Genomic DNA, 72,089 nt, shown 5'->3' with positions numbered 1-72,089 from the left:
ATTGTTAACTGAAAATTCAAAACTTTTTAAAGAATTAAATAAATAACATATTTATTTTAAATTCATTTGCAAATTAAAAAAAAATTTTCATTTTTTCGGTTTTTTTTTTACATGATAACTTTTGAAGAATTACACTTTCTTTTCTTTTTTTTGTAATTTGTTTCCCCTTTTATCTAATTTAATTGCTCAACAAAATAAAAAAAATGCTTTAAAAATTTAAATTGTTAAAAAAAATTTACCTTTTTGAAAAAACCAGGACTGCATTTACAGTTTTCCTTAAATAATCCCCCCGGGGTATTGGGTATAACAGTTAAAAACAAGGAGGTTTTCTTATTAATTTTGTTTTCTATTTTATTTACTTTTTCATTTATATTTTTAAATATTCCCTTAATAATTATTCCATTTAAAAAAAAACACAGTTTTAAAAATTTTTAATTTACATGTTCTATTTTTTAAAGAAATTTAAAAATAGTTTTTCTTTTTGTTTTAAATTTTTAAAATTTTTTGTATTTTTACAAAAATCAAAAAAGGTTTTGTCTTGAAAAATTTTTAATGAAAAAAAAACATATATCCGAAAAACATACTTGTTTTGTCTTGATAAACAGTGTATTTACATTTGGTATATACTTAAATTACTTTTTTGGTGGGGAAGCCCCAAAGGGGTCGAAAACATTTATTTCATAAAAACCCCAAATTTTTCCCAGGCCCAAAAGAGGTCCAAATTTAAATTCCACATTCAACCTTTTCTTTTAATTTTAGTAAATTTTTCACAAATACCCCCCAAAGTTTTTAAATTTTTAATTGTTTTACCCTTTGTTCTATTTCAAAGTTAAAATAGGTTTTTTTTATAAATTTTATTTTTTTTTTTTTTTACTATGGGAATTCGTCTGAAAATTTCCATTTGGAATCAATCTGTACCTTTTCCCCTTAAAAAAGATGTTATAAAAGGTATTCCTAACTAGCACCCAACATCCCAAAAAAAGCCCCGTCTTTTTTTGTTTTTGTTTTTTTAATCCTCCGATCCTACTAGTTGTTTTTTCTTTGATTAGGTGTAAGATAGGTGAATCTTTTTTTTCCTTATCATTAGCTCTGAAATCTACCATTTCCAAGTATTTTACAAACCAGTACTGGCTAGCCCAGAAAAAGCCCCAATGCCTAGGGGGGGCAATTTTTTTTGGAGCTATTTTTGCTGCCATTGGAAGAATTGTTTTTCCAACAAACCAGCCAAAGCTCCAAAAATCCACCATTTTGACCTTGACTGGACATTTGGCTTTTTGAAAGAAATTTTTAAACCCCTTTTATTTGCAACAGCTTTTTTTAATTTTATTTTAATTTGTGTTTTTGTTTAAAATAAAGGGAAGTTTCCATGTAATTTTTCATGTTTAATCAAAAAAAGTGGAAAAATTGTTGTTGAGGGTCGGGGTAAATTTTTCTTTTTTTCCCTCTGTAAGGAACTTTATACAATATAATTTGAGCATTAATATAATTTTTATTTATTTATTTAAATTTATTTTTTTTTTATTTAAAAATAACAAGTTCATTTAAACAAGACAAGTTCATTTCCAATAGTATTTATTTCAAACTGTTTCTTCATACAATACAATTGCAAAACACGATATTAGCGGGGGAATATTTAATTTAGCTGAAAAAGTAATATGCTTTTGATCTCTGTTTTCTTTTCCCTTTTTTTATCCAAGTTTAAAAAGAAAAAAATCCAAATACTTTTTTAAAAAAATTTTATCTATTTAAGAACTTCCAAGTCTTATTATTTTGTTTATAATAATAATTAATTAAACATAATACTTTATATACTTTTTATTTGTTTTTGGATAAAAAACAAACCCTTTCCAACTTTAAGACGACAGGAGTCAAATGCAATTTTCATTTGCTGCATTAACTTTAAAATGTATCTAATAAATGGGTTATGTTCTTGGAATTCTTTTACAGGTCGTTGAAATAAACAAATACATGTTTTGGGGTTTTTTTAACCCCCGTTATTCTAAAGGTTAAAATAGTTTTTTTGTTCATTGATTGGTCCCTTTCCCCAAGGGTTTACCATCTTGCTTTTGTAAATCTTTCAGTATAATTAGATCAAACCCCAAATTTATTAAAAATTAAACGTGGGGAACCCCCTAGAAAATTTTTTTACAATTTTTCCCACCAGGCAGCAGCATTCTCAAAAAAAAATTCATCACTCGGCGCTGCAATGTTATTTGAATTTGACTTGGGGGAAATATTGTTTCAAACCTGAAAAAATGAAAATTTTTAATGGAATTTTAGCATTTACCTCTTTACCACCTTCGATTAATAACTTTGTACAAACCCCCCAAATTTTTCCCGCTTTTAACCTTCCTGCTCTCAGCACTATCGTTAAGTTAAATAAATAAACTCATTTTCCCGTTATTTTTCATAATCTTCGATGTTCAAATAAATCCTTTAATTTTCTACCTTATAAAATTTTTACAATCTAAACCCAAATTTTTTTTCCCTTTTTTTTAACCCCCTAATGATCAATTAATGAAACTGCATTATTTAATAGAGCAATTATTACATCCTCGTCAATAATCATTACCATTAGCAACTTTTTACTTTAAAACTTACTCAAAATAAACCCTTAAAAAAAAAAACAAAATATAGCTTCTATATTTAATTTAAAGTGATACCTTTTTTTGTTTCTTAACATTTTTTCCCAGGGCAGATATTAAGCGTATCAATGAAAGATTAAATTTAATCTTTACCAATATTGTTTTGTTCAAACATGTTAAATTTTAATTTTAATTTTTTTTTTTAGTTTTTATTCTATTTTTTATTTTTTTATTTAGGTTTTTTATTTTAGTTTTATTTTAGTTTTTTTATTAAAGTTTTTAAAACTTTGTTTTTATAAAAAAACTGTTAACACGTTTACGGTCCCCGACCTGACATACTATTTTTTCTCATATGAAAAACCTCCCCTCCTTATTAATTTTTTTTATTTTATGTTATTCTTTTTTTTGTAATTTCCCTTTCAATTAAATTTCCAACTGCCCGGGGCGGGTTTTTTTTAAATTTTTCAACAAATTTTTTTTAGCAGCAAATTTCCAACTTCGTCCAACCTTTTTGTTCCATTTTAAGTGCTGCTTTTCCTGCTTTTCCAAAGCTTTTTTTCCAGCAGTGCCCCTTGAAAAGCAACTCCGCCCTTTAAAACAATTCGAAAGGGTTTTAAAAAAACCTGTTTTCCCTTTTGATTTCTTTTTGTGGGATCAACTAAAAAAATCCTTTATTTTTGTCAAAAATTTTTTTGTACTTTAAAAAACAAAATTTATAATTTATAAAATTTAAAATTTAAAACTTTAGTTTTAATTTAAATTTTTTTAAAATTAGTGTAAAACTTGTTTCAACCTCTTTTAAAAATTAAAAATTTTACCAAATAAACTTAAAATATATTTAATTAATTTATAATATATTATTAATTTTAGAATACCACCCTTTTTGGTTTTTTTGAATGGTAAACCTTGTTTTAAAAATGCAGTACTTAAAAAATGATAATATCACGAAAAAACCATCAACAAGTGAATTTCAAAAAACACAATGATGTAAATTTTATCAACAGAGTTAGTTTATTTGGTTTGTGTTCCCCCTTTCGGGTATTTCTCAATGCTTTTTCTCAAAACCAACAATGTAGAAAATTTGACATTTTAAATCCCAACAAAAATTAAACTTAAATTTTAAATCAAAATCTTTAAAAAACTTAAATCAAATTCCAAACTTTTTGGAGCAATTTTTGATTTATTAAAAATTTAAAAAACTTACTTTTTAAAGTTTCCCAATTAAATATAAATCTGTGTAACTTAAAAACCTTTTTTAAAATTTAAAATCTTTCCTTCTTTACCATTTTATAAAATTTTTTTATTGCTATTCATCACTAATAATGCCAAGGAGGTAAGGTTAATACTATCCAAACCAAAAAACTAAGTTTTTTTTTATTTAAAATAAAAAAAACGCTAAAAACTGATTGTAAAATCCTCGGGGTTTTTTTTTATTTCTTTAAAAATGTTTTTAGAACTTAAAACTATTTTTGTTTCCCTTTATAATTCAAGAAAAATAATTTTTATAAAAAAAAATTTTATGTTTTCTGGTAAAAGTGAATTCTTTTTAATAGTTCTCATTATTCTAAAACCTCATTTTTTAGTTCTTTATTTTTATTTCCAGCATAATTTAAAACCCCAAATTAACCCAAGTCATTAACCAATTTTTTTGGGTTCATGGACAAACGTCATAACCTTGTCCCCAAAAAACTTTCTAAATTTCATAGATCTTTTATTGATAGGTAAACCTGATTTTTTTTTGTTTTCTTTTTATTTTTATTGAATGAATGAAAGTTTTTTATTATTTTATATCTTTTTTTTTAACAAATCAATTAAATCATCACACTTTGGTTAAAAGACTTTTTTTCCGTTATTTTATCCTTGCAAATTTTTTGTTTTTACCATTAGTTTTATTTAAGTTAAAAATTAAATTACCATAATGTCCATTTGGTGAAACTTTATAGGGTAGATTCTTATTCCTTTTCCCATAACTTTTTTCCCGTTTTAGAATATCAATGATTGCGCCCCTATATTTGTTATAATTTTTTCGACTTGCTTTAATTTTCTTCTGTTGCTTTAAATCAAGATCTTGGGATTTTTATTCTGGGAATTTACCAGATTCATTACCCAATTTTTTATTTCACCGATCATGTTCTATGAACCCCTACTTCTTTTTTATCATTTTTTCATCAGGATTTTAGATTTGTTGTGAAAAAAGTTAAACCCTTTGTGGGGTGTTTAATTTTTTTTTTTTAAAGACTAAATCAATTCTTTTTTAAAATTTAAATATAAATTCTTTTGGGTCTGCTTCCAAATTCTTCTTCTGATTTTCAGTTGTTCATCATGTCTCAAAAATATCACTTCATCTCCAAACCCCTTTATCTTTTGGCGGTATTTAAACGCATTGGTTTTTGGAATGGTTGGTAAGGGGTAAGGGTTTTAATGGTTTTGGTAGTCCCGGAGGTGGTTGTTCTTCCCTTATTCACCATTTTTTTTTTGCATTTTTTCAACAAACTTTTTGGAAGAACCAATTGCTCCCTTTAAACCAGGTAAGCTTTTAACTGACTTGAAAATTGTTCTTTTTTACTTTCATTTTCAGTAATTGGTTTATAAATTTCAGTATACAAAACCCGATTTTAGCTTTTTTTTTTTTTTTTCCTCATTTTTTCTTTCTAAAATTCCATCTTTTTCCCGACTAAAATTTTTTTTTTATTCTTATTTCATTAAATTTTGTTGCTTTATATAAAAATTAAATAAAAAAAAATAATTAAAAAAATGTAAGAAAATGTAAATATTTTAAATAAAGTAATATAAAGTTTTAAAACTTTGTTTTTAATTATATAAAAGGAAAATTCCAAATTATGATACAAAAAAGAAAATCCAATAACTTAAAAAAATTTTATCCTTTTTTGCCGATTCATTTTTAGAAGTTTAAAATTGGGTCTTTTGGCGGAAAAAAAAAATACTTAATGCATATACTTCGAAAAACCCTATATATTATATAAATTAACTTTTATTAAAAAACCTAGAACAATCTAAAAATCAAAATTTAAATTTTCCACTTAAAACAAATTGCAAAAAAAAATTAAAGTAATCCAAAAAATCTTGAATGTTCAGCTGACCCCAAACCAAAAAAAGAAACCTTGTGAGAAACTTGAACAGAAAAAAAAAAAATGTAATATTTGAGATTTTGTATGTGAAGAAAAAAAGTTCAAAATGAAATAACAAAAACTTTTCAAGGACGTCACAAAAATGTTGTGTTATTTATTAAGCGCTTCTAAAAAAACCAAAAGAATTCGAATTAACTTTTTCCCCCTTATATTTTTTTGAAAGTCCGGTAAACGAGAAAATAATATGATTTTATGAAAAAAATATAATCGGAACTTTTTCTAATGCAACCAAAACAAAAAATGTTTTCTTTTATTGACAACCAAGGGGTTTTTTAAAAAAAAACTTATGGTAATATATAGAGGGTGTTTTTTTTTGTCAAAACAAAAATGAAACTGAAATGGGAAGTAAATTTTAAATTTGATAGATTTAATGATTGCTACAAAAAACAATATAAAAAACTTAAAAGGCAAGGAATCTAACTTCACAGAAATAAGGAACGATAACACAAATTTAAAAAGCATTAGATATGGGGGGAATAAAAAAATCAACTTTTGGAAATCCCGAAAATCCCCCGAGTATTTCAAGAGGTTTGTGTATAAAAAATTCAAAGTGTAAAAAACTATAATCTTGAAGATGCAAAAAATATAAAAAAGACTTAAACAAAGTAAAGAAAAATTGAAGAATTTCAAAAGATTTTAAAAAAAAATCATTTTAAAGTTGAATTACAAGGGAAAATTGAAGAAGAAATAAAGCTAGGTTGATTCATTAAAAAACTTGAAAAAAACAGATTTGACAGAGTAACTAAAAAAAATATTTAAAAACTAATTTTGAAAAGTTTTACACTCAAGTTCAAGATTAAAAAAGTTGATTAAAAAATGAAGAACTAAAAGACAAAATTATTGAACGAGAAAAAGTTACAAAATATGTATCATAAAAACAGAACAGAAATAAATAAACAAAAAATGAAATGAAAAAAAAGCATAAAGATTTATTAGAAAATTTCAAATAAAATTGCGAATTAAATCTGAATTTGGGAAAAGCACTTCACAAAGAGGGGAGATCAGACACAGCATAGAGGATTTTAAAGAAAAAATTTAAACAAAATAATGACTTTTAAAAAAAAAATTCGAAATTGGATTGTATTGTTTACAAACCCTCAAATTTAAAGTAGCAGACTTAAGTAAAATTTACAAAAAATTACAAGAAAATAGACGCAGCTTAATGCAAGTTGAAGAACAAAAAAAGAACTGGACTTTGTAGTTGAAAAAAACATTTAAAAAAGGAGAGTTAATTTCTAAAAGAAAACAATTAACCAGTTTAAAAATCAGATAGAAATTTGAAGAAACAACTTGTAGACCTGATTAAATTTGATGCAAGTCACAATAATAAAGAAAAGAGTAATAAACTTAAAGGTTTAACAAAAAGAATTAATGAATTTAAAAAAAAATTTATGATAAAAATTAAAAAAATAAAAAATGATTAGACTCTGTAGTTAAAATATCGGAAAAAAGGAACTCCTTTCCCCAAACCCAATAAATTCGCTAATACAAAAACAATACCGCTAAGTCGAAGAAATTTTCACAATGATAAAAAAATTCAAATTTGGGAAAAAATAAGAAGTAAAAAAGCTTTCTTTAAAAAAAAACCAATTGCTAGCAAAGAAACTGTTTCCATTTATCTGCTTTAAGTTGCACAACAAAAAATTGATGATTTAGCGAAAAATTCTTAAACTTAAAAAAAAGCAGGGAAAAAAGAAAAAAGGGGAGAGGAATGAGACATGAAGTGTTTCTCTTTGAATACTATTTTAATCTACTTTTGATTACAAAAAAAGAAAAATATTTTGACCGCCCGGGCCCCGGATACATTCAAAATGAAAATATGGCCGGGTTTAATTTTTTAAGAATTTGAAGTAAACCCAATTATCGTAGATATAAAGATTTTATACTCCCTAGACCAAAAATAAAAATAGAGACTAGATATCTTTTGAGTGGGTGTTATAGTCAGAAAAACCGGGAATTATATAATAGAAATTAAAATTTTTTTAAAGGGTGCGGCTCCCCCGGGGAAAACCCTTTAAAAAACCGACTAAAAGCCCCAAAATCACATTTTTTATTTTTGGCGGAATCCAAAGGCCCCAGGATGAGTTTTTTTTTGATATATTTGAAAAAGAAAATAACAGCGAGGGAGTGAGGACTTTGACACTGATAAGTTTTACTTGTATAAAAAAAAAATTAAAAAATTATCTAAAACAAGGAAAAAATTTTGATAATTTTACCCTTTTGACGATCGGAAAACTACGAATTAAAATTTAGCTTTTGATGGGTTTGCACATCAGATTCACATACGGATGAACCTGTATCCCCTGGTATAAACGCTTTTGGTTAAAAGGTTTAATTAAAAGCTTAATTAAAAGCTTAATTAAAAGTTTAATTACTATGTGTACCCTAATAATGTACTTACTAATTGAAGATAAGATCAAAGACCAGAGGCTTTGTCTCCGGGGGTTGTAGACCCACCTTTACATTTTTTAATAAATATAATATAATATAATCTGCCAAAGTTTTGCCAAAGTTCTGCCAAGTGGCAGGAATGTGGCAGTGTCTGCCCAAGTTGGCAGAAAAATGGCAGGTTTTGATTGGTTGAATTTGTGGTTTCCCGCTTTAAATCATTTTTAAAAAATGCACTTGATTTAACCTTTGACACAACAGGTACATAAAGGACAAGTATGTGTCTTACAAGTAGGACAAGCTCTCAATACACAATAGAATTGTATTACTATAGCGTAGTATTTGTTCTCCAGTTAAACTGAAACCTGATCTTTATCTTGAAAATGCACTGTCAATCAGGAAGTAAATACCTTACGGTGTACTGTATTGATATTTAAGTCAATTTTATTTCAGCTTGTATTTTTGATAAAGCCTGTGGGTTTTTAATTGTCCGGCATTGGTCAGTTCGGACCAAAGACTAAATCTTTTTTTTTGGTTAAACCAAAGGTTTTCATTCGGTTTAACTAAAGATTTAAAAGATTTTCAGGGTATCAAGGGTACTAAGTTAGTATTTTAAGTTTAGGGCAAGGTTAAAGTCCACTTATAGAATAGGGACAAGGGGTCAGGGGGGGGTTAAAATGCCAAAAACCCCATGTATCTAACTACTAATAATTTTAGGAATATTTTCCTTACCCCACCCAGTGCATTATACTTATTAAAATCAGTAAAGAATATTGATGTAGATCTATATTTCGAACACATTTTCCTATGAAAAGAAGAGACATGTTATAATGCCAGCCTCATTTTGTTTTATGACAGACTGACGAACGCAGTGCATGAACATTTTTCTAAACACTATCTATAATATGTACTGACACGCAATCACACCCCGCGATATATAATAATGCATAAATGCAACGTGTGTAATAATGCATCCTGGACAGGTTATACGTGTTGAATTTTTAACTGATATAAACTATATACATATCATTTACCGAATTCTTAGCAGAAAATTGGAATGCATAGTCAGACAAACCCTGCGGAAAACCCTTACACTTATTATAAATGACTCTTTTAGGAGATATACATACACTATCTTAAATATATCTAGTGAGCGGTTATGTCTACTGTTGTAACAATAAAGCATCTGAATCTCGCGGCAATGAATATTGCAACTTGATTATTTTATTTAAATAATTAATTGACACATGTCATATTTTTTTCAATTCGTTTTCTAGTGTTCTGGATATATATAATCTGATTTTTGTCAGTAATAAGCTCCACAGTTATACAGTATTCGATATTGAGACCTCATCAAAACTCAAATGAATGGGGAATGCTTTCCATTTACTGGCTCTGCGAAGCAACGTAAGTTAGAGCAATACCCTTGTCATTCAAAGACTGACTCAAAAACCGGGTAACAAGATTCCATAAGCCACATAATTGATTTATTTGGACGCCACAGCGTCTTTTAAAGTTCAATTATGTGTTTTATTATGTAATCACATTCAATATATACAATTGTAAAATGCACCTACAGTACGAAACACTGATGTATGGGTTATAAAGCCAGTCATTACTATATGTTCACAGAAACCAGAGTAAACACCGTTGATGTTTCATAAGTGTAGATATAGAATATAAACAGACAATTTTAGTTAGTTCATCCCACTATGGGAGTAAACTTGAATATGTGTTTAATTTAATGTATCAAACGTAGCCTCAATACCTTATTAACATTTGTTAGATGATAAATACATTTATTTAGTATTGTACCACGATTTACGCTTATTATTCCTCTGTGTGATATTATCGCTTTTAGAAAATGACCGTGGTGTGCAATTCATTCCGGAATTTTTTATGCTTATACGACGGGTGTTCCAAAAGTAATGTCATTTGCATCCGTTCTGCTATACTGCAAATGTTCTGATCATTTTAACTTGCTCTGCCCTTCAAATACTCTCCGTCAGCCTGAATACACCTTTTGAGCCGGTCAATCCTCTTTTGGAAGCATTGTTCATACTCTTCTATGAGAACACCCATCAGATACTGATAAACAGCAGATCCAAGGACATTTCTCGATTTGTATCTCTTTCCAGACAGATGACACTTAAGTTTGGGAAACAGAAAATAGTCGCAGGGGGCCAGGTCTGGCGAAAACGGAGGGTGTGGAAGGACGGTAACCTTCTCTGACTCCAAAACTCGGTCACAGTGCGTGCCTTGTGAGCGGGTGCATTATCATGCAAAAGTCGGAGGTACTTAAGTCCTGTTTTGGGGCGGCGACTTTTGTAGTAGTTCTTCAATTTTCTTAGAACAACTTTTTTATAGAATTTTCCTGTGACCGTAATGCCTTTTGGTACCGGAATTTGAATGATTGGACCCTTATGAGTGAAAAAATACATACAAAACCCTTTTCGCCGTTCGTATTCGGTTGGCAATACTTGGGCGTCTCGCATTTTTGGTGACCCAAATTCGGTTGGAATACTTCCGCTTTGGTTCAAAATAATAAACCCAGGTTTCATCACCAGTAACTATATTATCAAAAACCTTTTTGCTGTATTTTGGGTACATGTTCAGAAGTTTTTTTTGCCATTGTTACACGGGTCCTCATTTGTTCATCTGTTAACCAAATGGGGTATCCATCTTGCATTTATTTTTCTAAGTTTTAGGTGTTTCTTCAAAATTTCATGAACTCGTGCTAACGACAAGTTTTTCAGTCGGGCCAATTGCCTTACGGTGAATCGGGCATCTTTTTTTTAGCAAATTGAGGATTTTTTCGATGTGACCTTTCGACGTAGTTGTTGCAGGACGATCTGTGCGAGCAGCATCTTTGAGTTGCTGCTGTCCGGTCCTAAATTTAGCTACCGACCTACAAATAGTCCTGTGAGACATTTGACCCTCCCCATAAATGTCGCACACCTCGCGGTGAATATCTACAAGCTTCATGCCGAGTGGCGACCTACCTTTTATGTAGGCCCTAATTTCAAGCACATTTTCAGCTCTTTTCCCAGTCATTTTGTGTAAAGTGTAATGATTACGCTATAAAGCAATGTACACTGTACCAAGGTCAGTGAACGTGTGAGCGAGATATTTACCTATGTTACGATTCAGTGATCATTCTATCGACACGAGGTGGTTTTGTGTACACATGACACGATTTCCGCGAAATAAAACACAAATGACTTATTTTTGGAACACCCCTCGTATGTTAAGGCAGTTGTATATTTATATGTAAACTATGTCAGCGCGACAAAAATATCCATATATTGTATTACAAACAAATATCGATTGGCAGCAATTGTCGGGACGTCAACATTGATGTGTCAATTAGTTTATTCTAAAGACCACAGTTAAAATACGCTTATTTCAAACATTTAATGCGCCAACATATAAATACAAGCAACAGTATCTTGTTAATAAAACACTTTTTAAGCAAAGTTTATGTAAGTATTCAAGTCTCGTTTTTACTTCTTTTGTATGTGTAGAAATGTACATGTGCTAACACTTTACTATATCATTTGGGTTTTTTTACGTCTGGCTATTTGAAATGTTGCTTATATTAACAAAATGATGTTTGTTTATTTCAGCGAATGTCTAGCCCAGTGAAGAACAGTACTACAAATTGTATAATTTCAAACATGGGCATCATAAGTGCAAAGGTAAGTCTCGATTTCATGTGTTTGCAGTAAAATTAGTCATAATACGTTCTTATTTTTTCTTGTAAAATTCAAAGTCATTTTATCACATGTTTATTCACTAGCAGTATAGGCAAAGTGCTTGTAAATGTTATCTAGTCTTATCACAATGATTTAGTCTGTTTAAAATTAAGTAACACATTTCCTGAATTTCTCTTCTGTGGAAATAATGATTAGCTTATTTTATGTTTCAGGATACCAGTAATTCAAATGATTCTCAGGTAACATCACCTTCTATATGGTTAGAAAAATTAAAGAAATAATAATGTATATAATAAAATTTACATATTTATTTCTGTACATTACTTACAAAGATGAAAAAATGTATATGAAAAAAAATTGAATTCATAAACTAAGCCTGTATTACTTGTATCAAAGTGAATGTTCTTGGACGGTCTAACTAAAAAATTGCAGTTTCCAGCATAGTAGCAACAATGAATGGAGTCAATTGCTTTATCCTGTAAGATAAAGAAAGATGTAACCGGCGTTAAATTTTTCAAGTTGCTCGCAGTTCTAGACTCTTTAATTGACCATTCTAACATGACTATTTGATTCCCAGTTAAACAAAGAAGGGGCTCTGTATATTATTCGATAAACAACGGACGCGCGGACCGGTAAGATAGCTTTATGACGTCAATTATGACGTCAAATTGTCGCATGAAGTCCGATACATTACTCCTCGGGTAAATGAAGTCCAACATAATATTTATTAAAATATGTCAATGAGAATGTCAGAATGAAAAGGCCTTCTTGGGATTTATCGTCTAATTTACCACGGTTCATCGTTCAGATGTTTCAGTATTTCAAAAATCCAACAAGTACACTTTAGATTTATGCAAAATATAGATAGAGGGGGAGGGAAGGGTAGGAGGTAGAAATGGGGGTGGGGGAAGGGGTTGAAGGGGAATGTAGAACAAGGATGAATATAACAAGGGCATACTACGTTCCTTAATCACAGTTACACATCAACGTAAACCACAATAGTGCAGATATTCATGTACCAAAGACAAACACACACACCCACACACAACTATCTAACAAAGATAAATAGACAAGGAAGATACAATAACAATTTTAGGGCACCGCCCAAGACACACAGACGCACAAGCACACGACCGCACACATATAAGCAGGAATAAACAACAATCGGGCACCGCCTTAGGATTCCGGCAGCCAAAATTAAGGTGGGCCCGAAAACTTACTCATAGTAAAAGGGAAACTTAAACACTTCTTCAACTTGGTCCTTTTTATTAGGAATTGTATGCGAATGGATGTCAACCTAATTTACCACGGTTCATCGTTCAGATGCTTCAGTATTTCAAAAATCCAACAAGTACACTTTAGATTTATGCAAAATATAGATAGAGGGGGAGGGATGGGTAAGAGGTAGAAATGGGGGTGGGGGAAGGGGTTGAAGGGGAAAGTAGAACAAGGATGAATATATCAAGGGAATACTACGTTCCTTAATCACAGTTACACTTCAACGTAAACCACGATAGTGCAGATATTCATGTACCAAAGACAAACACACACACTCACACACAATTATCTAACAAAGATAAATAGACAAGGAAGATATAACAACAATGTAGGGCACCGCCCAAGACACACAGACGCACAAGCACACGACCGCACACATATAAGCAGGAATAAACAACAATCGAACACCGCCTTAGGATTCCGGCAGCCAAAATTAAGGTGGGCACGAAAACTTACTCATAGTAAAGGGGAAACTTAAACACTTCTTCAACTTGGTCCTTTGTATTAGGAATTGTATGCGAATGGATGGTCAACCTAAAATAGCAATTAATACAACTGTATTACTGTATTTAAACGTCACAAACTCATTAACAAAATATAATACCTCATACTCGCATACGAGGTGTTTCACAGTGATCGCAACTCAATATATGTGATGTAATAAAACTGTCTGATTTCATATATACTATGCCATAACAAATGTTTTTAGCTGTTTTTTTTTTCTTTTTTAGACTGACTACATTAGTCAAAACGGAAATCTTGATAGAGCACAATCTATGAGGTTAGAAACAATTTAAGAAATTATAATGTATAGCTACAATGTATATTCATTTGACATCTTTATAAGAATATACATATATATATAATGAAGGTAAGATTTAACAAAGAGTAAAATTTGTTTAAGCGTTCATTTCGATGATTTGACAGTTTACAAGAAAACTAAGAATTTTATAAAAAGTATCTTTCTTGTTCACTTTTGAAAATTGGATGAAAATAAATCTTTAAACGACTTTATTTTCATTTAATTTAATTGTTACGTTGGAAGAAATATGTCTTCAAATATGTTTAGTGAGATTAGTTTTTCTATACTACATCGCAATAGTTTCAATATTTTTGCTTAAGGTACATGTCATTTTACAATTTTAGTGCCATTCACGTTCCTCGGGAAAAGAGAAATTCAAAAACATCATTGACTACTATCGGAATGGTATATATACGATTTACTAAATGCTATTTAGATAGTATTGAGTAAGCCTTAAATGAGTAACCATAACAAGGTTAATTTACTTTTTTAATAAATTCAAAGGAAGTTGTCTTTTATGATCGAAAATCATGCTGCAAAATATATTTGCTGTTCATGTTTGTATTTATTGCCATGTACTATTTGTTTTCATTTATCTGCATAATCGTATTTTATATTACGACAACACTTTGAATATGATTTGCCTTATCATCGCTTTTATTTCCGTCTATTTGCACAAGATATATATCTATGCTATTATTGCTAATTAAATAATTTAAGATATTGTAGAGTTTCAATGTTTAACAATTAAAAAACCTTATGTTTTGTCTATTATTAAACACTTTTATGTCCACAAAATAACGAAAATACATAATTGAAACTAGAATTTGCGTAAGCCTATCAAAGGAAACGTTTTGTAACAAAGCGGTTTTCTACATTGTATAACTCATTTTCCGCGATTTTTTAAAATATTTTTCTGTTTAGGCTAATACAAGGACTGTCAGAAATGACGCAACAGAACTAACAGCAGAACTTGCCTCTAACAAAAAGACAAATCCAAATAAAAACCAAGAAAAAAAAGAAAAGAAAATGTGTCAGAAACAAGAAGAGCAGTCAAAACAGATGATAGAATTATCTGCAAAGTTAGACTCGCAGCGAAAACTGTAAGTAATGGTATTTGCAAGCGATGTAGTTGCTGATACTTATAAATAATAAAATCTGGGATAAGATCATTTGAAAGCATAGAGCGCAACCTAGCAACATGATAGCGCACACGGCCTAATTGAGTCAAAGCAATAAAGGTTAAATTTAAATGGGACACTCATGGATCGTTATAACTCAATCAAAAAGAACCTACTAGTTGTATTATACAAGTATAAATTATACATAACAATATACTGAAGGTCAAAAGGAACATTTCTCCTGATTGTAACAATTAGAGTGGGAATGGAAATGTTTTTGTTTCGTCTTGGGTCTTGTCCGCTCAAAGATCGTTGTATTACCTGATGCAATCTATATGTATGGAGGAACAATGACGAGTCGCCCATAAATCTGGTCTTTGCATTTCGGTCCTCTCATGTTTCAGTCTTCATTATTGGATGATCACCTGTGCTTTGTGCGACATATCCTTCATGTTTTACTGGTTTTCTTGAAACACAATGACATCATGATATATTTATCGTACATAGTTATTACAGTCCTATTATTATATACGAAATGTACAGTAACGTGAATACACAGGTTTATATGGTGACCTCCTTGACATTAGCCATTCCTAGTGAGATTCAATCATAATTTTCAGGGCTAGATAAACGAGGATTTCTCTACTATAGACAATATAACCTGTATACAGTTGAGCATAGTTGTGTTTAAGCTGTTTATAATGATACTGATGCCTTATAGTTGATGTTTAATGAAAGGGAGAATACTATAAGATTTGCTTCCCTTACTCACAAGGATGTATTTATCTTAACGTTACCAATACTATTTTTGTATAACGTTTGATAATTGTGTTTCTATTTTGATCAATGTATGGAAAATGTTTACTTTTGGCGCAGCAGCATTATTCCTGTAAAACGTAAAGCATAGTTGTATCTTTATGTTGGAACTTAGTTTTATGCTTAGACTGTTACGTTTACAACTTTACAGAAGCAAAGTGTATAATGAACGTCTTGTTAAAATTAGCAAATAGGATACAATATTCCTGCCACTGAAATGTTACTACAGTACTACACTTAACTTAGAAATAATCTTCTTTCCCTGTTTATTCAGCATGACAACTCTTCGCACATTGTTCATAGTACGCACTGCAGATACGTGGTCACCTGGTGGGATTGTCCCGCAAACTGTATACCTAAGGTCGGAGGATGGAGACTTTACATTACCTGATTATCCTCCTATTCATCGCCTGAACCATCTACCTACCAGAAACTCACAGAATGTGATCTTTCCATAATGATTTTGAATATTCACAGCTTACGTCCTAAGCTAGACCTGTTACAAATAGAAGACTAGTCATGCGATTTTCGTGTGTTTACTGATCCATGGCTCTCTCCTGAAATTCCTAGCGAGGACATCAGAATCTTGAATTTTAATCTCCCTTATCGATGCGACAGACGTGGCATTCCAATGACATAACACCTCTCCGCCCTCGCACAGCTCTATACTCTAGTCCATTTCTTCCAAGAACTATCAAGGATTGGAACTCAATGTCTGAGGACGTCCGCACACGCACGACAAAAGATACATTCAAAGCCGCCCTTAAACGTACCTTACGGCCAACACCTAATAGTACAACTCTGGCACAAACGTCTTGGTCAAAGTTTTCAGGCTCGTCTGCGACTAAGATGTAGTTCTTTATATCATGATTTGTATAGAAGGTCAATTGTTGAGTCACAATTGTGCTCCTGTGGATCGGTCGTAACTGTTAGCCACTACTTACTAACGACAATTATGCCAGCAGATCCTCTCCGATATTTCATGCCCGAGGACTATTGATAATCTCTTGTTTGGTAACGAGTACCTATCACCCTCTTCGTCAAAGTACAAAGATTTGCTGTGTTCATAATTTTCTTTTTTATTGATTCGTGCACTCTTTTTGATTATTTTAACCACTTGCCTATTTCTCGTTTTGGACATGCTATCTAGTACCTTCGGAATAGACACGGTTAAGTTTCTTTTAAGGTGGAAGTTTCTTTTAAGGTGGAATTTACATGTCATACTGAAACCACATGGTCCATCATTTGCTTTTCTGTGCAATTCAATGCCATGCTTGACCAGAAAAAGTATATAAGTGTAAATGTAGAACAACTTCAATATTATAATGTTAGCATGTGCTCGATACGAAAACGATACCGATGAATATAAAAGTCGATAGGAACTATAGCGTTTTAACAGCTTTTTGTTTTTGTTTTTTGTTGTTTTTTTCAAAAGGGAATCGTAAGAACTAGACAGTAATGCGATGTGATAAAAGTGTACAGTTGTAATATCGAACCATGATCAGCCATGCCAAAATTTAGAAAAAGTAGGCAAAGTTATGAAACTGTTCATCGAAATATTCATGACTCACATGTTACACAGGGATTTCCCTATGAAAACAAATACATTTGGTCATAAAATTAGAAAGATTTAAATCTAAAAATTTACTTATTCTTTTGAGTAGTGGAAATGCAATATATTGTGACCTAGTAACACTTACTTATAAGGTAATGAGGTACTAAGCATCATGTATTTCCATTTTCAAAACTGAAATAAATTGAGAGGAAATACGGATAGTGTGTAATTAGCTTACTATTGTTTGCAGGTATATTAGGAAGTTCCATTTAAGTTATCATACATTTTCCAAACGTTAAGATAAAATTACATAACACCGTTGTATTAAAGGTGGTTAATTAGATTTTGGTCAACAAATAGATCAAAACTTGACTAAATGATCATTTACACTTATTTGTGTTCACCGAGTTCTTAATACACGTCAGATTTTCACTGGGAGTATAATGTATTTTTGAAATTTGAATTTCTTATCCTAGTTGCCCAACAAAAATTATTTTAGCATAAGTATTAATTAAATAAACATATCTTGCCTAAGGAATGATATAATTAGAAGCACTATTGTATTAAAAGATTTGCACTGATAAGAACATATTTTGCCAAAACTAATAAGAAATGTAAGTTTATAAAATTATTATTACCTCCCTTTATCCATCTCGGTTGCGAAACCAAGATAGATTGAAAACATATAAATTCCGAAGCTACACGCTGTTATAAAACATGCCTTTCGTTTCAAATAGGTGAAATATCCTAATATTTATCAAATGCCAGTGTAAAACTAGAAATTATATTGAAAAAATCAAAAGAAATAAACCACTTTTTGAATACTTTTATATTTCAGGGAGGGTTATTACAAAATTTCTTAACATGCGATGAAATATACATTTCCAATAGGGGTCTAACTCTATGAAATGGACCTGTTCGTTCCATAAATAAATCTCAAACAGAATACATGAAAACTGAAAAATGTCGTAAAATGTTGTTCAAATGTGATTGACCACCTTTAAACATTATACACACTTGTTATTCTTATAATATATACCTTCATAAAAACATTAAAGTTATACCTTTCATCGTAGGAGATACACAAAATAAATATTGTTTAACAGATCAGTTGATACTGACACTTCTAACGTAGGTGTTTTAAGTTATGAGCGTTAAGCTGTAAATAGGCTGGTCATTTTATTTTTTGGGGTTGAAGTAATTCGAACATGAACTTTTTAGTGTGGGATAGGTAGTATGTAAGGAAATGAAACACAGAACAAGAGTGCCAGGATGTCACAATATACGCCCGTCACAGCAACTTTCTTTACATTAGCACCTGTATTTGCATAAGGAATTTTAATTTTGTGGTTGTTTAGTAATTACTGTAATTCTTTTGTTTTTCCTAGGCCACAAAAAAAACTCCTTACCAGGTAGAGATACCTTAAAATACACCTAAAATTTGAAAGTAACATCTATGTTGTACCACAGAAAAGTGGTCTTGGTTTTTCCCTACGGTCAGTTATAAAAAAGTTACAATATAAGTTATTTATAGTAACAACTAAGGGAAGTTAATCTTAAAAAAAGCGCTGTCAATATTGGTGACAAATGCCCCCGAAGTAGGCCCAAGAATGCCACAGTTGTATTCGGAAAAAATCACATATCATTTTGTGACCTTGACCTAAGAGGCCTCGGTCATAATGGTGACTCATCTTCTCAATATGGTTAACATTTGTGTCAAATCATTTTCAAATCCCTTGATAAATAGCAGAGTTATGGACCAGACAAGAAACACCTTTGACTTCTAAGTGTGACCTTGACCTTGGAGCTAGGGGTCTGGGTCTTGCACATGACACCTCATCTTATTATTGGGAACATTTATGCGAAATAATTCCAAAAACCCTTAATCAATGGCAGAGTTATGGACCGGACAAGAAACAGGCCATGTTAACCTTTGACCTCTTAGTGTGACATTGACCTTGTAGCCAGGGGTCTGGGTCTTGCTCATGACACGTCGTCTCATTATGGTGAACATTTATGCCAAGTGATTTCAAAATCCCTTAATGAATGGCAGAGTTATGGACCGGACACGAAACATACCCTATTATCCTTTGACTTGTAAGTGTGACCTTGACCTTGGAGCTAGGGGTCTGTGTCTTGCGCCTGACACGTCTTATTATGGTAAACATTTATGCTAAGTTCTTTCAAAATCCCTTTATGGATGGCAGAGTTATGGACCGGACACGAAACAGACCATGTTAGCCTTTGACCTCTGAGTGTGACCTTGACCTTGGAGCTAGGAGTCTGTGTCTTGCGCATGACACTTTGTCTCATTATGGTGAACATTTATGCCAAGTTATTTTAAAATCCCTTTATGGATGGAAGAGTTACAGCCCGGACAAGAATTTACCGGACGCACGCACGCACGCACGCCCGCACGCACGCCCGCACTCACACACGCACGGAGTGCGATTTTAATATGCCCACCTTCGGGGGCATAAAAAAAATCAAAAACAAAATTCTAAGTCCACACAAAAATCCTGACTTGATAGAGATAGGTCAAAATACACCTCAAAATTGGATGTAATATGCATGTTGTACTACAGAAAAGTGGTCTCGATGTTTTCCTACGACTAGTGACGAAAAAGTTACAATATAAGCTATTTATAGTTACAACAAAGGAAAGTAATTCTCAAAAAGGGACTTGTGCATGACACTCCGTCTCATGTTGGTATACAATTGTGCCAAGTTACATCAAAATCCCTTCATGCATGAAGAAGAAATGCTCCGGACAAAGTCATTCTTGTATCTGACATTTGGCCTCTAAGTGTGACCTTGACCTTAGACCTAGGGACCTGGTTCTTGCGCATGACACTCCTTCTCGTGGTGGTGAACATTTGTGCCAAGTTATATCAAAATCCCTCCATGCATGAAGAAGAAATGCTCCGGACAAAGTTTTCATTCTTGTATCCTTCGACCTCTAAGTGTGACCTTGACCTTAGACCTAGGGAACTGGTTTTTGCACATGACACTCCGTCTCATGATGATTAACAATTGTGCCAAGTTACATCAAAATCGATCTCCCTCCATGCATGAAGAAGATATGCTCCGGACAAAATCATTCTTGAATTTGACATTTGACCTCTAAGTGTGACCTTGACCTTAGACCTAGGGACCTGGTTCTTGCGTATGACACTCCGTCTCATGATGTTCCAAGTTTCATCAAACTTCATCCATACATGAAGAAAATATGCTCCGGACAGTCTGTGGACGCCGCCCGCCCGCCCATCCGCCCGCCCGCCAGGGGCGTTCCATAATACGTCCCGTTTTTCAAACGGGCGTGTAAAAAAGTCGTCAAAATATCATTGCACATTTTTTATATATGCAGTATTGTTACGTCTCTTATACGTATTGCGGCCGCAACTGTAAATAGGAACTGAGAAGAAGCTGTAATATTCAATTCATAAACTCCAAAAATGTCAATAAAAAAGAGTCATCGACCGGGTATAAAAGTCACGATAATATGTGTATGGCTGCAGCCTGTTTATGACGTATACCATGATTCATTTGAATCTGGTGGAAACTGCAAAAGGAGTTTTAATACACAAGGTAGCAATGTTACTGTGATATGATAAATAATCAAAGTACTGAGAGGACTGATGGGGGCAATGCTTTGCAGTTTCAAGACTTGATGTAACCCATTCATGTCAGGGAAGTACATGCAGGCATTATGAAATGCACTTGTGTGTGGCAAGAAATGGAGTGGTCACAACTTTAACAGTGCACAACAATAAAATTTATTAACTTTGTGTTCAATACACTTCTATTTTTTGTTCAAAAGGTAAAGATAAAAAATCTAGTCTTGTTCAATAGCAGTTGTTCATCGACAAACAAAAACCTTTCATTGCCAGGTTTGATAAAATGAAAAAGATAAAGCTATACAATGTATTTCAATTTCTTCAATACTTCTGTTTGCACTCTATGTCCTGACATCATGTGTTTTTGACAGCCTAACAGAAACAGGCAAACTTTTTAACACTTTATGAAAGTTTGGAAAGAAAGTCAAAATATTCCAATATGAGAAAGTTTAAAGGAACAGGATTTCCTTGAACTGACATAGAAAAAAAATTAGGCTATGTTTTCTAATGTGTACAATACTTATCAATTAAAAACGTCAGGAATGTTTTTTGTTACAAATAAGCATCATTTTAATAAGGAGTCGTCATTCGTTAACACACAAACACCTGTAAAAAATTTTTTATAGATCTGCCTTTTTTCCATTCCAACTATTGCTAAAATTCAGTAACTGTTTTCTTAAAAATATACATGATATATGATGATATTATTATTCATATTGTTTGTTATGTTTGTTGATCAAAATAACATTGTCTGTTTCAATTTTAGGTTATTTAATATACACCTGTATTTCAAACTATCAATATCATTATATCAGAAATACATTAAACACTATGAAAACCGTGATTCGTCATATCAATGAACCTACCGAACTGGCGTATAAAGTTAGGTTCGAGTAAATTAGGATACGAAACGCCCGTGGAAAAAGAACAAGATTTCTGGTGGTTCTGCCTTCGAATATCACCATCAGAAACCATTTGCACCCTCAGATAGATGAAATACATTAAACTGGTAACATAAATGTACATCTGCCGGGATGATTACCAAGAAAATGAGGTCAAAATATAACGGGCACCTGTAGCAAGTTATCATCGCGGAATGGTGGATTACTTCCCATAGCAAAAATTACTAGGTCTGAAAAATGATAAAATACGTATATGTACGCGCAATTATAACAGTATTTAGCGCACTTTTTACGTTAAACGATAATTTTCCTGCAGATAAATACCAGTTTGATCAGCGTATATGGCGTTTCTTTTTTTAAATAAAAATCTGGGAATGAATTTTTTCTTCGGTCCTTTTTCAAGGATTTCCCGAACATTATATGTTAAACACGTCATATACATAATGTTCTGATCTTTAGACTAAAGAATCGGGCACATGTTCAGTTTGAGAAATGCTGTACTTTCCCAGAATAAGCGCGTTTCTATTGGCCCTGTAGTGAGGTCGGATTTCAGGAAAAAGTAAAAAAATATCTCTCCTGATTTGCGGTGGCGTGGTGGTTGCTATTGAAATTACTGCATGCCCGTAAGATTCTGATGCCATAACTTTTGATAACATCTCCATGGATTCAAACCTTCCCTAGATGACATGTATATTTAGGATGCTCTCCAATTCACAGTACATATCCATATCGACGCACTCTTTGCGAAATCTGCTATATCGGCGGTTTCTTTGCGTCGGCACCGGCTATTTTTTGCTATAAACAGTGCCCAGGTTGGTATGAGAGGAGAAAAATCGAGCTGCCATCCATGATATAGGTATGCTGCTCAAAAATAAGTAGAGCACGGAACATAAGATTGTCTTTTCTATGTTTTATAGTGTTTACTTTTTAATTATCAGCGATTTTGCTCGCAACTCGATGAAATTTGTTGATGGTGTACTGACATGGAACACTAGCCCGACTTTTTCCACAGTCTTTAACCAGTTTTTTGCTTTGATATCATACATATCAAGCGCACTATTTGTATTCATTTATCAATATTCTTCCAAATAATAAAGATAAGTAGGCCGAAATGTAGATGGAAATTTTCAAAACCACTTACTTTCGGTTTTGTCTTGGCACCGGCGGTCTCTCTGCATACCAGTTTTTTTTATTATTATTATTTTTTTTTTTTTTTTTTTTTTTTTTTTTGATGCACAGGCAGGCTCTCTGCATTACGCACAGAGGCTCTAGGCTAATGACTATCTGGAAACATTATAGCTTAATTAATTTGGTGTGTTTACCTGACTTTTTATAACTGCCAACCTGTTTATAGCAACGAATCGCCGGTGCCGACGCAAGAAACCGCCGATAAAGCATATTTCGCAAAGAGTCCGCCGATATGGATATGCACCGTGCAATTGTGTATTAAATTTAAGCAACCATTTGAATTCAATTCATTTTTATGCAACTTCTGTGGACAAGACAATTTGATTAACGATTTACAGCTGATTTCGAGATCAAAATATATAATTATACATAATATACAATCACGAATAAGGACGGTCCGACCAAGTACATAAATATGCCTTTAAGCTTTAAAATGTTCTTAATAGTTGGTGTAAAGCAGAAGAAATCTGTTCATAGTTGATTTTACGAATTCGAAATCTACTGACGATTATTAGATTAGATAATGATTACAAAAAATCAAACTGTCAAATTAATACCCCCCCCCCCCCCTCCCAACCCGAACCAAATAAGTCATAAATTCAAACTGACGAATAAGTAATGAATCTTTTCTACCTATTCTATTTCAAGTAAAACACTGTTTTTTATTTTATTTTTTATTATCATTATCTTTTATATAGTATTAATTTTTATAAATAACATATCTCTTGAAAATATTTTCTTAGACATGCGAAAAGTATTTCATTTCAGCACTGTATTTTCTGAAATAATATTTTAGAAATAACACCTGCACAGAAAAGATATTTTAACAGATTGCGAATCGGAATCTATAGGATGTTGCCGCATATTTATAGATTCGTCTACTGATAAACGGTACTAATCGCCGCAAACTGATAAAGTTTCTCCATAATACACATCCACAACAGTGTCGAGGCACGGCGATGAAAATATCAATAATCTATCGGCTTATCAGCGGCGTTACATTTCCTTAGTAGTTGCTTTTTTCACGCAGAATGATGAACATATTTTTTTTGAGCGTATTGAAACTAGTTATTGGATTTCAGAATAGGTCACATGATCAAAACAAGTGTCGGTTTCAGAATCGATCACGTGATCAAATCAAGCGTCTTTATTATTCTTACGCTTAAGAAGATCTATTATAATTTTTATTTATAATGCAATTTAGTTTTCTTTTACATACTGTTGTTAATATAAAATGTGTAGATCTGTTTAATCATATCTGGATCAAAAAAATAATTGCAAAATGCAATATGAAAGTTATGTTTGGTAAATACTGTGGAACTTGTTTTCTGTGTGTTGTCAGATTGGTCATAAGCTCGAAAAGAAAATTGAAAGACGGTTTGTTAAATCTGGGGGCATTGCCCCCAAAAAGGGCATATTAACTAAAGATAAAGACAATCAAACTTGACAGTCCTGACGGTATTTGCATGTCCACTTCAAGTTGGTGTGTACCAAGTTCCATTTGAATTTAGTACATACATGAACGAATTTAATAAAAGCAGCACTAAACTATCGTGTACCTTTTTCGTGTCTACTGTTCAAGATCTAGTCAAAGTTGCATAAAGCTACAGTGAGGGTTTTTATTCACTATATGGTACTGTAACCGAAACAAAAGACCAACATATACATTTATATATACACAAATCTTACTTTCACGATTGGCTGCATTTTCTCTTTAAACTTTTATTGCAGACACTGTATAATTATTATAAGCAATTTTGAGAAATACATAAGTCTAAGATCAATTATCATAGTTTGTAAATGAGTCATATTTATTTTCATAATACTGACATCTACCTTTATAAAAATGTAGTATCTGGCAAAGTAAGTCTTCTTCTTGGTTATTATAGCATGCATGGTCTCACTGAAAAATAAGTACAGTAAAAAACTGTGAGTAAAAGGAAATAAATATTACCTTTGGAATTTCTATGTTCTCCACCCAGGGTGGTCATAACTGGGTACTTGTAAATAGTTTCCAAGTCAAAAGATTATCAACCTTGTTTTGAACTCGTTGCAAAAGAGTTGATTCATATATAAACTTGCACTTACCATCGTTCCTACCAGAGCAACATGACCTCATAAATATGGCAACGCACGCCAGGCCTTTTGTGCAATCATTTTTTCAACCCGGGGCTAGAGGGCGTGGACGGTAGCATGCATTTCCACTACCGTCCATGAACATGCTCAATCAAACCGAGCCTGCAACATTTTCGTTCTTGTCGTGTTGAGTGTCCACTTTTTCTATTTTATTTGGCATGAATGTTAACCTCAGTGAGATGGAGTTTCATACGCAAACCCAAGGTTCCTATCTCAAAGGTCAATGTCACAGTTGGGGGCCAGCGGTCATGTCAGATCTTGTCCGGTCCATAACTTGGACGTGCATTGAGGAATCTTATTTATATTTGGCATGCATGTTAACCTCAATGAGACAGTGTCATGCGCAAACCCCAGGTTCCTATCTCAAAGTGCAAGGTCACAGTTAGAGGTTAAAGATCATGTCAGATCTTGTCCGCCCATAACTTTGACATACATTGAGGAATTTTGTTTAACTCAGTGAGACAGACTCTATCTCAAAGGTCAAGGTCACAGTTAGGGGTTAAAGGGCGGGCTCGACATGTTGTCCGTGGGTATCCAGTTCACAAAGGTTTCGTAGATGTGCAGTTTTGTTTCGTTTATTCTACGGCGGATAATTACAGCAGTGGTCTGGAAGACACCTCTACCTAGAAGACTTAAGTCGATTGGCTAATCACACCCTTATCCATATAATACGGAGACCGTATTCAGCTCTTTCTGTAAATTGATATATGTTGGTATTTAAACCGGTATTTTATTATATGTATTAAGCTTACTTATCATTTTTTAAATATATAAATATTCTTGCCAAATCTACTGAACGAAACGTAGCTTTAAAAGTGGAAAATATATACTCTTTTCCAATCAGGCAGAGTGTTGCATAAATCTTTCATTTTGATAAATTATCTAGAATGCGTTATCAAGTAGTCTGATTTGTAAATTTAAGTCACGTGGCATGGGTCGGTCCAGGTCACGAATTCGTTCTTAGTACGGCATTCGCCGAGAAAAGGAGAAAATGAAAATTATCTGAAATGATCGACAAGAACAGGCCTTTTCATAAGATTTATTTGAATATTGATTGCTCGCAGGATGTACATATTTTATTTAGGTAAGTTTTGGTCACAACTCTAGATAGAATAGTGCTAGCGTGTAGTAGTTGTCGATTTTGAAACGAAACATGACCTCCAAAAACAGATTTTTTTTGTCTTCCGTCCATATTTTCAGGTAAAAGTTCGCATTTATTCTTCAAGATATATACTTCTAAAGAGAGCTTAATCATTTTCAATGGAAGTTTATTTTTTCAAAAAAGTGCAACTCTTCAGTAAAATGGTTGTAAAGACAGGTATTAAAATGTCGATATTTTGGCTATAGAATGTATCTTAAACGAGCTAACATTATAATGATATGATTTAAATCATTCAGGTAGAGAGTTTGCATACCCTGTTGTTTCTGATATGTCTACATGCATGTGAATAATGTTCGAAAACGGAAGATATAAAACAATTCAAGATTCAGTTTCAAATAAATAAATAATCCGATCCAGGTTTCTAAGCACTTCGCGCCTGACCCAAAATGATTTAATAAACTTATGATAAGAAATACTGTCATTTTTACATTTTCCAGAATCAACGAGTTACTTAAAAATGGTATTGAGATAGCGGCAAAGGGGAAGTGGGAAAATTCGGCTGATTTAACAGAACCGAATCATCTAGCAAACGAACTTCAGAGAATATTCAAGAAGGAATGGAGGGACACTAAAAGGTCATTGATCGCTAATTTGCATAATGACACCAAACATGCAGCTCTGCCTACATCTTCTTTGAAGGAAGTTGATATTATCAAGTGGTTAAGCTACATACTGCAGGTAGACATATTTTACATTCTACCATCTTTTATACATATAGTTTATTTGAAACACGTTTACTTATTATGTTTTGCAGGTAAGCAACTTAGTATCTATTTCAATTTTAGCCATATTTGTTATAGGGAATTCCTATAGTTTTTATGCGCATCTTTCTGCGCAGCCGATACTATCTATGGAAAAAGAAATCAAATGTTGATACTGGTTTATGTTGTATTGACATGTATTATGCCTGACATGTATCATGCAACTTTCCATTTGTGGCTGTGTTTTGACAGCGCATTTAAGTATAAAGACAGTATTGTGCATATAATGTTAGACAATTAACTTTGTATTGATAAGACAATATCTCTTTTCAAATCATTTAGTATTCAGTTACAGAAAGGATTAACTTCTAACAGATATAATCAGTTTGGTCAACTTCAGGCCATTTTTCGTCTGAACAGGTGTTGATTTTAAGCGGTCTTAACATACAATTTAGCTTTGTGACCCATACATTTTTGGCCATTTTTATGTTCACAATACAATTATCTATACACAAGGAAAACAGGAACAAAATCTATGAAAAAGTTTTTTCAAAGTTAAAGAAAAAATCTTTACTATGAGTATTTTTCATTGAAAAAGTTCTCAAAAGTGAATATGAACCAAGATTTTTTTTTCATTTGTACCCATCATTGTAATGATTTAGTATTATAAATATGACTATCATATGAAATAATCATATAATAAAATCTGTAAAAGGAATAAACCTTATTGTGCTGTCTTGATTCATGTGTTTGTTGGTATTTATAAAAAAAAGCAGAAAATTACGAAAATGTTGAAAAATCGCTAGCACTTTCAGCAACAGTGGGTGTTTAAAACAATTTTTCACAAAAACAAGCTTGGTGACCCATTTTTTTATTGATTCAATGTTTGCAGCACAAAATTTCCTATCAGATATGTGAATTTGAAAAAAAAAATCTATGAAATAAAAAAAACTATAGGAATTCTCTTTAAATAAGTGATTCAAGATCCGGGCCTCACAGTCTACATGCGTTGTTCTGAAAGCGGGATACGGGTTACCATGATTGGGGAAAGAAATCGGTGTATTGTGTTTTAATTGGCAGATATCGAATATGTTATGTGCAAAAACCATGATCATGTTACTTTAAAGTTCTGGATAAAGTCCACGAACGCCCTGTTTACTCTCATAAACTAACAGCTATATGGTTGAAGGTTCAATACAAGTTAGAAACTTTTTATGATAATACAGTCACTGTTGGAATGGTTTCGATTCGCTTTCTGTGATAAATAAATATGCGATTAATGCTACATTCTGGTACAGAACATAGAAAAAAAGAATATGAAATGTACCAGGGTATTTGTATAACAATGTAAACTGCTACGGTTGTTTATACTTCATACCGCCCGAGTCCAAAAACTGGGATGATAGGAAAAGTAACGCAACCAACAAGACGGAATACGAAATAAAAATATGTCAAGACAGTAGTGTAATTTGATGTATGCTCTTTAGAACATTTATTGTCTTATATACAACTATTTATTACAAAACGAAGGCGAAAGGTTCTGCAAAACATTTTGGAGGTAACATGAGTTTTCAACATATGCACAAATTATCTATATATTTCTAGGAATGTTATACCTTTTGCATGACGAAGGCAAACTTACCAATATCACAGTTTTTCGCAGCATTCAGCACAAATACAAAACTGGAGTTTGATACGGTAGGCACCGGCTTAGTTATTGAAATTACCGTTTGTTGATATCTTATTTGATTAAGTTATATAAACGATACCCTTGTTTCAAAATAGATTCCTATTTCACTTAATAGGATAACTACATGTAATAGATACATATAATTAGTTAGCATACAATAGCATACAATATATCATATAATAAATGCTACATATAAAATATCACGAATATAACAATATACTTTAACAAGAGCAGTTTCATAAAATCATGGCTTTATGTAGATATTTGCTAAAAATCACATTGCAGTCGCATCATATCAAAGATATTTGACCAGTTTCAGGACATTTCATAAAGTCTGTCGACTTTATCAGGAGTATATTAGTGCATAATATTTTTTTACTTCAGGTAAAGTGTTCTAATGTTGAAAGATATTACTTTTTAAAGATGCGAAAAACTGTCGGTATGCGCAGCGACGTAATGGAAGGCATTTGCCAGGTAAATATTTCTAAAATATATTATTATGTTAATATTAAATGACGATGGTGCAATAAAACACATTATTTCTCAGTAATATAATTGAAAATGATTGACATCCTTAAAAAAACTACTAGCAAGAGGAAGAATGACTGAATCATCAAGGCATCTCCATTTATCTTTTTTCTACTACTGATCGCAAATAAAAACCAAGCATTAACACACAGGGCCAAACAATTAAACTAAGCAGCCTCATAAACACATTTTCTTTATGTTTTACCAGATATTTAAACGTGCGCTTAATGAATCAATAGATACAAACATCTCGTAAAATATGAAAAGTAAAACTCAATAAATAATAAATTATTACCCAATAGTTTTATACTGATTGTATCAAAAAAGGAATCTCATTACCTATGCAATTTTACATTCACACGCAATTAACTTACAAGATCCCAAGGGAAATGGAAGCGTATTATAATTTATTAAAATAATGAATTTTGGAGCACTATAATTCAGTATCAAACTTAACTTTATTCAGAAATGTTATTCATATGCAAATACTGAAAAGCTTTTCTGATATGACATTCAAACCTTTTATATCAGTATGACATTTGTTTTAGTGTTTTAGTTTTAACTTATAGGAATTTTGGTCAAAGTGCGTATATGAAGAAAAGCAAAGAAATAGTAATGCTGATATCATAGCCGACAAAAGGGAACAAAATAAGGTCAATGTCCCTAGCACACAAGGAGATAGCGAAAAAGAAGGCAAAATATCTTGCACTGCAAATACTACAAATAACATCGCTTCCCTTAGTAAACAAGAAGGGGGTGGCAACATATCTGACAATGACAATGGCGTTACAAAGCCTAGCTCACAGAAAGAAGAAGGCAAACCATCTGACATTGCAAAAAGCATAACTGAACCTAACAAACAGAAGGGAAGCGACAAAGAATGCAAAACATTGTGCACTGTAGTAAGCGATAGAGATTGTTGCAAAGAGATAGGGATCGGCAAAGACGGCAAAATATCTGAAACTGCATATTATGACACTGACCCAGGCAAACAGGAAGGAAGCAGCACAAAAGGCAACATACCTGGCACTTCCGAAAGTGATAATGATCGTTGCAAAAAAGAAGGGAGTGGCAAAGACGACAATATATCTGGAACTGCAGATTTCATAACTGGTCATTGCAAACAGGAAGAAAGCGACAAAGGAGGCATAACATATGGAACTGCAGAAAGCGATAATGAATCTAGCAAGGGGAAAGGAACCGACAATAAAGACGAAATAAATTACAATGCAGATAGCATTACTGACCGCAGCACACCACAGCGACATAGTGTCAAAGAAGGCAAATTATCTTCAGATAGCATTGCCAAACCTAATAAACAAGAAGGAAGCGGCAAAGAAGGCAGAATAGCTAACCCTATTAATCAGAAAGGGTGCGGCAAAGAAGGCATAATATCTAACACTGCAGATATCATTAGAGGGAACGGCGAAATAGTTGAGGAATTATGTAAAAGTGATACTGGTACTGATTATAATAAAATCATTTGTAGTTACATAATGCATTTAAAAAGTAATGATAAATGTTTGAAACAGTGTCAGAAGTATGTTACTGTGTGCATAAACGCTTGCTGGAAGGCAGTAATAAGTGACCCACCTGTACATTTGCAGTTCAATTTAACTGGTAAAAACTTTAAAGATATCGATGAAAAGTATGGACTTAAAAAATACACTTTAAATATGCCTTATCGAGACACAAGCAAGAAACATAATGAAATTGTTTTGGTTGTGTGGCCACCTTGTATAACCTATGAATATGGTGGCCATGAAGACAATGTTTTGGCGACCGAAAATGCTCGTGTCATCGTCAACAACTTAGATGAGTGCTAAAATCATGTGAACGTAATAAACTCTATGCATTCGATTGTGTAATATTAAGAATATTCTTAAGTAAACATGGATGACAATTTAGTTTTTGAGGACATAACCCGTGCCTTTTTATCATCGTGCGTCAAATGACGTATCAGTAACGATAACAGAAATGTTCATGCGTTCCTTTGAGATCGAATTGTCATTTTTGTCTTTGCCTATTGCTTGAAATTGTTGGATGCGCCGTAAATGAGTACTGTATTTTGTAGCCAAATCGTACATTCTTAAAACGAACGAATGCTTAAAAAGATACTGTCTGTTTAGTAACACCAGCTCGTCTCAGTATAATGTTTGAAAACTGTTATTTGAAATTAAAATGCTGGTTCGGCAAATTTAATTGTAGAGAGATGTGGTTTTCAAGTCGTGTGCGTGTATGCCTATATGTAAAAATAACTATAGGCTGCTGTAAATCTTCTACAAGTTTTCATAGTTTCGTGCTACACCTAAATCTGCCGGAGCAACGTATTATTTAAAATTGATGCTCTTACAACTTCACTGAACGAGAAAGTAGACATTTGCAAATTAAGACGAAGTGAACTGTGGTTACCTTGGATGATCGATGTTTCAAGGGGACCATCTCAACATAACTCAAATATATTATGTGCGGTAGGAAAACATGCCCATAATTATGATAATGTGACAGGATGGCCGAACCAGGGACAGAACTTATTAGAACAATTTAACACTCAGTACAATATTTACAAGTTTATTTACATGAATGAATATTTACAATGAAAAAGAAAATAAATATTTAGTAAATAGAAGAAAAGAAAATGCTGAGCTAAAGACATTAAGCCGCACCATGAGAAAACCAACATAGTGCACTTGCGACAAGCATGGATCCAGACCAGCCTGCGCGCCTGCGCATCCGCGCAGTCTGGTCAGGATCCATGCTGTTCGCTAACGGTTTCTCTAATTGCAATAGGCTTTGAAAGCAAACAGCATGGACCCTGACAAGACTGCGCGGATACGCAGGCTGGTCTGGATCCATGCTGGTCGCAAATGTACTATGTTAGTTTTCCCATGGTGCGGCTCACTTGAATACAATACGTCACTTAGAAAAAAAAAGTGGTAAACCACAGGTCGCCCAACACGACACAAACGAAAATGCTGCAGGCCCGGTTTGATTGAGCCAGTTCATGGACGGTAGTGGAAGTGCAAACTACCATCCAAGCCCTCTAGTCCCGGTTTGAGCAAAACTCAATATTTACACATGTGATAAGTACCAGAATGTAATTTAGAGACATCCACAGATGTATTCATACAACGGTGCACATGGAACCTTCAATGATGCACAGAATGCTATTCCATGAAAAGCGGCGTATAGTCTCCAGATAAAATAATAGCTGTGCCCTAAACGAAAATTTTACAACTAATACAAATGAAACATCCTAGATTCCTCTTTCGAAATAAATAGTTTACAAAAGTCAGAAAATTTAATAAATTAGCCTGACAACTCGAAACCATCTAATAACTTGCCGAAAAGTAAACCTTTTACAGAATTCTTTACAATAAACAAACATTTACTAAACGAAATCACAATTCAAAAATAATGCAACAATAAAAAAAAATATACTTCTTACCTCGATCGAGCAAAACTAATTTCTACAAAGAATAGACTAGAGTGACATTCTGTCAGTCGGTAAAGTTGTCACACCCTATAAACGACTGTACTCCCACTCTTCCTGTTGCGACCGATGAAAACAATAAACAAACAGGCCGAAGGTAACAAATCGTCTTAAAATTAGTTATTTTGCTTTATGTGTATTTAAGTTTAACGATAAGTCCAACATAAATATGTGTATATGGTGATATAATAGATGAAACAGACAAGTAATGTTTACAAAATGCTGACAAAATGTTGACTAATCACACTCAATGCATGAAAATTCACTCGTCCAGGTCAAGAAACTGATGAATAGCACGTAAAATTGAATTGCAATCCAATAATCCATGATGTTTTCTGATATTTATAAGCATGCATACTCCATAAATATATGTAAATAAGATGTTGCGTTTTTGAAAGAAACTACCTTTTACCAAGTCGGTAAAAAGCATTCACTGTATGCCGACTTGCCAATTTTGATATTTGATTTGAACTCGTACTTACGACTGACACTGTATTCCATTTTGCGGCTACAGAAGGCGATTTATGTCCTTTCAGGGCGTAAATAAAATAAAAAAAAACATACCATATTGTCTCTATTGATCAGTCGTCATGTATATAATGTCATTTAATGTCGAACCCCTCGTGCTATGCATGTACTAATCCATGGGGGGTCTGTGATTATCCTAGCTAATTATATAACAAGAGGGTCATGGTGACCCTGGATCGCTCACCTGAGTAATATGAGCTACATGTTTCAAATGTAAAACTGATGCTAAAATATTAAGAAAGTAGATCAGTAGGTCACATTCATGGTCACTGAAAGTCAGTTTTAAGATCGGTATGCAAAACTGTGTTGTCATCCAAATTTCAAGGCTCTATCTTAAAAAACAAAAATGTAGGTCAGTAGGTCAAGGTCAAAGTCAAGTGACTCCTAATTACTTGCGGTCTTCAGGTAATTATAATAAAACAGTCTAGGAAATATGATTAGAAAATGTATTTTTCCTATATAACACATATAACAAGTGACCCCCGGGGCAGGGCCTCTTTTCACCAAAGGGGTATAATTGGAACATTTTTGTTAGAGAACCACTAGACACTGCTAGATAACAAGTATCAAAAGCTTAGGCCTTGAACTTTTAGACACGAAGATTTTTTTTTAAATCCTATATAAGTCTATGTAAAACTCGGGACCACTTAGGTGGGGCCTCTTTTCACCCCAGGGTAATAATATGAAAAATTTTGGTAGAGGTACATAAGGCAATGCTACATGCAAAATATCAAAGGCCTAGGTCTTGAACTTTCAGACAAGAAGATTTTTAAAGTTTTTTTTCCTATATAAGTCTATGTAAAATTGGGACACCCGGGGCGGGCCTCTTTTCACCCCAGGGTAATAATTTGAATAATTTTGGTAGAGGACCACCACGCAATGCTGCATACCAAATATCAAAGGCCCAGGTCTTGTGGTTTAAGACTAGAAGTTTTTTAAAGTTTTTTCCTATACAAGTCTATGTAAAACTTGGAACCCCCGGATCGGAACCTCTTTTCACCCCAGAAGCATAATTCGAACAATCTTGGTAGAGGACCATTAGATGATGTCACATACCAAATATCAAAGCCCTAGGCCCTGTGTTTTTGACAAGAAGATTTTCAAAGTTTTTCCCTAAATAAATCTATGTAAACCATGTGCCCAGGGCGGGGCCATATTTGATCCTAGGGGAATAATTTGAACAAACTTTGTAAAGGACCATTAGATGATCACGGGGGAGGAAGTGTCACACGAAGGATGGAGTTCTTCTGATAACCTGTCATGTTTTCTTCTGATAACTGTTACGGAGTTCCTGGAAAACGTTACAGAGTTCTTCTGATGTCTGAATGACGAGCCAAGGAATCGGTGGATAAAATGGTAATTATTTATCTTTAAATAGAGAGAATGGGACGTAAAACTAAAGTTTGATGATCAAGGTTGCCTGATGTCTTGTGCTATGCGTCAGAAAAAAACTGTTACGTCTAATAATCATCACCACTTCTTTGAAATGAAGACATTTTGAGTAAAATATCGAAATTGTTTGCTTATTCAAACATATTATTCTTCTTATTCACGTTCTTTATTCTCTCCACATGCAATAGAATAATTTCAGTGCAAGATGCAAACATAAACCAGTTTCTAACAATTTTATGCCCGATTTTTCAAATGTTACGGAATTCAGGTGATAACTCTAAAGATGTCACAGAGTTCTTATGATAACTTTTATTACTGCCAGGGTGTTTCTTGAGCTATGTTAGGATACTTTTTAGCTAATTTTATTATTTACAAATGGTGTTAATGATGTTCTAACATAATATATTTATCCAAGGCAAGTATTGTGGTTATATAATGTATGGTATGAGCCTTTTGTAATGTCTAAAACTAAGTGCAGTATAATGACATGTATAGTAAAATACGAATAGATAACAAAATTAATGCAGTAAATTGTATTTTTCGTTCTATCAATTAATGTGCCAATGTTCGTAAACAACGATTTATTGGTTTCCGTTTTGATTGATAACTGAATTGAAAACAAATCCGTTGTAGGGTTCATCTAATTGCTGCATTTGCAGATGCTGTCTTTTTCTGAAGCGGTTTATCAGATTAATATATATGACTGCTGTTGTCATCGCATGCAATTCAATTGCTTGTGTAGTTATGCATATTCATATTATGACCTTTACGCTGAGTTAATATGTGGTAGGTTGAAAAGGCCAATATTCTAGGTAAAGCTTTAGATAATTGTCCTTTATTTCAGGATGCGACAGTCAGATGTAAATACTGTCACAAAATATTCCTGACGTCTGAAGCAGTTGCTCATGTTGTAAATATTCATCCTGAAAGGAAAGTCGCAATTACAACATTGAGGCCATGTGGCAAATATAAAACAACTGTTTATGCACAGTCTTGGTTGGTGTATTTATTCTTTTCTTTTTTTGTACAGGACATTCTGTAGTATCTTTCGTCAACACTTGTATCAAACCACTTTCTTCATCATAGGATATTTTTTATTCGTCCTGTCCGATGTCTTCGCCTAGTAAATCAAACGTACGTGTTTTAAATTTGCCACAGTCATACATATTAATCCGATTAACCGCTTCAGAAAAAGACAGCCTCTGCAAATGCAGCAAATAGATGTACCCTAAATTAAAGATAACGGATTTGATTTCAATTCAGTGATCAATCAAAACGGAAACCAATAACCGTTGTTCACGAACATTGGCACATCCATTGATAGAAAGAAAAAAATACAATTTATTGCATTTGTTATCTATTCGTATTTTACTATATATGTCTTTATATTGCACTTAGTTTTAAACTTTACAAAAGACTCATACCGTACATTATATAACCACAATACTGTGCCTTGGATAAAAATATTACGTTAGAAGATCATTAACGCCCTTTTTAAATAATAAAATTAGCTAAAAAGTATCCTAACATAGCTCAAGAAACACCCTGGTAGTAATAAAAGTTATCATAAGAACTCTGTAACCTCTTCAGAGTTATCACCTGAATTCCGTAACATTTAAAAAATCGGGCATTAAATTGTTAGAAAGTGGTTTATGTTTGCATCTTTACACTAAAATTATACTACTGCATGTGGAGAGGATGAAGAACGTGAATAAGAAGAACAATATGTATGAATAAGCAAACAATTTCGATAGTTTACTCAAAATGTCTTCATTTCAAAGAAGTGGCGCTAATTGCTAGACTAAACAGTTTTTTCTGACGCATAGCACAAGACATCACGCAACCTTGATCATCAAACTTTAGTTTTACGTCCCATTCTCTCTATTTAAAGATAAATAATTACCATTTTATCCACCGATTCCTTGGCTCGTCATTCAGACACCAGAAGAACTCTGTAACATTTTCCAGGAACTCCGTAACAGTTATCAGAAGAAATCATGACAGGTTATCAGAAGAACTTCATCCTTCGTGTGACACTTCCTCCCCCGTGATGATGGCACATACCAAATATCAAAGCCCTAGCTACTGTGGTTTTGGACAAAAAGATTTTTTAAGTTTTCCCTTTCGGTTGCCATGGCAACCAGAGTTCTGTAGGGAATTCATCTCTTTGACTGATTTTAATGAGGATCATGCAAGGAACATTCCTGTGAGGTTTCATCAAAATTGGACTGGTGGTTTATGCTGGGAGGTGTTGACGGACGACGGACGGACGACGACGGACGCCGGACAATCACTGACCACAAATGTTCACCCTTGAGCACTTCGTGCTCAGGTGAGCTGATAAATTGAATGCTTCAGAATCGTTTTCATGCAAGTATTCCGTGTTGGTTTTTCTGACATATACTAACATAAAATACTGAATTAGAAACTGAAAGTATCCACAGGGTCCTTGCTATATCATGCATGAAATTAACCGTCAGTCGATTCCCTATGAACGTAACGCGAAGAAATGTTACCTGACGACTTCAAAATGTCGATGAGATGAGACAGGAGGGGCCTATAGGTTGACCCCCGTCCGTCCGAATGTCTGTCTGTCTGTCCATCTGCCAACAAAATGATCCTCCGATTTTCAAAAAAAACTATTGCACCTACAAGTACCTTGCGGCTGTACATACAGCCGTCGTGTTTACTACCTGTCGTGATTTGACCGTTATTTCTCATGTTTGAAATAGTTTACATTTGACAGCGATAACGCTTGCTCACGCCGTGAATCTGTCCTTGCGGATTTAGTCGTTTTCATTGCTAATAGGCCAGTCACACTACACCGTATAGTGTTAACAGACGTCTAACGTATAACAAAATTTTCAATTCGTTCGTGTCCGTTCGCATGCGTTTCTTTTCCGTTTCTCATGCGTCGCCTGCGCTCCTTGTCCGGCGATGTCCGTTCTATTCGGTGAAAGGTTTTGAGCATGTTCAAAATTTGGAACGGATACCACCAAACAAAGTTGTCCGTTAGATATACGGTAGCAATGCGCTGGTATGCGTTTTGTTTGTTACTCGTGCGTTCCTTTTCTGTACTTGTCATCCGTTCTTGTCCGGTGGACCTAATTTACGGCCGGACTACTACCGAACATGCAATGTAACATATATTCAACGGAAGATAACTGACAATACATTCGTCAAACGTTTGAAGAACGTTTTGTCAGTTTCTCATGCGTTGCACTTACGTTTTACGAGGTACAAGTCCTTGCATTGATCTTGCGGTCATTGTGCGTTTTGTCCGTGACGTCGAGCATCAGCGGGAGATGCAATTCGTCACTGGATATCTTTCTACCGCAATTTTTCTATACGTTGGTTGTCCGTTAAGGCTATACAGTGTAGTGTGACTGACCCATAAACCTGGCTCAATCCACTTCCTTTGGTTTAAAAATGGCGTGACTTCTACCTCGTCTTTGTTTTAATATCATCGGGAAATTCAGAATATTTTATAGAAACATTTAAATCGAAAGCTGTGTGTTATTTCGTAAGTATAAATGTATGAGAAATAACGGTTACATCACGCCGGGTAGTCAACACGACGGCTGTTTGCAGGTGCAGCTAGGGTACCTGTGATTGCACCTACTTTGATATTTCACATACATAGAGGGCAATATGGGATTCAAGATGGCTTACTGGCAGACATTTTGGATAAAAATGTGTTCCTATGATTTCTTGAAAACTATTGCACCCTCCTCTTAAACTTCACACACACATATAGGTATTTACTGTGCGACGCTGTCAAGAAAGCGATCCACAAAGGGTTAGTAGATTCAATCTGACGCCGTTTCACTACAAATCACCCCATTTACTGTTCATATTTTGACAACTTATTAATTGTAGTTTGCGATGATATATCGGTTTCAATGGGTTGAAATTCTAGAAAGTATAGTCTTGTGCACGACACATCGTCTCATGATGGTGAACATTTGTGCCAAGTTTTTTTAGAATCCCTTAATGCATAAAGCAGTTATGGCACGGTCACGAAAAATAGACCCTGTTTTACCTTTAAGTGTCACATTAACGAGAAAAGGAAAAGAATAAGACGTGCATTAACTACATATTGCCGATGTTAGTGTGTAAAGTTTGAGAGAGACAGGTGTAATAGTATTCAAGTAATTGCACGACCAAATTTATGAGGACACACATACAAACAGACCGAACAGACAGACCGCATGGTGACTCCTATATACAACCCTCTTTCAAACTTCGTTTGCGGGTTTTAATTATGAAGAAATACTACAGGAGCATAGGAAAGGCCGATATTTTATAAATAAGTCAGTTGCTAACAGGCATACAGTCTCTTTTACGAAAGTCGCAAACATTTGTACAGTACTCAAGCAAACAAGCATACAGTCAGGAAATCACACCGGATCTTCTTTCATTGACGGTTATAAACAAACTGGAGATTTTAGCAATGATTAGATTTTATTTTACCAAACTAGTATTGTTTCTTTATCCATGAAACAGTGGGATTTACATTTAGATCATTCTTCAAGCAAGGAAATATGTACTTTTGACGCCGACAATGTACAATTTCTGGACAAAATCAGTGATCAATCGAGTTTTTTGCTATAATTTTACCTGTAATCGGACTAACACATTATATACAGAAACAAATCGACATGTTCAGCTTCCGATAAAATGTAATTTTACATACCATCAAAGCAAATCAGTCACTTAAAATGGTGTATTTCAACTTTTACCTGTCGGTTTATTGTTTTGATCGGTACCAACAAGAAGAGGGGGAATACAATGGTTTAAAGGTTGCAGTTGTGGGCACTCCCTATAAACGACTGTATCCCCCCTCTTCCTGTTGCGACCGATCAAAACAAACAACTACAGGCCGCAGGTAAGAAATCGTCTTCAAATTAATTATTTTGCTTTACACGGTGTGTGTATTTAAGTTTTACGATAAGTTTTTGTTTGTTTTGGGTTTAACGCCATTTTTCAACAGTATTTCAGTTATGTAACGGCGGGCAGTTAACCTAACCAGTTTTCCTGGATTCTGTACTAGTACAAACCTGTTCTCCGCAAGTAACTGCCAATTTCCCCACATGAATCAGAGGTGGAGGACTAATGATGTTACGATAAGTTGAACATAAATATGTATATGTGGTGATATAACAGGTGAAACAGACAAGTAATGTTTACAAAATGCTGACAAAATGTTGACTGATCACACTCATTGCATGGAAATTCACTCGACCAAGTCACGAAACTGGTGAATAACATGTCAAATTGATTTGCAATCCAATAACCCATGTTGTTTTCTGAAATAAGCATGCATATTCTATAAATATATGTAAATAAAATATTGCATAGTTGTTGCGTTTTTGAAAGAAATTACTTTTCATCTAGACGGTAAAAAGCATTCACTGTATGCCGATTGCCAATATTGATGTTTGATCTGAACTCTTATTTGCGACCGACACTGTATTCCATTTTGTGACTTAAGTATACGATTTATGTCCTTTAAGGGCGTAAATCCAACGAAGTGTCTCTATCGATCAGTCTTCATGTATATAATGTCATTTAATGTCGATCCCCTCGTACTATGGATGTACTAATCCATTGTTGTGCGAGGGGGGTGGGGGAAGAGAGTCTGTGATTCGCTATCCTACCTTATTAAATAATGCAAATGAATGTTTCAGGATCGTTTACATGCAGATATTCCGTGTTGGTTTTACAGACATTTACTCTCATAAAATAAATTAGAAACCGAAAGTATACACAGGGTCACGCATGAAATTACGTACTGTTGATTCCCTATGGAAGTCACGCGAAGAAATGTTTCCTGATGACTTCAATAAGTCGATGAAATGAGACAGGAGGGGACTATAGGTTTATCTCCGTCCGTCTGTCCGTGTGTGTGTGTCTGTCAGCCGTCCGCGCGCCAAAAATTGTTCCTCCGATTTCTTAAAACTATTGCACCTACCTTGAAAAATATGGAGACAATGATTGCTATATACAATTGTCTATTAGGATGCGTGATACAAATAACATATATAAAGCTATGATACAAACACGAGAAATCCACCCTTTATTTTTATTTTATTGTCTTGATCTTGGAGCAAGGGACCAGCTGGGGACAGTCTTATCATACATTTTATCGTATCGAACAACCAAAATTTTGTCTAAACACTCTTGCTGATACCAGTAACAAAACACGTTACTAATTTCGTGTGTTTAAGATTTTATGTGTAGGCCTAAGGACAGAAAACATGTTTTCTGTATAATGTGTCCATATTCCAAGAAAGCAGATATCACAGTTTTTGACCTACGATCGATTTTAGTCGTACTGTGTTTGATAAGACAGGCCCCTATAATAATGATAGTAATAATTATAACTTTATTTTAAGGTGACATATTAAGAGTACATAGTATACATAAAACTTATTTCCAATATGGCCTTCTATATAAATATTAAAACACAGTATGTACAACAATAAGAGTAACAGTAGCACAATTTTTACGACAAACACACTTTATAAACAAACTCGATTTGAAATGATTTTACCAGGAGAATAAATCAGTGAAATTCATTTTGCATACATGTACATTCATCCATTAATATCATAAAATTTAAAAGCTACCCTATGCCACAAAAATGCATGATAATTGATGAAGATTTAAAAATAAATAAATGAATAAATAAAAAAATCTCAGTATTAGTAACGTTGTTCTTGTAATAAATAATCCTTAATTTTTCGTTTAAATGTTAATAGATTATCTTGCAGTTTGATGTCTGATGGAACTGAATTCCATAACTTCGTGGCTTTGTATGAGAGAGTTTGTTTAAAGTAGTTTGTTCGGGGCTTCAGCAAAGAAAGAGAGGTGTTTCTGTGCATCTGCTGGGATCCAAACCCGGACCCTTGCCGCCTGAAATAATATTGTAGAGCTTTATAATATTCTATCTTATTTTGTACTGTGTCTTTGTGAATCTAAAGCGGTGCCCTACTGTATTCTTGTATCTTACTTATATGTTAGTTAGTTGGGAGTGGTTGTGTGTTTATCTTTGGTACATGAATGTTTGCGCTATTGTGGTTTACGTTGTAGTGTAACGTAGCATTCCCTTTGTATTTTCATCCTTGTTCTATTTTCCCCTTCAACTTTCTCCCCCACCCCCACCCACACCTTTTTTACCCATTACCACTTCCTCCCCCTCTATCTATATTTGGCATGAATTTATATGTACTTGTTAGATTTTTTAAGCAACCCGTTTGTAATACTTTTCCATTACGGCTTCTTTTTTTGTGGGCCTACTTTGCAAATGCGTGGCTCTGAGGCTGTGTTTTTGGTGCTCTGTGCTTCCGAGAAATCTACCCTTACCTATTATCTTTTGCCATATGATCTACAATTCTTTTCTTATCAACAAAACAGTATATCCAATACTCATATTGCCCTCTAACGGAATACTAAGTTTCGAGATTTATTATATTTATGATATAAAACTTTGAGTAGGATTAAAGTGAAAAAAAAAAAGAATTTTACACTTGAGTAGTCATCGTACTATCAAACTGGATGCTATAGCGGTCAATTGTCCTACATTTTTGCATTGTAGCCTCTTTTGATTTAAAGTTATTTATTAATGGTATGCTTCATTTGCAGCCGTATTAAAATCGCTTTCATGGCCTACAATAACCTATACCACGTGCCTAAATTGGCAAGTCACATTGTGCTTGATAACGTGTCAAGTATCAGGTATTTTAGCTATGCGAAAGATTAATGCAACAGTCTTGCTAACTGAACAAAAGTGTTCAATTCTTTCACTCTACGTCTTGTGCAACGCTGAGCCAAATGACAAAGCATTCCATCTGAATGACACTATTTATAATTTTATAAAGGTATGTGTCAGTCAGTATATTTAGCCAGTATATTGGTATGTCTAAATATGTATAACACGTATGTCTAATAAATACAATAAAACTCCCGTTAAAATACTATTTTTATAAATTTACAGAAAGAGCTGTGTACAGTCGTATATCTTGTACATACTTCCAATTACATTAATAGGTGTTTTCATGCGCAATCGACTTACATGGTAGAGACGGGCTATATGTGACAATATTTTCTCTTGTCTATATAAACTTCAGCTATTTTCATGCAAAAATTTTGTCTCGTTTCATCTGTAGAAATGAACCGCTTCACACAATTTTAATCCCAAATACAGCATTCTTGGAGTAGATCTAAAAGATATGACAGACACGAAAGTAGGTTTACCATGTTATGTTGATCTCCATTTATATTTTTTATCCTAAATCCTACATTAACGGACGGAGGACGTTGTTCAGTACTTTGGTGTACTTATAACTGAGATTGACCCTACATTATATGTTTTATGTTACACAATACTGTCAGAGCCTTTCTGAGCGGGGAGTTATTTTATTTACACTGTCTTGTCTAAAATGTTGAAAATATGGTAAGTGCAAGGTTGGCATGCCCTTAACGCGTTTTAACCGCCAGTTTCATTTATGTAGGTTACTGACTGTTCCAAGGCGGTGCTCCTATTTTCATCCCTACTATTATAGTCTAATCAGTCTAGCCAAAAAATCACCTAACCTAAACAAAATTGCAAAAGTTTTGTTTTGTGTATTTTCACAATGTATAAACTATAACCAGGAAAAATCCCCTGTCCAGAAAGTTGGGGAAGTACATAAAATTGCTATTTCAATAAGGACACTGTAATTTTGATCAAATCTTCACTATTATATTTGGAAATGGAATTTTATCGGTAGTATAACGGTAGAAACACTAATACAGGTAAACATCAAGAATACCACATACATAATAAGACTTAACAGGCAATACATCTTCAATAAACCATTTATTTCAAGTTCTTAGGTAAATAATGTGAAAAGAATGGGGTAAATTTACCCCACCCACTTTTTGTGAAAAAAAGGTTAATTCGAAAATTTTCACAAAACATGAATTTCTTTCTTTATATAGGTAAATATGTTTAAACATACGTATTTTTATCCATTTCTAATACAACTGATTCATTACTATAAGACAATATAATGTTCATTCAATTCTACCTTAATTACCTTGAGAGTGGTGCTGCATATAGGAAATAACATTGTTTCTTAAACTACACTGTTTACTTTGCGTATGCTTAATGTTAATCTACATAAAGATATAATACCTATAAAATGATTAAATGATACACATATTCATACAAACGATACGCCGATATTTAATATTACATATTAACAATACTATCAGTGTGTTACAGATTTTCTGAAATTCTTATTCAATGAGACAAAATTGACGACAAGAAAATTTGAGTTCATTTGCTATAGTAAAATCAAAGTAAAGTACTGCAACACCATAATAAAATTTTAATACTGCAGTACCATAATCAAAGTATAATACTGTGTACAGTGTAATCAAAGTATAGTACTGTGTACTGCAACACCATAATTGAAGTATAGTACTGCAACAGCATAATTAATGTATAGAGCAACACCATAATCAGAGTATGGTACCGCAACATCATTATCAAAGTATAGTACTATGTACTGCAACACTTAAAGTATACAAAGTATATAACTGCAACACCATTATCAAAATATAGTACAATGTACAGTGTACTGCAAGATCATAATCAATGCATAGTACTGCAACAACATAAAGTTTTAGTACTGGAACACCATGGTCAAAGTATAGTATTGCAACATGACAATCAAAGTAAAGTACTGCAACATCATAATCAAAGTTCAAGACTGCAACATCATTATCAAAGTTCATTACTGCAACATCATAATGAAAGTATAGGATTGCAACACTATAATTCAAAACCATACTCAAAGTATAATACTGCAACATGAAAACCATTGAATTACAGTACTGTAACACTAAAACCAAAGTTCATTACTGCAACAAAATAATCAAAGTATAGTATTCAAACACCACAATTATTTACAATTCATCATAACTGTCTTCATCTTCTGCAGTAAATTCCGTTAATGTAGGAGAATTTGAACAACTGACCCCGCGCAAATTCCACATCCCATAGAACATTCTAAACCATGTTTCAACATGTTTCAACAAGTACAACGTTTGCTGTTATATCCTGTTTTACAGCTGCATCGGATGACTTTAAGCAAATATTCTGGTGTTGGCGGCAAAGTCATTTTGACTGGGCTTAAAATGTTGTCAGACACCTCCCAACCCCATTCCAAAGGATCAAGATTTTCATTTCCCATGTGTGGGTTTGCCAATAAACTCTCATACAATGAGACGCCGCAGCAGAACTGCTGGGAGGTAGACTATGCACTTCCACAAAGCTTGTGCTACATGAAACTTTCCTTAGGTTAGCAAATTTCTGAAAACGAAGGTGATCCAAACTTTCAGAAGTTCCCCCTTCAAACAATCTTTGATAAGTCTTGTTTTTTCTTCCTCTTCAGTTCTGTGTCTTTTGTTTTTTTCAAAATTATGTAAAATTGAAGATGCTGTTTGCTTTAGAGTAAGTTTATCAACTTGTCCTTCTTTACTGCTAATTACTAAAGCGTCACCGAAATACTCTATTATTTTCATTTTCATATGCTTTGCCGAACATGCATTTTCACCACACTCTTTCTCCATCATTTGAACAAGTTCTGTAACAGTAACAACATCTTCACTATCTTCTATGTACACAACTACAGCCATAAATCCATCATTTGTGTCTCTTCATGGTCTTCCTATTGGGGTTTTAGTAGGAATATCTTGAAACGCTTTTGGAATTTGTCTACCAGTTCTGAAATTAACATTACATGACTAGTGGTACACAGCATCTGCAGCAAACAAATCAATGACATAGACTTATCTACATGCTACAATGTCGGCCCACTTATCATTTCTTTGTGCACATATTTCCACTTATCTGGTTGATGCCGTGACTTCCCTTTTCTCTTAAAACTGCATTATCATCAGTGTCAGTGAAAGACTTTTCACATACAGCACAAACTTCCATCTGAAACATACAAAAGAAATAAATGCCAGCTATGACTACTTATGCAAAATGCCTGGTCAAGCATGTGTGCACTGTAAGAAGAAATATCTTTTTCAATAACTTCATTTAAGCCATTAAATTTTAGACCTTAAATCTTTATATGTATTTATATGATTTCTATTTGTTTAGCATAACCAAATGCATTACCAAATGTTTACATATAAAAACAAGTCTATAAAAATAGTAAACAAGTTGAGAACAAATATTTTTTACTGTAGGTGTACGGACTCACTTTCTTTAGTAGGGTATAGCTAAAGGGAATATATGTTGGACAACATCAGCATTTACATGTAACTCTTTCAAACGCCATAAATACTAAACCAACATGTATCTGAAAAGAAACATTTCAATTTATTATAAAATATAATTGATAACTTGTATTTTACTCATTAATGAGCAGAACCTCTTCATATACGTTAGAAAATGACATCATTTAGATAATTAATACAGAGATAGAAGGTATATGGAAATCAGTAGCATGTAATATATATTGCTTCAAATCCGGAAAGTTTTTTTTTTAAAAACATGATAGGACATTGAAACTGACCTGACTTATCTATGAGTTTATCCAAGTTTATGACATATATATTGGATATCCACAGCATTTTCACTGTTTAAAACCCCAGCAAGCCATAAGACCAAAGCAACATAAATCTTCTCTGAAAAGAAACAAATCACGTAACTAAATATCACTACGTGAATGATATACCTATCACTAGCAGATTAATGAAATGTGAGTAAATCATCTTAAGATATATATAAATACTACATTCAAATATGAAAGAAATATGGAAATAATATACAATCAAAATCAATATAATAAGACAAATAAAAACCATCGGATTTGATATTTTTGACATTAGGGTGCTTACCTTATTGCATATTATATTTAGAACAGCTCAAGCACTTTCAACCTTTCTCAAACCAACAACAAGACCAAGGAAACCTAAAGCTCTGAAAAGAAACAGTTCAGAACACTATAAGTATCCATACAAGAATTATTTGTCTTTCAAAAATAAAAGCAGAAACGGTGCCCAAATTAGAAACTATCATCTTTGACTTTAAGCAGTTAAATTTTTGTTGTAAATTATGAATAATATGTACCTAATTACCTATGTTAAGCTATCTAATAACTTGAAACTAGCCATATCCTTCTTGTTTCCTTTCTCTACAAACTGATCTGGAGATCTGTTATCTCTGTAAACAAAGGATTAAAACTATTTATTACATCCATTGAAAAAATCCTCTCATTACAAAAATAACACTTAAAGGGTCAAAAATAATATTAACAGTGAACAGTTTTTAATTTGTATTTTGACGGAAACGGCGTTCAATAGTTGAAAAAAATCGAGCGTGACCTTGACTTAATACGTCTTTAAAAATGTTTTTATTCCTTTATATGACAATTTTATACTACCAATTATTATATATGTTATATTAAAGCATCTTTAAATTGGCTCAAATCTTTGTTTAAAATTATCCAAAATGAATATTTGGTCACCCTTGCCTGCAACACGATGGTCAAAGTGCTACTAATATAGTTTAAAGAATGATCATGGCAAGCTAAATTGATCAAATGTATATTGAAATGATTACTTACCTTAGGTTTAAACTTTAACTATCCGAATTACGTAGTATGACGTACGTCGCAAGCTATTTTGCACAAATGCGTAACGTCTTTTTGACGTCAATTTGACGTCCAATTACTAATTGAGAATTTAAATAGTAAAAATGCGTTGAGATAACTCTGCATATTCTTTAATGGTATCTTAATTTACAATTATTGCTTTCAACACATTGTTATTGTTATTATCAGTGTTGTTTTTTATCATTAATTATTACCGCCCGTTTCTTCAAATTAAATATATACGCATTTTAAACTGCAATTAATTTTATCATGTTGTACCGTGTTGATCGCAAACATTTATATCAACCTCCGGACGTTAACAAACCTACCATCAACAGTGATCAGGATGATTATAACCTACAAAGAGGCAGGGCTATCGCACGAGAATATTTGAAAAAAAAAATATTTTCATTAAACCGTAAAGCAGTTAGTTTTAGAAAATTACATTATGCATTTAAGAATAGATCTATAACAGGTCCTGTGGATTTAAAACTTTTTTCATGCTAAATTCAGCTTTGTACTTTTGATTCAAACAACACTAAAAAATTAATTCTAGCACGACCAACAAATAACCCTATATACGAATAGAGGAAAATCAGACAACGGTTATTTTGCGATAATCCTGCACGTGCAGTGACGTCGTCCGATTCAGGTGCTTAGCACGGTCGTAAAACGTAGTTACCTTTTTTTCTAACACTGTTCATACTAGTATGTCTTGTTAGAATCGAAATAACAAATTCGCAAGTTTGATTTATCATAGAATAACCCGAATTTTTCCTTCTTACGCGAAACAATATATCACTCAGTATGAGCTGTGCCATGAGAAAACCAGCATACTGCGTTTTCGACCAGCATGGATCCAGACCATACTGCACCTCCGCTCAGTCTGGTCGGGATCCATACTCTTCGCTTTCAAAGCCTATTGGAATTAGAGAAACTGTTAGCGAACAGAATGGCTGGTCTGGATCCATGCTGGTCGCAAACGCACTATGTTATCCTACGTTAAACAACGACTGGAAACTTATTATTTCATAAAGAAATTGTTTAAAACCAGTCTCTACATTCAGCGTAAGTACTGTTTAAATAACACCCTTTTTTATTCACATCATGTGCGAAACTACAAATGAAAAATGTTTCGTGCTCAAAATGATATAAAATATAAAAAATGTTTAATAATCTCAGTGCTTAGGACATACTTACTTTTTGCGGTACCACTCTCGCCTCTCCGCACTGCTCAGACAAGGGTGGGGGCGATATCCGGCATCTGAAAGTCCAAAGAAGATGGTCATGTCTTTTTTATGACAAACAATTACTATTTAACAGAACCCTGGCGGAATCACACATGTGAAATACTAAGTATATGTAATTGTTTGAGTACAGTGTCCCGTTCGCATTCTCTCTTACAAGATAATTTGCGATAGTGGCGATACGGGAAGTTACGATGGGGACGCGATGTTTTTCAATCGTAACTTCACGTATCATCGTCGTAACTGCACACACCGCATCGATAAATTTGTCCATAACCATATCGTCATACCGCCTTAATTAATTTGATGATCGCCATAGTAACTTTGCGGTATCGCTTAATGTCTTTTAGAGAGAATGTGATGGCTAAAACACCGTAGTTTGAGGCCATAGAATTCGAGTACGTGTTTATTATTTTTCTCTATGCTTATCATTATTTATTTTACTGCTGAAGTATAGTACGTCTGGCATTATTAAAATAATTGAGTTTGAAGCATTGTTTCACTTTTAAATTTTTAATAACATTGAGATAGAATGAAAGACTGACTGATTGAACTCACAATTCATTTGTGTAAATATCAATAAGATAGAGTAATAATTGACAAAATTCATAACATTTGTATATCAACTACGTATAGATACTGACCGACTTACTATCTAGTAAGACAGACAGATAAACGGACATACTGAAGGAACAAATCTTTCAGGCTGACTAAATGAATGATCGAGTAAATAATTACCGACTGGTCATGATTTCTTGCATACTCATTGGCCATTCGACTGCAAATAGACACGCGAATGGATTGAATAGCCGATTGAATGTTGCTTTTCATTATTTGTTATGTATATTCATTTATACCTATTATTATTACCGCAGTAAATAATACACAATTTGCACATTTATTCGGGAAAAATAGAGCGAAAAAAAAGAAACACTAAAAATTGGACGGCTATAATTAGATTCGGACACTAAGCTGTGTACGAACTTTTTTGAATTTTGTATTAGCAAACGAAATATACTACAATGGAATGATATATAAAGATAAGTATTTCAAAACATACATTAATCTAGGTTATATTCCAATGATAGAAATTTAATATACAATTCAGCTGCTTCAGGTTCTTTTTGATACAGTTTCTAGTTTTTCACTCCGTCATAGACCTATTTCCAACCAGACATTCATGCATTTGCATTAAGAAAACGAAAAAGAAAAAAGACAAAAGGGTTTTGATAAGTATGCAGTGGAATACAAGTCAACTGAAGATAAGTACCCTCATATTGCCGCATTTCAGAAAGCGATCCGCAGAATAAACACCGTACTTTCGTTTTGGGGTAATAAAAAAAAAAATATTTAATGAAAGGTATCTTATTTTATGTAAACTACATTCCGTAAGTTAAAAATTGTCATTATTTTTTTGTTCCCAGGATTACTCGCAAATGCACTAAAATGAAAAATGCTCCATTTATTAGGGATCCTTCGACTACGCTACACTGCGGAAGCACATTTTTGACCGAATTACTGCTATATAACATCAAAAACCAGCAAAGTGACCTACATGAGGGTGCGAGGGAGTAGTTATTGTGTGACCATGTGAGTGAGGGACTAGGGACGAAGCAGACTTCTTTTCATTTGAAATTTATCAATTAAGACACCATGACTGTGCCTACTGATTTTTATTCTTTTTGTGTGCTCATTAGAACATAAAAGTACATTTTCCCCTCTTTGATTTATATATATTAGAAAAATATCCAAGAGTGAGTGTTCTACTTTTGAAAGCTGTATATGATACATATATGTATATGCGTATATGATATTATAAAATCATGTAAAATCAACTCCGAGCTAAAATGCAAAATGAAATTGTCCTTACTTAAGTGTAGATAAAAAGTTTTACTTTTATTTATTAAACTTCGTAGGCTAACTGATCGCCTTCATTTTATCACGGTATTACAATGCCTCGAGTGTATCATGCTGCAAATATGGCCAAATGAGTAGCTTAAAACTGGTAGTAGGTGGTCTATGAATGTGCACATCAACTTCTGCATACTAAACTCTTCGTATGTACTTTTGAGAACTGCCTGATGCCAGTTTCTAGTCACGGGGAAAAGTCCTCAAATTCAAGATGGCCGCCGACATGTCCGCTGATACATGAAAATGATACCCAATGCATACAATTGCAAAATAAAAGCATTTAACTGTTGTAAATTAATTTGAAGTTATTATAAAAATGTTATAGTTAAAAATCTGCAAAATTATATGCATTTATCGATATGAAATACAACATTTTGACTCATTTTATACCAATTTTATATGAACTTAAATGTGATGAATACTATTTCTTGAACATATGGTCAATATACTTTGTTTGTATTCCTCTATTTACTGTTGTTCCTTACACAATGCAATCCCGTGTTGAACAAGTGATAATAAATTGTAATAACATTATTATTTTGTTAAAGGATACATTCAAATTATTGATAAATAAATATATATATATATATATATATATATATATATATATATATATATATATATATATATATTGACTTTAAACGTTGCTATTTTCAGCGTTAGGCCAGAGTTCACCAGAGCATGAATCCCGAATATTTACAAAAACACATACAAAACTCGTCTTCTTATGAGTGCATATTTGAAATATCAGTACGTTTATTGGGTATTATCAATACTTTATCTAAACGTAAGTTGTAATCGAGCGTGAACTACACTAACATGCATATGAAATGGACGGATTCGTCATTTTAGAAATACGTCAAGTTTATTTCTCTAAAGATATTATTAATAGCAGCATATAATATATAACTTGAAAAATTAGATCTTTTTCATATATTTCTATGCTATACAAATTAGATATTAAAATAATTAGCTCTATTTTATATCGTTCATATTATGACATTTTGAATTTTTCATACCGCTGCAGAAATGTCTCCTTAATACAAAAAATGTTATCTCGCGCCACAATAAATAATATAAAGTGCCTGCAAATGTCAACAAATTTGTATCTTCCCTTAATGTTTGATTTATAGTGCGTTAAACTGATACAGAACCAAATAATTGGCCATTGTAGACAATACATCAGAAGTACTTACTTCATTTTATGAATTCATGCAATGTGATTTATTTGTGTCTGGTTTCTAAATGTACTACGCTGGTACGTGCAACATTTCTTCAAATTACTACATCTCATGTAGAACAAAAGACATCTGATTTATTTGCTATATAATTGCATTGCAAAATACAACACATCGTTACGACTTTGATATGCATACTTTTCTGTACAGAATCGCTTAAAAAGATGTATTGTGTACAGAGTTTGTTGAAAACTGTTATTATTAATATTATATCGCATTATTCAACATCCACTGATAGTTTGATATAAGATACAAAGACTAGGTCCAATGAAGAATCTTTCTGCTTCTTTACTGAGAATTATGACAGAAAATAGTACCTGAGCAACTGCACATGTTTCTCTCTTAGTCACTTTTCAATTAATAGTTTCTGATATTATTCACAATAAAAGTGTCTTCATTGCCTAAATAAAACTTCACCGAAACGAAATAAGTCTTAGATTTAAAAAAAAACATCTGCTGGCCGACTGGAAAACGTAATTACGAGTCTAAATCGTATTTTGATATACAAAATACTATGATCATAGTACAATAATTATAAACTTAGTTTACATTCAAGAAAATAAAAGTTGTACTTTGGCATACAATTTAGTTCATTTTGGATTATGGTCTTACTAAATCGATCCATCTTGAATTTGTCAAAGTATATCTTGGTTATTTATTCCCTTTTATTGTAGAATATATTATTCGATGATTTTGTCATTATTTAATGGTAACATAGATTAAGTTCGTTCGATACAATATGGGGAATACATCTTCTTTTTTTTCTTAAAATACCTACATCATTTCACAATGCAAAGTCAATTCAAATACTGTATATCCTATATATAGTATAGGCATGTAAAGGTGTTTACAACACCACATTACTCACAACATTTAAAAAATGCACACACATTGTTAAACAAAGCCAGAATGTAAACCTGTATCATTTTAATGGTCATAAAAGAATTATATTTTGGTTATGTTGCTAAATATCGGCTTTATCGTATATTATATATATCGATAATACGATTCTCGTGACAGTAAAGGTATTCTGTAGAGAAAGCAGCTCTGTTTATTGCGTCATAAATTTCAGATGCAATATAAAACAATTTTAGTCATCGGTGGCATTTGACAGGCATTTACCAATATCGAATAAAAACGATAACTAGATTCTTTTTCTATTAAATGCTAATTTTTATCCATACTGATCGCTCACTAACAACCAAACTATTGTTTTTCATGATTCGATTTTGATAAAACGAATATCAGTTCCCAATTTGGTACTCGTTTATTAAACTCGTAATAAGCCATACATCACGAAATCAACCACAGAAATTTCATTTAAAAAAATTACTTGGCTTCATGACTCTTAATGGGTTCAGACAAGCGTCTTTTCCACCTACACCCAATATATTTACCTTACATTTCTTAATTATTAAGACAGGAATTGAAAACAATGCCGAATAAAATTTTATTTGTTTGCTTAGACCATGTATTTACATTTGACAAGAATAATTATCGTCATTAGTGTCTTTAAAAGTGTAGTTAAGAGTGGTTACTTAGCTTCTGACAGTTTTGAGTGAGTGATGCTAAATACTGCCCCTTTATTTTATATGCTTTGTCTTAGTTTGACTACATATTATGCATACTTACGTACGTACCTTGCAAATATCTTCATGCCTACCTATTTTCAAAACTAAAGCTATACATACATATATACATACATCCATCCATCCATACATACATACATAAATGCATGCATGCATGCATAATACATACAAACATAAATACATGCATATGCATACATGCATACAAATACAAACGCCTGAACGCACATACGCACGTACATACACACGAATATGCCCATTATACATTTCATTGCTAAGGGTGGCGGTTTGATGAAGATGCGTTGTCTAAATGGACGTAGTATTTTCTATTGAATATATATCCTTGTTATTTTCCTTGCTTTTTTGCATATAATGTCCAGTTAATGATGATTTTCCATTCTGTTATCCTAAAAATACAAAACAATAATACATTTTAACATCGCACGTTCTGATAAGTCTATCGCAAAAACAAATGCCGTTGTGACTTGACCAGATATTGTCTATTATTTTGCATACTTATTAGTTGTATGTTAAGACATGTGCGTCCTCTTAAAACAATTTCTAGCTTACAATTTAACAATAACTAACCTTTTGTATTATTACTTTCTATTTTCTTCAATCCCAGATATCATTTATGTGTCTCAAAGATCAAACATGAACACAAAAATTGAATATAATAGCCAATAACATTTCATTTCCTTTTCTAGACTACAATATTTCGTGCCTCCGTCTTGTTATTATATAATAATTAATTTCAGAAGAAAGACAAAATCTATATAACCGAGACAGTTATGATATTTGTACACTTCTGAATTTGTCACCAGCTAGAATTTCATTTACTTTTATTGACCAATCTCTCTGTTTCACGGGAAGAATCTGATCCATGAACGTAAACAGCAAACATAGCAAAAACCTCTTTAAATAAATTGTATCTGAATATGATAATAATAACAATAATGATAATAATAAAGACTTTTTTAAGGAGGAAGCACAGTTGGTCATGGAGCAATCTTCCCTTTGGTCCTCCGTTATATACATTTACATGATAGTATTTACAAAACACGAAAAACAGTTAACAAACTGTGACAAAAACATCATGTGAAAAAAGGCATTAATGTCGAAAATATAACATCATGCATACGTTTTGTGTTTTTCAAATTCTCTGCTTCTTTTAAAAAAATGATGTACATGCACTGATTTTCTAAATGGAAGTTTAAGTTTATTCATTGATGAATAAAAGGAAAATGTAAACAGATATCAGACATTGAAAGAGGGATTGTATATAAAGATAAACATTTGTGTTTAACATATGAAATGTAAATTTTAAAATACAATGAACAAAATTATGTTATCTGTAAAACAAAAGGAATAACGCCAAATGCAAGTAAGAATAAAGTGAAATACATAAAATATTTACAGAATGTATGCAGAATAGGGTGGGTGGTATCCTGTTTTAAGATACATCTTTTTAAATTCAGTTAGGGTAGGAGCATATTTAACAGTGTCAGATAAGGAGTTCCATATTTTAGATCCAGTGTTATGAAATGTTTTCCTGTAAATTTCAAGGTTTCGCTTAGGAATTTAGAGTGATTGATTATATGTTCTTGATCTTGATATGATCGTAGCCTTTGTTTTTTAGAGATTTAAAGTCATACTGTTTTTGTTACACCGGTCTTGAACATTGCGAAGATCTTCTGTGAGATTTGATGTAATTACTTCAATGGTGTTAGCTGTAGCTGTTAAAGTGGAGTAATCTGCAAACATGTTTGCTTTGGAGATTTAGAGTTTAAAGGTAAGTCATTGATGTAAAGGATGAATAGTAGAGGTCCAAGTACTAAACCCTGCACACCAGATGATATACTTCTTGGTTTCGACAAATTTCCAGAAACAGCAACTTTCTGTGGACGACATCTAGGTATGAATTAAACCATTTAAGGGAGCTGTGATGAAATTGATATAACGCTAATGTTTTAAGCAGCTGTTGATGGTTGACTAATTCGAACGCTTTAAAAAGATCAAGAAATAGTGTTCCTGAAATTCTATTGTTGTCTATGGCAGTTATCCAATTATCGACCATAGCAATAAGAGCTGTTTCACAAGAGTGGTTTGGTCTAAATCCTGATTGTCTCTCTCATACAATAAATCACACTACTTTTCCAATTAGCTTTAAAAATTATTACTGATATGCCTTTTCAGTATTTTAATATGACAGGTAATATTAATAATGGACGTTAGTTATTCTTGTCTTGTTTAAAGACTTTCTTGAAGACTGGAAATACTTCAGCAATTTTAAACTGTTTTGGTGTACACCACTTGATATGCTCATATTTAAAATGGATGGTACTCTTTTGCAGATTCTATTCTTTTGATTCTATTAGCACTTATCTTTAAGAATCTGGTACTTTCATCATCCAGGCCAGATGCTTTAGATGTTGACAAGTTTAGAAGCTTGTGTAGCACATAATTCTCAGTTAATGGTGGAATTATGAAGTCAGTAGATGTAAGCTTTGTATTAAGATGGTCACTAAGTGAGGTCTTTTAATTGTTTATTGTGGATAATGATACATGTATATATGTAAGCGGTAGATCTGCAAAACATCATTAAAAGCGTTTGCAGCGATGACTGGATCTAAAATGGTATTTCCTTATTCATCATTTATTGAATTATTATGATGTGATTTTGTTTGACCTGATAATATTATATCTTTTACGTTTTACCATAACTATTTTGGGTTAGACTTGGTATTGTTTTTTAAAAATAGGATCTTAGATTTTACTAGCTAAGGTTTCTACAAGTTTTAAAATTTTCAGTGTCACCTATCCTTTTATTATAGTGCCCCTGTTTGCATATATCCAGTATGCTGTTAGTAAATCATGCTGGTTGGATTTGATGTTTTACCCGTTTTGTCTTTTTCGGGACATGATTATTTGATACATTTAGAAATGTGCTATGGAAAAAAAATCAAGGGCATTATATATATATCAATGACATTCTAAGCCTGATTGGTTAAATCTTCCAAAAACCTTGTTTCATTGAAGAGTTTAAGATTTCTGTAGTCAATAACTTTAGGGCAATCACCTTTTTCTGCATTGTTCATAAGTTTTTTTTGTCAGACAAACATAAAAATGGTCACTTATAGAATAGCAAGAAACTATAGCATCTGTGATAAGTATAGGGACATTAGAATAAACATGCTCAAATAATGTAGCGGAGGAAGCTGTTACTTTTTTTTTTAGATTTTAGAGTCTTTGGTTAGTTTCTTTATTTTTATAGAGTCTATGGTAATATCAATGTAAATATCCACCAGAAGTAACAGTTCATCTGTCACTGAATAAGCCTTTTTCATGTTAGATTCAAATGTTTCCATCCAGTCTTGATTAGAAGAGGGTGTTCTATAAGTATAACATAATTATTAGAAATGGTTTTTGTTTGCTACATTTAACCTCCAGCCACATTGTTTTCAAAGTTTCTGATTCTAGGTCATGTCTTCTGGTGCACATAATTGTGTTTCTTGTGTAAATAGCAAGACTACCTCCATTTGATTTCCTGTCACGTCTAAATAACTAGAAGCCATCAGTTTTTAGTTCTTTATTAGAAGTATTGTCCAAAAATGTTTCACAAAAGCACATAATGTCAATAATTTGAATTTGTTCAGGTTTGCTTCTTAATTCATCTAACTTTGAATGTAGATAGTGTATGTTAAGATGAAATATTCGAAGCACTTTATTTGTAAACCAGTCCTCTGTATAGCCTGTCATTGCACAGTTTCATGTGTCCGGGGTGGGTACCAGTGTTGCGGTAATGCCATCTAGGGAGGTATTTGGCTGTACATGTTTTGGGAATTTGCTGAATATAGTATGTTCCATTAGCGCGGAGTTCTTGTTCTCCAATTGTGTCATATTCCGGTGTATTGTGTCCTATTAAAATGTTGGCGACTGTTTTGATTTCTTTCACTGCTAACATTTGTTTCCATTTCTATACTGAAGATTTTAAATATTGCTTTTCGTATGTTGGTACCAAAGGCAGTCCCGCCTTTAATATTAAGATGCACTTCATCCTTATACAGGTATGTATTTTCCTGGAAATGCTTTGTATTGTCAATAAAATCATATCCTTGTTCAACACACAGCCCTTGCAATCTATTCCTTGTTATATTTTTGTTTTCTAGTAAAAGTCTATCCCGCCGTTTAAGAAGTATTGATGACAGTAATATCTTGACAGTGGAGCTTTTTTGTCTGATAGTGTCAGTCAAGTCTCTGAAATGGTCCAAAATTGCTCCTGGCGAGTCTGCTTCAGATTCATTATTTATACCAGCATGTATCACAATGGCATCAATATCTTCAATATCATTTTCTTTAGATTCGATACTGTTTTCTATTGATTTGACTCTAGCACCTGGATGGGAGTTAATGACTAAATTAAATTACCCATCTGCAAGTTTACATTTGCTGAACAATATGGAGATAATAAAATCGAACATTCACAGATAAAGAATTATGTCAGTCTGCAACGGTGTTAAAAATGCAATATATTCGATATAATTGCATCTTGAATTATTGCACTAGTACAAATCTAGTTATCTGAAAAGCAATGTAATTAAATTATGAGTTACAGAATTGGCATGAAAGGTAAAGCTAAAGAACACTTTGTAAACTAGATACAAACGATCAATCTAGTAGCTTAATACCGGGTCATGACCTTCAATTATTGTAAGATTTCCTGCTAATATCTGAAATAGATAGCAACTAGTGTAATCCACTTCTGACACCATCTTTTGGAAAATTTAAATTACAATATTAGATAACAAGTTCTGCCGTCCGGAAGTTTATTCCATGACGTTGATTTTTGTTGCTAAGTTTCATGCATATTGCATTGCTATATGATTCCATAGGAAAATCGTTGCTTTCTTTGAACATGGCTGTACCTATTTCACATGCATCATGATTTTAACTAAGAGCTAGAGTTTAAATGTTAAACATACTTGGTAACGTCGCCGACAATTAGAAGTATATGTATATCTCATATGTTAAAAATGCCAAAATGTAATCCTGTGTCATTTTGATGATCATAACAGAATTATATTTCATAATGTTGTAAAATATCGATTATCATCAAAACTAAACTATATTATACTTTTTTATAAATGGGTACTAATATAGCACGAGTTTTCCCCGTATGAGTAAAAGTATTTTGTAGACAAAACATCTCTGTCTATTGCGTTATCAAGTTCAGATGCAATATAAAACAATTGTAGTCATTAATATATTGCCATAGGTGGCATTTGACTGGCCTTTACCAATATTGAATAAAAAGACAATTAGATCATTTTTCTGTTAAACGCTAATTTTAGTCCATACTGATCGCTCACTAACAGCCAAACTATTGTTTTTCATGATTCGATTTAGATAAAGCGAATGTCAGTTCCTATTTCGGTACTCGTTTATTTAAGGCGTAATAAGTCGGATTGTTTCCCGGAGACATTAAGAAATCAACCACAGAAATTTCATTTCAACAAATTATTTGACTTCATGACTCTTAGCGTCTTTTCCACATACGCCCATTACATTTACCTTACATTTCTTAATTATTAAGATAGGAATTAAAAACAATGTTGAATAAATCTTATTTGTTTGCTTAGACCATATTATTGCGTACAGCCATGATTTACATTTTAACAAGAATATTATACGCTTCTTTTATAGTGTAGTTAACAGTGATGATTTAGTTTCTGACAGTTCTGAGCTGGTGATGGTAAACATTGCCCCTTTATTTCGTTTGCTTCGTATTCATTGTCTACATATTATGCATACTTGCGTACTTACGTCCGGACGTACCTACCTACCAACCAACCTATCTTCACACACACACACACACACACACACACACACACGCACGCACGCACAGGCACGCACGCACGCATACATATATACATACATACGTGCATACGAATACATACATATCTCGTATGATATACATACATACATACATACATACACGCTCGATCGCACGTACGCATGCACACGCACTAACGTGTTCACTCTCGCACATAAATTTCTTTGCTAATGGTGGCGGTTAATGTTAGATGCGTTATCTAAACGGACGTGGCTTTTTCTTTTGAATATATTTCCTTGTAACTTTCTTGTTTTAAATAATATATCGAGTTAAAAATGATGATTTTCCATTCTGTTATCGCCAAAAATACATTTTAACATCGCACATTCTGGTAGGTATATCGCAAAAACACATGTCGTTGTGGCATGGCCAACTATTGTCTATCATTTCAAATAGTTGTATGTTAAGACAAGCGTCCACTTAAAACCATCTCTAGCGTACAATTTAACAATATCTTACCTATTGTATTATTATTTTCTTCAATCCCAAATATGATTTATGTGTCTCAAAGGTCTAACATGAATATAAAAAATGAATATTATAGCCATTAACATTTCATTTTACTTTTCTATACTACAATAGTTCGTGCCTCCGTCTCGTTATTATATTATTATTGATTTCAGAGGAAAGACAAAATCTAAATAATTGAGACAGTTATGACATTTACCTACTTCTGAATTTATCACCAGCAAAAAATTCATTTACTTTTATTGACCAGTCTGTCTGCACTCTGTCACGGGAAGAATTTGATGCACGAACATAGCAAAACGTAGCTTTTGTAACCTCTTAAAACCAATTTTATCTTAATATGGGGTTAATAAAGTCGAACTTCCACGGATAAAATATTATGTCAGTTGGTGTTAAAATGCAATATATGCGTTATAATTGCATCTTGAATTATTGCACAAGTACTACGGTATATCAGGCCTTTTTTCGCGCGTATCTAATTTGCGCTATATTCGCGTGCCCCTAAATATCGCGAAAATAGATCAGCGAAAATTTAATACAAGAAATTCACGAGTTTCTGTAACTGGATTTTCTACTTTCGATTTGCTTCCCGGCGTCCTCGTATATAATACAATAATACCATATTATTTCGGGGGATACTAAGCGTTAAACGTTTTTAATAAATCACAATCTTTAGTGACCGAGTGAGCGAAGTTCAAATCAAAATACTTGGGCCTAATTACATGTAAACTTGAATATACCGGTAAATCTTGAGCCGGTACGTACAGGCACATACCGGTACATAGCATCATAAATCTCAGACGAATAGAGTAATGTTCCTTTGCCAGCAGATGTAACGCGAAAATAAGAGTCGGGTATAACAAATTCGCTAATACAAGATTCGCTAAAATTAAAATAATGCCAAATTCGCGAAATTTGCCTTACGCGAAAAGACCTGATATACGGTAGTTATCTGAAAATGCAATGTAATTAAATTAGGTATTACAGAATTTGGCATGAAAGTTAAGCAAAGGACACTCTGTAAGCTAGATACAAACGATCAATCCAGTTGCTTAATACCGGGTCATGACCTTTAATTATTTTGGGATTTCCTTCTAATGTCTGAAATAGATAGCAAGTAGTGTAATCCACTTCTGACACCATCTTTTGGAAATATTAGATAACAAGTTCTGCCGTTCGGATGTTTATTCCATGACGTTGACTTTCCCTGAGTAGTTTAATGCATATTGCATTGCTATATGATTCCATAGGCAAATCGTTGCTTTCTTTGAACATGGCTGTTACAGTACCTATTTCACATGTATCATGATTTTAACTAAGAGCTAGAGTTTAATATATGTTAGACATACTTGGTAACGTCGCCGCTAATTAAAAGTAGATTTCATATGTTAAAATTGTTGCAAACTAATGTGTTGATGCGCCCTTCATCATTTAACAATATAGTTTACTTATTGTAGGGACAATATGACCTAAAATTGTGTCGGTGCGACGTTAAACCCAACAAAATAAATAAATATTGTAGGGAAATGGTACAGCCCGAAATTATTCGTAACATATTTACGGAATTGTCCAGACAGAAAAACTGATATTATAGGTTTTTACGCCTCTTAAATGTTCACTAGGGAGTCCGCTTGATGTCATTTGCTGTTTATACACCAATCCAGTGAAAAGTCCATAGGGAAATTAATGTGCAAACAATGCTTTTAACCCAATCTATTATGTCGATGTGCAGCTTTAAACTTTATGAAAATACATGTATAAAAGAATACGGATAAAAGAAAGTTTTGTGTCATCGAAAATAGATATCAAATATTGTACACGAAATTAATCATTTTAAAGATTCTTTGTTAATTCTTTGACTAGAAACAAATTTAAGATAAAGGTGACCCATTGGTGTAATGGACATATACTTGACTGTCACGCTAAAGATCTGGGGTTCGAATTCCTTTCCAGGCAATGGCAATTTCTGAAATGCCCAAGAGTCTCCAACCCAACTAAGTGGCCAGTACAGATTCTTGCCGATATAAGAGTTTTCTGTATATGCGTTCTATACACTAACCTGGTAATTAAAGAACCAAGCTGTGTATTGAAAGAGCATACCTGTTTCCAAAAGAATTCTCTTCTCTCTTGTATGTGGACTTTATTTAGCTCTGTCCGTCTGCTCAGATTGCTCTATGTATTTACTGGTAAAGGACGAATTTGGTGCCCTGATCTTTTGCTGTTTGTTTCATAAGTAGATCCTTAGAATGTGTTTTGCATGAAAAGGTGCTATATAAATCTGATATAATGACAATAAGAGTAATGATAATAATAGTACCATTAACAATATAGAGAAGCATTCGTAATATACTAAACAATGTATCTACATATCAACATAATCGTTTTTCTTAAGAACGATAAATTATTATTATTATTATTATTATTATTATTATTATTATACCAGATTTATATAGCGCCCTTTTCATGATAAACACGTCCAAAGACGCTTTACATATAGCAAACGCAACCACACAGGGCGCGAAATTCATCATCTACTAGTACTAGACTTAGAAAATTCTGGTTAAAGTTTTACTTGCAAGTTATTATCTCCGAAACTAATGCAGATATTGAATTGAAACTTCACATGTGTCTTCGGGGTTATAAAACTAGTTGATAGTAGCAAGTCCCATAACTCTTACCTTCATTTTGGCCAAATTAGGCCCCCTTTTGGACTTAGAAAATCTTAGTTTAAGTTTTGCGTGCAAGTACATACAGCTATTACTAAAAGGCATATAGATTTGAAACTTATTTTTTCTTTTTCTAGATCAATTACCAACCTCACTGGGTCAAGTCCCATAACTCTGACATGTATTTTGGGCAAAATATGCCCTCTTTTGGACTTAGAAAATCCTGGTTAAAGCTTTGCGTGCAAGTACATACAGCTATAACTAAAAGGCATATAGATTTGAAACTTAATTTATTTTTTCTTTTTCTAGATCAATTACCAACCTCACTAGGTCAAGTCCCATAACTCTGACATGTATTTTGGGCAAATTATGCCCCCTTTTGGTTAAAGGTCAGTAATTCAAATCTTTCTTTGTTTCATATAAAAAACGACAACTTCATGTCGTCTTTACGTATCTTTAGAGAACATAACTGTTTCCTACACCAATTTTTCATGAAAGTTGTATCACAAATTAACGAAAAAATGAAAAGAAAATAGGGGGTTGAATAGTTCCTAGTGAAATGCCAGTCAGTTGTGGTCTGCTTCCCTAAAAATGGCGCATATTTGCTCTCCTCCGCGCAATTAACACCTACTTCCGGTTTCGATCTGCAAAACTTGTCATGTGGGTTGTATGAGCATGAAAACCGTCTCATTTCATGCAGAATGTATTCTAGTAGCGAAAAAAGTGTGATTAAAGCACTCGTTCTACACGAATTTGCGCAGAAAATGGGAAAATTAGGATCTATTTATTATGGACTTCTTTCGACTACACCACGGAAGCACATTTTCGACCGAATTACTGACCTTATTCCTATAGGTTAAAGGTCAGTAATTCAAATCCTTCTTTGTTTCATATAAAAAACGACAACTTCATGTCGTCTTTACGTATCTTTAGAGAACATCACTTTTTCCTACACCAATTTTTCATGAAAGTTGTATCACAAATTAACGAAAAAATGAAAAGAAAATAGGGGGTTGAATAGTTCCTAGTGAAATGCCAGTCAGTTGTGGTCTGCTACCCTAGAAAAGGCGCATATTTGCTCTCCTCCGCGCAATAAACACCTACTTCCGGTTTCGATCTGCAAAACTTGTCATGTGGGTTGCATGAACATGAAAACCGTCTCATTTCATGCAGAATGTATTCTAGTAGCGAAAAAGTGTGATTAAAGCACTCGTTCTACACGAATTTGCGCAGAAAATGGGAAAATTAGGATCTATTTATTATGGACTTCTTTCGACTACACCACGGAAGCACATTTTCGACCGAATTACTGACCTTATTCCTTTTGGACTTAGAAAATTCTGGTTAAAGTTTTACATGCAAGTTACTATCTCCAAAACTAATGCAGATATTGAATTGAAACTTCACATGTGTCTTCGGAGTTATAAAACTAGTTGATAGTAGCAAGTCCCATAACTCTGACCTTCATTTTGGCCAAATTATGCCCCCTTTTGTACTTAGAAAATTCTGGTTAAAGTTTTGCGTGCAAGAACATACAGCTAATACTAAAAGGCATATAGATTTGAAACTTATTTTTTCTTTTTCTAGATCAATTATCAACCTCACTGGGTCAAGTCCAATAACTCTGACATGTATTTTGGGCAAATTATGCCCCCTTTCGGACTTAGAAAATTCTGGTTAAAGCTTTACATGCAATTGACTATCTTCAAAACTAATGCAGATATTGAATTGAAACTTCACATTTGTCTTCGGGGTAATAAAACTAGTTGATAGCAGCAAGTCCCATAACTCTGATCTTCATTTTGGCCAAGTTATACCCCCTTTTGGACTTAGAAAATCTTAGTTTAAGTTTTGCATGCAAGTACATACAGCTATTACTAAAAGGCATATAGATTTGAAACTTATTTTTTCTTTTTCTAGATCAATTACCAACCTCACTGGGTCAAGTCCCATAACTCTGACATGTATTTTGGGCAAAATATGCCCTCTTTTGGACTTAGAAAATCCTGGTTAAAGATTTGCGTGCAAGTACATACAGCTATAACTAAAAGGCATATATATTTGAAACTTTTTTTTTTCTAGATCAATTTCCAACCTCACTAGGTCAAGTCCCATAACTCTGACATGTCTTTTGGGCAAATTATGCCCCCTTTTGGACTTAGAAAATTCTGGTTAAAGTTTTACATGCAAGTTACTATCTCCAAAACTCATGCAGATATTAAATTGAAACTTCACATGTGCCTTCGGGGTTATAAAACTAGTTGATAGCAGCAAGTCCCATAACTCTAATATGCATTTTGGTCAAATTATGTCCCCTTTTGAACTTAAAACTCTTTTGATATTTAACCTTTTTGGGTAATACTTTCCTGCTTCTGGGACAATATTTCGAATAGTCGGGCTTGGCTTACGGACTTTGTTACTATTGCTTATATCTTATTGTAACTTCACATTAATATTGTTCAGCATGCAAACAAAGTTTATGAAGGTGAAGATGATAAGTTCCGTTGACCTTTCAAGTATAGCGTGAGTATGGATTTTTCTTGTAACGTGAAATATTTTAACTGAAAATAAAAACATACAAAATAAATTACAAACAAAGTAAAAGGCAAAACTAAAACAGAATAGAATACATGTAACGAAGGAACATAATAGAAGCTGACGCAATATAAATTGACTGTGGTAGCAATCAAATATATCTTTTGAAATCACCTGAGTCTCAAAAAAATATATATTCTCAATACGCAAAATAACCCCTGCAAAATATTTGTAAACAATTAATCTAAAACAAACCATTTTGAGCGTACATTAAGTTTAACCAACTTTTTTGCATTTTCTTTGGCGATGCAGCTGATTAATGCATCTATGACTAATAAAATAAGGTTACACGCTTCCAGTTAAGTATTACATGATGTAAAATATAAAAAGCAAAGATTACCTGACCAAAATAGATCCAAATTGATGGATTTTTCGATAAATATTTCATTGGCGAGAAAGCGAAAATTTTCAATTTACACTCAATAACTTTTGATATACGACATAGCTCTTCCTTGTAGAAACGGCACTACACAGCTGAAATATTTGTCCACTCGATGCACAGTTTAAATAATCGCAATACTGCTGAACTAAGATATTTCTTCAAAAATACTGACCTCGTGTCTTCTTTACGTGCCTATATCCGCCAATTTGTGTTAACTTACCTTTTGCTTTCGCTTAAAATTTCAACGTATTTAAACACGTTCGCTCCCTGCAATATTATCTACTCTATCGAAACGCGGACAGGGTTAGGTAGTATTTTCAATTTCTACACATAAGTCGTAGATTTTATTTAATCTGTTCGCTCTTATTATTTATTTTTTTAAGTTTCAGTGTTTCATTCGTTTGGAGCAGTGTGGTTATATTTAAAATGAGTTTTGGTTGTTACACATCAGTTCCTTGAGCACAGTGCACATTATATCATATTAAAATGTGACCTAAAACACAGCAGGATTGGGGATAGAAAATTCATCTGCCGACTCAGAAAAGCAAGTTTAGTTCAAACATGGAAGGTAATGTGCCTGTCTCTTAGAAACTGCCATGCAGAACATGTGAGTGAATTTTCTCCAACCACTTGATTGACTGATGACTTTATACCGTCTCATGTCTCTGTGAGCCCATATAATGCAAACATACATGCATTTAGTATTGAAAATTGCTCAGACTGCAGAAAAAAAAAACAAATAGTTATTGTGAAACTTGGTTAAAACATGTGCTGTAAATTCAGTCATTGTTTAACTTAACTTAATCAGTAAATATAAAATGAAATTAAAGATTATTTCGCTGTTTCTGTAGCATATATATCATAAAATATTAGCATATATTTTGGAATATATTTACAATTTTGCTTGCCAAGCAAAAGGCGTAAACTGGAATATGCTTTATGTAAGGCAAAGAAAAAATCATTTTTATTTGTCTCGACCCTACACAAACATTCGTGATATTTAACGAAAATTTAATGAATACGTTTGTATTGTATCAATATAATTGCTTTGTGTGTTTGTGTTGTACTCTTTTTTCAAAACAGTTTTTCCCTTTACCGGGTACAAATGTAACCTTTTCTCGGGTTTTTTAATGCAAAATTTACCCCCCAAATGAATCAGGGAAGGGGAGGCAAAATGAAATCAGACCCCCAATCTCTCCCGGGCCTTTTGGCCCGGGGAAAAAAACCAATTCTCCCCTATGGATCGAATCTTTGACCCTGCGATCAGCACTGAGAAAAAACACCTCGCGCAGTACCAAAAAACCAAAAACCCCCGGGATCCATAGATAAATGTCCTCCCCTATTTATCAAGCGGGGGGGGTTTACAAAATTATAGAAGAAAAACCTTTAATTAATTATTTTTCTACAGCTTTTTTGAATTTTATCGGTCTTAGAAAATGGCAATGGTTTGAAATTTTTATTTTAAAAAAAAAAAATTATTTGGGTTTAAAATTTTTAAAAATTAAAAACAAATACATTTATTTTCTTAGCCCACTAAAAAACAGTATCAGCAAAAAAAATTTTGAGTAAATTTTGGTTGTTAAATAAGTAGTCTCGGTCGAAAACATTTTTCCCTAGTATGCCCCTTTATGGAAATTTTGAATAAAAATAAATTTTAATAATTATGTCTGTTTGTTTTGAAATTTTTTTTGTGCGTTTGTTTTGGGTTTAAAACAATTTTTAAACAGAAATTTTATTAGTAACGGGCGGGCATGCCTGGGGAAAAATTTTAATTTGATATACACATTTAAAAGTAAAACGAATTCAAAGGGGGGTTTACAGAATGCAATTTTCCCCTTTTTCTTTTCTGTTATTTGCAATAACTTTCCCTTTACAATTTTTAAGATAGGGGTTTTTAAATCCCAATTGGAAAATTTGGGGAACTTTGGGAAAATTCATATTCCCAAGTTTCCCATTTCTTGCCTTTTTAAAGGGCAAAATCTAACAGGCCCAAGGGGAGAAACCATTGTTCAAAAAAATGTTTTAGAATGAATTTTAAAAAATTAATAAAAAAATTTTTCTTTTTGTTGCAGGCAAAATATCGCATGCCAGGTGTTTTTTACAGATTTTTTTTATTTTTCAGACGGAAGACATATTCGCAATAAATGAGGAAAACCCGGGTTGTGGTACTTTTCCGAATTTTTTAAAACCCCCCAATTTTTCAATTTATTTTTTTTTAAACAGTCTGTTTTATTGCGTGAGAAAACCCTGATCCATGTACTTTTGCGGGGAGGTAGAAAATTTGTTTTTTGGCCCTGTCTTACAGAACAAAACGTTCAAAATTTCCTACAATCAAATTAAAAAATTCACTACTTTTTCATAAAAAAAGTTTAAAAGGGACAAAGTGTTGGAATTCCGGAAGCCCCTGACCCCGCCCCCACAGGCAACCCTATACATTTTACATCAAAAAAGGAGGTGGTGGAAAAAAAAACCCAAGAGGGTTTGGTTTAAAAAAAATTCAAGACAAGAAAAATTTTATTTTATGAAAAAATTTAACGTGGGGTTAAAAAAAGGGGGGTTTAAGAAGGGGAAAAATAAAGGATAAATTCAACGGGAAAATTCACGCTACCAAAAAACGCAATCTCCAAAAGTTTCGCACGCCCCAAAAATTCTCTATGAAATGCTGCTAAACAATGGTTTTTTACCTGATATAAAATCCCTTTAAAATTGTTAAAACCTGTAGTTAAAACTGTACTTTTAAAAATGAAATTAAATTTTTATTTGTTTTTTATTTCCCTTTTAAAATTCCCCAAATGAATACTGAAATGAAAAAAACCCAATTATTTATCAGTTTTTTGGTGAGGGAAAAAGGAAATTTTTTATTAGAAAATTGGAAAAACCAAAACCCTTCAAACAGAAAGCCCAAGGGGGCCTTTAATGACAATACGAAGCCAGACTAAAAAAACTAACTCAAACCCATCATTTTTTTGTTAATTTTTAAAAAACTGAAAAATTTGGGATATAGGTGAAAAACTGAGAAAATATTTTAAACCCAAAGCTTTTTTTGATTGATTTAAAATAATTTTCAGCATCTTTATAAAATTTGAAAATTCTAGATTTATGAACAAAACCCCAATTTTATGTCAAATTCAAAACATGTTTTTAGTTTCGGGGGTTTTAAAGGTGATGTTTGAGGCACCTTAAATTTCGGTTGTTTACTTTTGACCACAAATGAATCGTTTCCAACTTCTTTGTCTAATTTAAAAGCCCTCAATAAAACACATTAAATTTTTCTAGTTTTCCCTAGACCCATTTGTGTATAAACAAAATATCATTTAAATTTAAAATTACGGGGTTAATGAAAGAAAAAAAAACGACAGAAAATTTTTTTTTCGTTGTTCGTTTGAAGTAAAAAGGGAAAAGGACAAAAATTATAAAAGAGTGGTTTTTAAACCTCTATGTGGTTTTCACGTTCATTTTGTCAAATGAGGTCAAATGCAAGTCAATATTTACAAACTTTCTACAATATTTTTTTTTTTGTAAATATACCCAAAAAAGTTTTCCCCAAAAAGTCAAATTTTCCTTAAAAGAAAATTTAAATTTCATTTATATATGTTGTGATGTGAAAAAAACATGCAAAAGTGCAGTCTTGGGAAAGGACTTTTTAAATAATCTGTATGAATAAAAAAAAACGAAAGTTAATTTTTTAAAAAGAGGGATACATTTTTGCAGATACTTTTTTTTATATTTCTAAATTTTTAAAACCCGTGTATATATCATAAAACCCAAAGCTTATTTTTCCCTTTCGTAAAATCTGACGCAACTGTTTTCCCAATTTACCCCCCTTTCCCAAACCCCAAAAAAGTACATTAAACTGGGCCGTTCATTTTTATATATCTGAATTGAAAAAAAATATCAAAAAAAAATTTTTGTTTCTTCTGTAGTCAAAATTAATTCCCCCGTTCATATTTCCGTAAAAAGGCATTCAAAAAAGTTGTTTTGGCCCACTAGCTTTATAACTCTCCCCCAAAAGGGAAAAATTTTCAATAACCCAAAAACAAAAGCTTTAAATACTTTTTGTAGACTATATTTTGGCAGGTAACTAAAAAAAACAAACTTTAAGTAAAGGAAATAAACTTTTTTTTGATTTTATTGTAGTCAAAGTACGTAGGTTTTAAAAAAAATTAAAAAATTTATTTTCTGAAAAGAAAATGAACCCCGGGGAAAAATTTTTTTGGGAACCCAAAAGCGTCATTGGGCAGCCCCGTCGACATTCTCAGTGCTTGATAGTAAATAAAGCTAGGTTTAAAAATTTAAAAATTTCAATAAACATATTCAAGTCGAAAAGGGGGCCATAATTCAGTTAAAAAAAGTTTGATGAGGTTTTCCTCCCCTTTTTAAAAGGGTGGGTCATGATTTGGGAAAAAAGTATTTCAAAAAATGAAAGCAATATCCCAAAAGGACCCTTTGAAAAAATTTGGGGGGGGTAAAGCAAACTTTTAAAATTCAATAAGCATTTTTCTGAGTCGAAAAGGGGCCCTATTCAGCCCAAAAAGTTTATAGAGTTTTCCACCTCCCCTTTTTTCAGACGGGTCATAATGGTAAACCCAAAATGCAAAAAATGAAAGCAATATCCTTTAAAGGACTAGGGAAAAAATTTGGGGGGGTACGCAAACTTTAACATTTGTGGACGGGTCACGGGGAAAGCTCACCCCCCGACGCTGTGGGGGAGTTTGGTAGCTCCCCTATTCTTCGAAAAGTCAGCTAAAAAAATGGAGACCCCTCCCTAAGACTTTAGGTAGGGTTAGGGGCTATTTAAACCCAGAAAACTCCCTGCAAAAATAGAATTGACAAAGGGAAAAAAAAACCCTGCATAAATTTCCCCATGGGGTTTGCCCCTCTGAAAAAAAAACTAGGGAAAAAAAAATAAATAATCCTGGGGAAAGTGTGACTTTTTCTGTGGTGAAATTTTTCAACAAACAGACGATTTTATGAAAAGTCAAAACCCGCAGAATTTCCAAAGGGAAATATGTTGAAAAGGGTACTGCTTTAAAGAAAAACAATCTCAATACCATATTAAGCGTCAAAATATGGGAAAAAAATTTAAAAAAATGAGAAAAAACAAAAATATCAATTTCGAGGGCTGTTAGTACATGAAAGTGTTATCATGCATAAACATTTAAAATAGAAGGTTACTTTTCCTTTGCACTAAAATAACATGGGAAATAATTTGGATTAAAAAATGGTTTTCACTCAACAAATTTTCCCCCAAAAAATTGTTTCCCCTTTTTAAAAAAGGGTTAGGTTAAGTCTTTTACTAATTTTCGTGCAAAAAATACAGCTTTATATAAAAACTTTTCCAAATTTTTTTCACAATGAAAAAAAATATAACTGGAAAGTTTTTCTATTAAAATTTTTTGAATCAGCCCCCCAAAAATTTTATGCATTTGTACAACAAACTACATTTTTGTCAGTTTAAATATACCAAAATCGGGGGCTTAGGCGAAATCGGTGGGCCGGTGGTTTAGTGGTAAAACGCTTTTTACTAAACAAACCAGAGGTTCGGGGTCGGGCCCGTCCAGGGACTGGGAATAACTTAAAATGCTATTGGGGTGTCTCCACCTAACTTTTTTGGGCCTTTTTTCTGGTTTCCCCCCCCTGGAACCCATGGCTTCGGTTTTATCGGTATACACCCAGGTACCCTTAAAAACCAGAATGTCTATCCGCCCAAAAGCTTTGGGGAAGTTTTGCCCGGGCAAGCCTTTTATCCCAAAATTTATTCTCTTATCCCATTTTTTAGGGCTTACTCACTCTGTGACTTGGCAGATCTCTCTGTTTTTTTTACTAGTAGAAAAAAAGAATTTCCCCCGCACTGTGTGGCGTGGGTTTTCTATAGCAAAGCGCCTTTGAAAAGTGTTTTTCACGAAAAAGGGCGCAAAATAAATCTGTTATAATAAAAATTTTAAAATTTTAATTTTTTTTCCCTGACAAACGTTTAAATTTTTCCTTTTTTAAAAAAGTAAAAAATATTTGTTTGTTTTTCACGGAGTTAACCCAACATGGGTTTTCAGTCAGGGAAATTCAACCGGATTGACGAAAAATTTCAATTGAGGCATTGGATAAGTAATAGAGAAACGTATCATCTGATTATGCTTGCACTACATTTTATATCAAACGTGAAAGAAACGTCATTTATAGCTGACATGAAAGAGAAATGCAGCAATTTATATTATCAGCTGTTTGCAGACTAAATTAAATAGACTTATGTCAAGTCGTGCAATAAAATCGGCTTTAACATATTGATTCTTGTCCTCCAACTTATGATTAAGCGAACACTTTTAAAACACTTTATGATTGTATTGTGTTGGCGAATTTAGAGTTCATTTAAGACATCCTCTCTACTAAGCACTTCTAATGTAAAAAAACAACATACTGTACATTTTTATCAAGTTTGTATACATTGAAGTAATATGATTATATTAATCTTTTCCTAAACATCCATCATTAGCTTATCTAAACAAGTTTACCGAATGGTAATATTAATGCTATAAGCAACCAAATGAAAATTATGGAAATTAACTTGTTCTATACCTTCAAAACACTTTGTCTGTTTGACAGTATCAATACAACGGTCAACCATTACACTTTTTCAAACCTGTGACGACATGACTATCTATGTTATTTTTTATTTAACATTGATATAATAAAATCAATAAGA

At 33.0% G+C, this 72,089-nt stretch overlaps 1 protein-coding gene across 1 annotated transcript; it reads left to right on the top strand.

Moving 5' to 3' along the window:
* Positions 1 to 11,752: 11,752 nt before the first annotated feature.
* Positions 11,753 to 31,691, top strand: LOC123545649 (uncharacterized). The gene is made up of 9 exons (XM_053535516.1): positions 11,753 to 11,820; positions 12,051 to 12,077; positions 13,848 to 13,897; positions 14,263 to 14,323; positions 14,843 to 15,021; positions 26,853 to 27,093; positions 28,722 to 28,814; positions 29,191 to 29,280; positions 29,904 to 31,691. The coding sequence occupies exons 1-9, from the start codon at positions 11,800 to 11,802 to the stop codon at positions 31,158 to 31,160; spliced, it is 2,019 nt and encodes a 672-aa protein (XP_053391491.1). The 5' UTR covers positions 11,753 to 11,799; the 3' UTR covers positions 31,161 to 31,691.
* The last annotated feature ends 40,398 nt before the right edge of the window (positions 31,692 to 72,089 follow it).

This window comes from Mercenaria mercenaria, unplaced genomic scaffold (genome assembly GCF_021730395.1).
Source record: "Mercenaria mercenaria strain notata unplaced genomic scaffold, MADL_Memer_1 contig_4884, whole genome shotgun sequence".
Classification (NCBI taxonomy): Eukaryota; Metazoa; Mollusca; class Bivalvia; order Venerida; family Veneridae; genus Mercenaria; species Mercenaria mercenaria.
The sequence above is the reverse complement of the archived record's forward strand: the minus strand, read 5'-3'. Positions and strand labels throughout refer to the sequence as shown.

Coding starts and splice junctions, on each gene's coding strand:
- LOC123545649 (XM_053535516.1), top strand. CDS start 11,800: ATGGGCATCATAAGTGCAAAG. Junction 14,324..14,842: donor CATTGACTACTATCGGAATG/GTATATATACGA, acceptor TTTTCTGTTTAG/GCTAATACAAGGACTGTCAG. Junction 28,815..29,190: donor CAAAACTGGAGTTTGATACG/GTAGGCACCGGC, acceptor TTTTTACTTCAG/GTAAAGTGTTCTAATGTTGA.